The 72,089-nt window shown below is 40.7% G+C and overlaps 1 protein-coding gene across 1 annotated transcript; it reads left to right on the top strand.

The window, feature by feature from the left end:
• The first annotated feature begins 7,008 nt into the window (after positions 1–7,008).
• On the top strand, positions 7,009–8,052 carry LRRC30 (leucine rich repeat containing 30). Its single transcript, XM_056333866.1, is given in 1 exon segment — positions 7,009–8,052. A coding segment is annotated over 1 exon segment (1,044 nt).
• Positions 8,053–72,089: the final 64,037 nt, after the last annotated feature.

Here is a 72,089-nt window from a genome sequence, read left to right on the forward strand (position 1 = left end):
GGGATGTCTGCCCTTTCGTTTGATAATATCTCTGATAAATCCCAAACTGAGACACTGGTACGTGTTTTAGGGAATTTTAATTAGATTCTGTTATATCATTTATCAGGCATATGAAGGTAAAAGCGCAGTTTCTTCTTATATCAGTAAAATTTGTGTAAGGGTTGGATCTGGGATTAAAGCTCCATAGCAGATTTAATTGAATTATTTCCTAAGTTCTTTTTTGCAATCATTATTGTAATGGACTCTGGATGGAAATACCTAAACTCCCTCACACTAGGTCACATTGATTTGCAGTACTGATTTGCCAGATTTCATGAGGACTAAGATAAGAAGGCTTGTGCTTTCAATTGGAGAAGTATGCATTTATTTTAAACACAAAATCAGGCACAAAAACCTGGATGATTTAGTCTTTGATTTTATTTCTAAAATAAGTTTCCAACTTCTCTCTGGCTTTGATCCTTAAGACTTTACGATACAACAGCATTTTCAAACAAAACTATTGGCATAAAAAAAAAAAAGATATATTGGCACAGCAGCAGTGAACTTTGCAATACATAACATTCAGTCGCTTGATCTTTACTGTGACATGCAGAACCCCATGGAGACAGGACACAGACACACTAACATTAACAATGCCTGGAGAGAATGACTTATTTCAGTCTATCAAAATCAGCATATTGGCAGATTGAGCAGGAAGAGCTTGTAAGACTCTTACCAGATCATGCTGAATTAATGGTCTAGCTTAAATCATCTCCGTCCCTAATCTATGGGTAATACACTTAGGACCCCCTGGAAATGTTTCTCACTGCTCAGGACCCTCAAGATCATCTCCATTTTTTGTTTCCAGAATGGAGCATGGATTTTCAGATTCCATGTAGGTAGTAGGTAAGTAGGTACAATTTGTACTGGTACTTGTAGTACTACTATCTAACGTACCAAGTAGGCAACTACAGTGACCCATTAAACATAAAATACCTAAACAGTCTTTGGAGGAGGGTCTGGGAGTTCTGCCACCAGACCATAAAGTCATACTTATTTTTGGACTCTGCACCCACAGATGTTTAAGAAAACCTTGCTAATTTGAGTAACAGCTTTAGGAGAGGTGAGGATATTCCCTCATCCTGGAGTGACACATAGCCCCTGGTCACAGGATGCTTCAGAGACCTGGGGTTGTACACCACAGGCAGCGGAACTGAATCTGCTCTGGGCACTGAAATAAGTCTGGGAGGAGTTGTAGTCCAAAAGAAGGACAGAAAGAAAATAAAGCATTGACGCATTCTGCACGAAGGCCAGCTGAGTAGGCATGTGATGGACATTTAGATGATCCAACTCCTACTGTGAGGCAGACTAAGAAACACACCTATTTAGATCAGATTAAATTTAGGCATGGATAATTCAGGCTCTCTCTTCTACTTTCCAAGAATTGCTGGTTTCTTTCTTGTGATGCATTTAAATGTATCAAAATGATCTTCAAGAGCTCTGTGACAAGGAGTACCCATGGCAGAGAGGATGTGGCAGCTGTTATACTAAAAGCTACTTCATACAGTTTGGAGAATGTCTTCCAAGTTTTTTTCAATTTCACTTGGAAAGCCACAGACCACAAGTAGTATTTAACAATCATCCATATCGCTAACAGGCAGATACAGACTATTTGATGGGTGTTTATGAATGTAGATGTGACTGTTCATAAATGTAGCGATGAATAATAGAACAGCGAATGCTTTCTCTGCTGCAATGGTATCCTCCACATAATGACTTCAAACATGTTTGTAAACAGCGTCAAAACTGTCACCACACTGGCCCTAAGGGAAGGCTGAGACACAGAGGCTGTGTGCAGGTGGCTAAATGAAGCCGGACCTGGTCCTGGGTGTACTGCAGGACGGTGGTCTGCCCTAGGGCATGCCTGTGTGCTAAACTTTCCTTTCCCTGCAGAGGAGTGGGCAGGCACCCAAGGCAAGCAGGTTTTGATGGTGCCCAGGAGGACTATTGTGGGCGTGGGATGAACTGGTGCAGCAGAGGACACAGGTGATAACACAGTGCAGGGTGGTGAGGTGCCTCTGGTTAATATAGCCAGATGGGCCAGCGATCTCATTTCTGTATACACAGGGTAATTGTGACAGAAGTAGGAGCTGACCAAGCAGTCATTTATGCATTTTCTGGAGTTTCACAATACTACTGCAAATTTTCAGAAAAGAAATAAAACTTCCCTGTAATTCCATGTAACCTGAGTCGCTGCTGGCCACTGACCACCAGGAGGAATCGAGCCTGTCGTTTCTAGTCTACACACACACACACCCAAAACCATACCATGGGTAGTCTGAGCTCGTCTGCTGTCAAGAGGTCTGCAGAAAAACTTTGTCAAAGCTCTTGTAAAATGAGCCCCTGCACAGGCAGTCATTCACCTCCAGGTCCAATTCTTCATGGGTCAGGCAATCCAGCAGCTCCACGTGGGACCCTAATAAAACATTCCAGGAAAGCTCCAGGGACACACAGTCATTAAAGGCTGTTAACAGCACCATAATTAAAAACAAATTAACAGGAAATCTGAAATTGCCTTAAGAACTGTTCCTCTCCCATGTCACATCTTATAAATTTCAAATTACCTTTGAAATTTGACTTAGTATTTCAGAATAGCTGCAAGATCAACAAACCACAACTAAGTAGTTAAAAATCCAGAAACTTTGCTTCCTTAGCACTAAGACCAGAGGATATCTTTTACAGTGTGCATGGCACTGACACTTTTAAACCCCTTTATTTACTTCAGAGGAAAGGAACAGCACAAAAGAAGATGGTTCACTAGCTGCAGTTCTATTTCTAGTGAATATTTCTCTGGCACGACTGTTGTTTTCTGCTGAACTTGAAACAAGTTAACCCTTTTTAGACAAAGCATCCTTCCTGTCACAGGAAGGGTTAGGTAGTTTCTTCATCCTCATTATCCAGGTGTTTATTGTAACACCTAGATAATGAAAGAAAATGAAAATTTCTTCCAACAGAGTATGGGTTGAACATCCCAGCAACTTAGATAAGGCTATGCTTAAAGATTTAAACTGTTTCTTGTTACAGTAATACATTTTTTATTAAAGTTGAACCAAAGGAATCATATCAGATTTTGACTCCACAGAGAATACGACATTTGCTTCAAAATCAATTATGAACCTATAGGTATATACAGATGAAACTATGGGTATCTATTGTACACTCAACAATTCAAAAATTGAAAGACAATAATAGAATTTGGTTTTGCGGGAAAACAAAATTTAAACTCAGTGTGCCAAGATGGCTATAGTTTCATTAAAAGCCTGATGCTATTGGATATTTCATTAAAAGCTCAGATCCTATGGAAAAGTAATTATATGATGATCTCAACTATTATTTAAAAACAATGCAATTGTCCAGCTCCCCCTGCCTGGCTGCAGAGAAACACTTGAAAATGTTTCCCAAGTGTATTCTAGAGACTCCAAACCTGCAGAAAAATTAAAAGGCCCACAGATAATAGACTTTAAAATTCCAGGTCTTTGTGAACTCATCTTACAGTTTTTTTTTCAGGGCTGACAGTCCTGCTTCCTTAAAAAAAAAAAAAGAAAAGTCTAATAATTTGCATTGTCAAAGAATATCAGAAAATACAGCTTGTCATTTTTGTCAGCTTACCAGTTTTTTATCATTGCTAATAGTGCAGTTTCTCTTATTATATTACTTAGACTTCAACATTCTTCAGCAAGTTTTGGGTCATTGTTTTCCCCCACGCATTAACATTTCTGTTTAATCCACGAAGCAATTACCAACCACACTGGATCATGTAAATCCCATCAATTTGTTTGGGGTTTTTTTCCACTGCCAGACTTGCATGCATGAAATTCATTCCTGCTTTCTGCCAGGCTGTGTTGGTACAGGTCAGTGTTTCACTGTGCCACCTACCTGAGAGCAACCCAAAGGAATCGCTCCGTCCTGGCAGCACAGCACGGGGCCAGGGCAGGGCAGTGGGCACCTAGGAGAAAAGGGAACTGAAAAGTGTTTGAACAAAACCAGTCCAGGACTCACCAAATAAGGGACTATTTTTGTTCAGAAATTTAGTTCCTGAGATGTCCAGATGAGGCCACTGTGGTTTTATTATCTCGATTTCAGGAAAGGAATATAATTTGGTTACCTCAGAGTTTCCCATCTCCACAACTGCAAGCGTGCTCAATAGCCTGTTTTTCTGAGGGAGAACAAAGAAAAGGAAATGGTTATTTTTTATTTTGTGCAGCAGTTAACGGTATTCACAGAGGCAGGAAGGGAACTGGACAATGGAAGCTGCAGATGTGGAATTTCTTTTTTAAATCCCCTTCAACACTGCTGTTGCTGCCTGACAGGCAGTGGAGATACAGCAGTGCAATAGCAGGAGATGCTGTGAGGCTGAAGCAGAGAAAGCATTTTTGTTTGATAAAGAGCCCTGGGTGAAGCTTTCCAGCAGCCCGACCCAGACTGTACTGGGCTTAGTTTCAAGTCAGAGGCGTGATGCAAAACCATGGAAGGGTACAGAGCGCTTTGGCTGAGTCACGTTGTTGGGAAAAGGGGAATTCTGTGGTGAGACGCCGGACCCGGCCCTGCCAAGTCCCCAGGCAGTGAACTCGAACGCATTTTGGAGATGGGGACGGCATTCTCATCCAAAAATATCTGGCCAGCCAGGGGGGAGACTGTGGCTGCAGGCAGACTGTGTTTCCTTTGTGTTTTGTTTTCGTTTATTACTAAAAGTGACCTCCAGAAGACAGAGCTCTGAAGTGACCGCGGGGACGTGGGTGCGCACGGGCCCGGCCATGGGGAATGGCGCTGGCTGCTGGGCAGAGCTGTGGCAGGTTACTCGTTCCAGCAGTGTGATTAAAAGATGGGAAATGCCCAACTGTTAATGCTCTCTAAAAGGCTTTTGTCTTCCCTTCGTGTTTGCCACTGCAGAAGGGAATGCCACATTCAAATCCATTTAGGCTGCCTGATAATAGGTGCATTTTTAACAGTGGCTGGGAAGACAACTCAGAGTCAGGATTCATGAGAGGCTCTCAGTTTTGCTTCTCCACCTGCTTGGGCTGAAGGGCCACATTTTAGCCTTAGGTCCCTGTGTCATGCAAGGCCAAATCTGGCCCGAGCTTGGCCTGCCATTGGGTTCCCTCTGCCCCACTGAGCAGTATCTCTGCCTGCAGCAGCAGGATTGTCCCTGCCACTCGGGGGGGGGAGGTGCGTTTGGATGACGGTTAACAAGAACACGGAGTTAGAGCTTATGGCCGCAATGGGATTTGGTATGTTTGTTTGTAAACTGACACATGTTGGCGGACAGTGCTTGTGAGGAAGGGATCTGTGACTCTCTCTCAGGCTGCCAACCCACTCTAACCAAATAGCTTCAACTGGCCTCAGTCCTTTTCAGACTCACTCAGGCACTCCAGGGAATGCAATATTTCAGCCTCAGGATGAGTTTTTTTTATGCCATGCAGCCCTGTTAAGGCTGTTTGCAAAATGCATTTTAATTGCATGGCTCACTTAGCTTGCCACCATTTCATGTTTCTCACTGTGATCCTGGCTCTCCTGTTGTGGACTCTTCTTGCCAAACACAGCCACATGGATGCCACCTCTCTCCCCTCTCCTCCCAAACAGGTGCAGCTCTATGAGGGACCCAAAACTGAAAAGAGACTGTTGTGCCTGGCAGTAAGAAGGGACTGTGGGGATTGACTCCAAAGAGGTTGCTGGAATGCCCTAACACCCAGCTGCAGCTTCATGCATAGTCCTTTAACATCTGAGCTAATGTGGGGTTTTAAGGCGAGGCTCACTTGATGTGAGGTGGTGGGGAGGGTACAGCCATCACCAAATCTCTCAGGCAGCAGCAAAACATCTCCATCACCACAGATCCACTGAAGAGAAAAAGCCCTGAAATTCTTGTCCTATTTGCTGCAATTTTCACCTAGTTTAAAAGGTGCCTGAAGATTTTGCGTATCCTTTGCAGGGTCCCTTTGAGTTTAAACTCACTGCGTATTCCTGTAGCAGTACCATTTCCTTTCATGAGCAGAGCTAGCTTCAGCTGTTGTCGGGTATTATTATACCTCACTGCTTCCTTCCTTTCCCATCAGTCTCTCTATCCCGGAGCTAAATGTCAATTATAGTTTGAGCTGTTTGACTGCTAGTCCCCCTGTACCTCGGAATAGCCCAGAAAGACAGGAAAGTTCATGGGGAAAGGGACATCAAGTGGCTACATTTTCTGCAGCAAAAAAGAACCAGACCCCCAAAATCTTGCTAATAGGTGTGGAAGTAGCACAGGACATTTAGGACAGAGTAATTTGGGCAGAACTGCGCAGTATGACTTGACTGCTCACACTTGATGATGTGGGTAGCAAGCAATCATCCAAGTGGGTGCAGATGCCACTGGAAAATGTCAAGGCTGCAGTAAAAGTGGTATTCTTTCTGTAAAGAAAGAGGCCTATCCTTGCCACAAAGGGGGATATAAAAGCTAACAATTTCTATGAGTATTAACTTTTTTTTTTTTTTTTAATTAAACAGAAAACAAGGACTCACATGAAAAGTCTTTACCAGCATTTTGCAGCATGCACATTCTTCTGATGGACTGGTAACTACTTCAGTGAAATCAGGAGCATCAACATAAAACCAATTGTGAAAATGTCCCTGAAATCTGAATTGAAATGATGGCTCCTTTGTTTGCTTGTTTTCTTCTATAGCTTGCTTGTTTCTTTTTGAAGTCTCTCATTAATTGTCCTGCAGCCACGGTATGTATCAGATAGCCAAGAAAGCTGACATGGTGAAGTTATATACAGCATCCTTGTGACCTTTTTGCAGTGAAGATACATATCTGTCCAATAAAGCCCAGGCCAAATGACAGTGACAGCTGCCTTGTGGCATTCAGTTTGAATTGAACAGGTTTGCTCACAAGTTGGGAGCAAGTATTTCATTACAGACTGTGCACCAAGATGAACATAAGCCCCCCAAAGTGAAACTTTCCCTCAGCGGCTATGGAAACAGCCCTGGTGGACTGAGATGCACTTCACAGGCTCCTCCTTGTCTCCTTGCTTTGACTTTCCCACCTCCGGCAAGCTGTCATCCTCTGTTGGCATTTGCATGTTGGTGTAGCACTTGGAAGGGAAGAAAACCTCACTTCATCTCTCAGGAGAGATCCAGGGTGTTATGGGAACTGAGCACTCAAAGAACGAGGGGCAAAGGAGCATGCTTTTTCTGAGGAAAGGTCCAAAGCTGCCTGCATGGGAAGATGCTCTTCTCTCAGGGAAAGAGCCCAAGTCACTTCTGAAACGGGGATTGCGTTATGTCAGCTTGAGCCTCATAATGAAAGGGATGACCAGCACGCCTGACTTCTTATGGGGACTGCCTGAGGTGCAGAAACTGAACCTTTCACGCAACCAGCTGGTGGTGATTCCTCCTTCACTGGGGAAACTGGACAGGCTGGTAGTGCTGAATTTGGGTGGCAACTGCCTCAAATGTCTGCCTAAAGAGATTGGGCTGCTGAGGAACCTGAAGGTCTTGTTTGTCAATATGAATTGCCTGACAGAAGTGCCAGCAGAGCTCAGCTTGTGCAGGAAGCTGGAGGTTTTGAGCCTCTCGCACAACTGCATCTCGCAACTGCCTTTGAGCTTCACCGACCTGACAAGTTTGAGGAAACTGAACCTCAGTAACAACCGCTTTGTGCAAATTCCCCTTTGCATTTTCGCACTGAGGAGCTTAGATTTCTTGCACCTAGGGTCGAACAGGCTTGAAAGCATTGCAGAGACTGTTCAGTATCTGGTCAATCTTCAAATCTTTATAGTAGAGAATAACAACATACGCACCCTGCCACGGTCCCTCTGCTTCATTACTGCTCTGGAGTTACTCAACCTTGATTACAACGCCATACAGACTCTCCCAGATGACCTCTACCTGCTGCGCCGGCTGCCGCGCATTGCATGGAACCCGATGGACAAAGGCCTACACATTGCCCACAACCCCCTGTCCCGGCCGCTGCCCGAGGTCATCGAAGGTGGGCTGGATGTTCTTTTCAACTACCTCAGGGAGAAAAAGGAGCACAACTGAGTTTCCGCTGGGCTTGGGATTAAGCCTGTCATCAAGACTCAGTCACATTGGAGCACTTTTCCTGCACAGGCATTTCCGCAGCGTAACGCCTGGGTTTTGAAGACTGTGGATGGCTTTAGTAACAGCTGGAGGAAAGCAAGTATGATGGTCTTGATTAAGTGTGTGAAGAGTAAACTTTCTAAAAATAGCCACCTCTGTAACTTTCAGTGTTGGTATGCTTGGGATTTTTTAGGAAAAAAAACCCACAACAAACTTGAGATAAAATGTTTGCTCTTTGTTTGACAGAAATAAATTAAGACAGAGGCTAGAAGTCCAGAAATGTGTATTTGCCAGCTATTAGGTTGGAGGAATATTAATATTAATTGGTTTTACTGTATGTGATCGCAGTTGCATTTTAACTCCTGCTCACTTCTTCATACACAGATAAACCACTACATAAACAAACACTGCTATCTAAGTGAATCACAAGGAAAATGTTTAATTTACTTTCAGCAGTAAATATATCCTGAGCTATATTAGCTCACAGACAGTATATTACTGCCAGTTCAATACCGTTTGTTGTTTACCCCACACCTGTGCACTGGCCTCTATAAATTACAGGTAAAGACTGCTGTTGATGAGATGATTTCCCAGTTCTTTGGGAGAAGACCCCAAACTCCCCCAAAGCCCCTGGTTCCCCTCCTGAGTCACACAGTCCTTTCCGTGGAGCTCTCTATGATGCTGGCAGTGGTGTGGTCACATCAGCCAGGAGCAGCATCCACATGAAGCAGAGAAAGGAATGTGGGTCCTTATTCCCTCAAATGAAGGCTGTCAGGTGAAGTTGCTGGTTACTACATGAACAGCTGCACTCCACTCACTTTCCCACATCCCTGCAATTGGAGCTGGAGTAACTACTTAGGAGGCAGTACACCTCCTAAAGGTGAATATTTTTTTTTTTTTTTTTTTCACAAAAAACAGCATCAAACCAATCATTGGCTTAAGAGCTCCAAAAACAAATACTTCCATGATTTCCAGTATCAGCCAATAGCATAAAAGTCAGGTCTGATGTGGTTTCTCACATTGATCTTCTGTGAATGTCCTTCATCAAAGTTTTATCTGGTAATAAAGAGGCAGTATGAAAGAGTCGTTAACAATTTATGCAACCTGGGGTTTTTTTGCTCCCTCACGTCATGTAAGACAGAAGCAAGACTGTTGAAATCGGTTGAGATAAATGCTTGTAATGGCAGCGTAAAAGAGGAATGAGCCTGTAATTCTTTAGCTAATTAAGAGTGTTCAAAGACACTTTTAAAGTGCTTCCTATCCTATGTCAAATCTCAGGAATCAATGATTACTTTCTAAAACATAATTTGCTCGAAATTATGGAAGGCTGATTCTGCTTCTAATGAAGTTAATGGACAACCCCTGGCTGAGGGAAAATCTCTTCAGCAGAGGTAGAAACAATTCGGTAACAGCAGACAATTATGTAATTCATAGGTACATGCAAGAAAACACAGCACCTTTGGCCACGCTAACGTCATCAGTGCAGCACTGAATGTAGCAATGAAGAACTGGTGCTCGCAGAATATTCCACTCCAGGGCTGCCTACCCTGATATTTTATTATGTGGATTGTTTAGTGTATTGTTTGTTATCTTAATCAAGACTTTCAGTGTTCCATCCAGGAATCGCAGTTTCCAAGTGAGCCGTCAAGGACAAATCTTATGTTTCTAGAAAATGAGAAACCTTTTTGAAGGGCGCATTTGCTTGAGCATTAAACAAGCAAGCAAACAAACAAAGCAAGTAAACAAGCACCAAAGCACAGTTATTTTGTGACATTTTACATAATATGGATTTCAAATGCGAGGATATTTTATGTGCAGCTTTACATGTATTTATTTCATCTGTACAAAGAGATTTATAGCAAAGTTCCACATTTTTAATGAACAATACATCTAATAAATCAATATGTGATTCAATTAACAACAAGAAATAAAGTTGTAATTATTTATGGAACTACCAACAGATAATTCTTGGAGGGGTTTAGGCACAGATTGTTAACTTTTCTAAATGTCCATTTCATATCCCTAAGTCTGGCATTCACTGCAGTCCCGCAATAGTGCTTTGCAGGAAAATTGGATGCCTATGGCATTAATCACCTGAAAAGATTTTCCACATAGCAGTATCCAGGATTATATGACACCGGATAGCCTCCAATGTGATCTGACTAGAAGAGGTATGCACAGTAATTTACATGGAAGATGTGAGACTGGACTGTGTGTGTTCATTAGGATACCACTACAGAGGGTGAGAAACAGTGCATGATTCAAGAAAATGGTCTCTAGACAGGGGATTAAAAGGCAAATTTGACATAATCAAATGCATCTGGAAAAGTGGTTATAATATGAAGTGCAATACCAATAATTTAAAATTCAATTATTCAATTGAATAATAACCTTTTACTCAAGCTAATAAACCTTTGTAAGCATATGAAACACATAAAAGTCTCTGCCTTTTCAAACAGAATAATAAAATTCATTGAATAAATGGTACTTTAATGTATAATTTAGATATTACCATTAAGAAGGTAATTTCTACTGAACTGCTTTAGTCTTCCTTTCATTCCTCAATCAAGACCCTTATAAATATCTTTCTCAGAGATATAGAAAATTATCTCACATCATTAAAGGTAATGTTCTGAATTCTTCCTGTGAAAAGAAAAGACTGTATGTCACTGTTAATGTATAGAAATATGCATGAGAGGCAAATGTAGATATATGTATTTGCATCTGAGAAGGAGCAAGACAGAGAAAGCAAGTGAGAGGTGCAGGAGGGAGACTGAAAGCATCATGTCACATACTGGCCACAGTTTTGAGCAGGGCATTGGCAAAGAACTGGTGGATGTCAGCATTGTCATCTGATATTAGCTCTACAGGTGACAGGGAAAAAAGGATCTGAAACGCTGCAGGGACTGTAGTCTTATCCCATATGACAACAGAACCATTTCTTTGTGTATATTAAATTATACAATTTTGACATATAATCTTTCAGAGAATTATACGCAGAATGTTATACTTATTTCTAGTACTCACTGAAGTTTTCTCACCCTAAGCCTAAGCCTCACAGCAGCACAACTTCTGATGCATCTATTATTTTTGTTGTTATTGGTGGAGGTGTTATTCAAAGGAATGGCAAAAGTGGTATCCACTTGTGAAAAAGAATACTCTCTTGGCAGGGTGACTTTTGCATGGCTATTGCTCAGAGAAGCCTTCAAAGAGCTTAGAAAAATTCTTGATGTGGATGAAACGAAAGACAAAGCACATGAACAAAGTAGAAAGAACATAGTCAGGTGTCAAAAGGCTGGGATAAATGTAATATACAACAGAGCTATACAAATTTTTCCCCAGCTATAACCAAATACACTGGTGGTACATTTTGGTGTACAATGGTGGTACAGATTCCATTTATTTTTATCTTAAATCAAAAAGAAAGCTGCATTCTATGAAAAGTTTGAAGACTAGTCAACAAGCAAAGCCTTTGAAAACTGGAAGGTTTCGGGCACCTGATCTAACCAAAGTCATCCACTTAACCTTTGACTGCAAGGAAAATGTTTTAACCTGAAGTGTTGCTGTACCACCTCACTGGCAGTTAAAGCTGAAATGTGTTGCACCCACTTCTCCAGGGCCATGGGCCAAACCTGCCAAACACGGGCAAAGTTCCTCATGTCACTTGTGACTGGTGACTTCCCAAAGTCCATTGCAATGTCCCACCAGCCCCATGGGGCACCCATGGACATGTAGTCTGGCCAGGATCGCCAACCCGTTACATGAAGGAAGCACCTACAAAGACCCATTTGCAAGATGCACCAGGGTGGCATTTCAAAGCATAATTTTTCATATTCCACCTGAAAGCTCTTAAAATTCAGAATAAAGATTTGATGATTATTATTCTGGTTGAAGAATATGTTAGCACCTTTTTCCAATTTGCTGATATTTTCTCAACACTTTTCTTCATTTTCATTAAAATCCCTCTTTTTTCGTCAAACTCAAGAACAGTTTCTAGGCATTTTTACCAAAAGAATATGCATTCTGCAATTTAAGCTTTTTAGGATATAAATTAATTAATTTCCTATTACTATGCTGCAGCTTCAGGAAACCAAATTTTTCAGTTAGTATTTTTAAGAACTTTGCATTCATCATTTATTTGAAGGAGGATGCATCTAAAAAGTATTGTGCTGATTCTGGAGAGATTTGAACACATTCTTTACCTTGTTAGGCCAGCACATTACTTGAAAAAACATCACAGCATACAATTTCCACAAGTAGAAAAATCATTGATACTTCAGCTTGTTTCCTTAATCAAAGAAAAAAAGAAGCCTCAAAGATCTTCACTACATGAGACATAAAGGTAAATAGAGAGAGATAAAGAAAGAAAACCAAGAAAACGAACTAATCATCTAGTCAGCGTGGTTTCACCAAATTTCAAGGGTAAATTTGCTGCAGAGCCTTCAAATGGCAGTTCTTCAATGATTCAAGGAGTGTTTCAGACTGCCTTGCACAGTGTTATTAAGTATAACTAATATGTATGAAAATAATTATATACAAATAGCAATATATAATAATTTCTAAAATATTAATAAATTATGCATATTAAGTCACATGTGCTTCTGCAGTCCACAAATGTGAGAGCTGAAATCCTGAAACTGTTACAGCCAAAGAAAAACTTACACTGACTGTAAAGAGCCTGCATTTATATGAGGATATATATTTTATATATGGCAAAACTAAGCTTTAAAAACTCAGTAGATGTTTAAATGGGTATGAGGCTTTAGATGTACTGGGACAGAGGTATACTTTAATATTCACATGTGGAATAAATCTGAAAATCCTTTTATAAAATTGCATAATTCTTCCTCTATACAAGTAAAATGCAGAATAATAATTACAAAAGATGAAGAAAGAGACATTGAAACAGCTCTCCTTAGAAATGTATTAGGTTACCTGAACATATTGAATATCCCAAGAGGAAATCAAATTTGTGTAAAGATTTTTTTAAAGTGCAAATTACACAATAAATGTTTTTTTCTTCCTCTCAGAAATCCAGAGAAAAGCTTACTACTGACATTATTAGTTTTAAATTCGTCTTTCATCCTCCGCCCCCACTGATTCCGTGCATTCACCTGTGGTGCAACAAGGGCCACCCAGCCCTCAGAAACCTCCCCACAGCACTGCCTCCTGCAGCCCAGCAGCACTGACAGCATCCCGCACTGGTACAGCCACCGACCTTGACATATTACTTTGCAGGGTTTAGCGACAAAGCTTGAAATTTATATTGCAACGTATGTGGGGTCACGTCATGCATGGCTAAAACGGTGGTTTCCAGTGAAGCAGGAAGTGTAGCAGCAGCTTCAGGAAAGGTCACTGCAAATTATGCTGCCTCATAAAGTGGGCTTACCCAGCCGGACTGAAAAGAAGACCAAAGGGCAGAGCTTTATGTTTTCCTAGGGCTCAGAGGAGTTTCAGATACCATAAATTCATTGATGGATAGCCTGCTTTTAATTTCCACTTCCCAGACATGAAAAAAAAATAAGAATTCTCGTTTCTGTTTTGATACAACTCCTTGAGGAAAATGTATGTTGCTCTGTTTTCTTCCTGTTCTCCAGCCTTTGCGTCACGGGCATATTCACAGAAGCAACAAATTGCTTTTCCCCTCCTGCATAGCCAGTGTTGCCAGGTGTGGGTGGGTGTGAAAATGTACCGAGGGTCGGATCTCTCACCCACCATGCCAGGAGGGCAGGATGGGGGAGGCTGGCAGGCTCCATGGCCACCAGTCATGAGGCGGGTAACCTATCCAAAACAGGTGCTGTGCTCATGACACCAACTTTATGCACCTGTCTCAGAGGTTTCAGACAGTGGTTAGTCTCCAGACACTGTTTACACCGTTAATAAAGAGATGGATGCATTGCTCTTGGATGGAATGGGAAAGGAGTGTTGCTGACATTCTCCATGTTGTCCCAGGGTCTCTCCTCAATGGTCAGAGGGAGCCCCAGGACACCAGCAGACTAATTTAGGCATCTGAAGCAAGGTCAGTGAAGCTGTAGGGTACAAATACCCTCCCTCACCTGGCCTTGCCTCTGCAGCATGTGTGCACAGGACATGAAGCACTGTCTCTCAATGTGCTATAACATTCAGACTTTCTGAGAAAGGTTGGAAGATAATCAGAGAAACACCAACACATCTACAATGTCCTGTGCCAAATGCTTTCAATGGCAGAAAATCCTTTCTCCCTAGTTACTAAAATGCTCCAGCCTAAAACAGGGGTAAGCAGGACATTTAAAAGAAGCCTCTGAAATGGCATTCCAAAGTTAGTTACAAGAAATTACCAGGTGAATAACAGCAAACCAGTACAGTAAAAAAACACTTCCATCTAGAAAACAAAGTTATTTTAATTACATTTTCCTTGCTTTTTCTCTGTCTTTTTAGTTTTTAAGAATGTAATGGAAGTCTCTCTAGGTACATATATACATATTTTCCCTACAGGGAACAACAGAGGCTGTTAGTGCTTCCTAAATTGTTTGCCTGTGTAAGCAGACAAGTATCTCTGGTGCAGAGTAATATAATGCCCTGTGAAGGGCATTGCTGGGACAGCTGAAAAATCCGGAAGAATAAAACCTTCACTTTGGGAAATTCTTTCAATCGAGTGTGACTTCGTTAAGATAATGCCTTTCCACAGCCATTTCTGTGCACAAGGGTCCTGTATATCTTTCAGCACACTTACCTTCTCTCTCCAGTTGGAAAATAACACTGTAAAGAATAGATTGTAGTACGATGTTTGTGTGTTCTGTCCACATACAAATGAAGTTACAAGGATACCAACCTTGAATTCAATTAGTTTAAAAAGCTCCCTCTGAGCATGTGTGTGCGCGCATTTTTGTGTGTGTATGTTTGGAGGTATTTGGGAGGTTTTTACAATGCTTTGCAATGTAGTACCTGAGGAATACATGTGAGCTGACTGAAAAGTAGCATATTCCACCACAAATAAAATGCTGGTAATTTAGCAGCAAAGCAGGACTTAAAACACATGGTGGTAAATTACATTGCTTTTGAATTTCTTGTACATTGGTTTTTTCTGGGTGTTTTTTTGTGTGTTAGATATCACAAAGTTCATTGGGACTTCTATTAGGCAATATGGGGATTTAAAACATGGAAGAATTAGAATTTGGTTGGGGTTTTTATTGATCAATTATCATGCAAGCAGATACATTCATTTTCTGTCACTAAAGGTTTAGTAGCTCTTGCAATGAACTATTTGAAATGCATTCTTTAGCCCATCAAAGAAGAAAATAATTCTACACAGCCTGATCTGTCTAATTCAGGGGTCCTCAAACTACAGCCCACGGGCCAGATACAGCCCCCCCAGGGTCCTCAATCCGGCCCCCAGTATTTACAGAACCCCCTGCCCCCCCCCCCCCCCCCCCCCGGGGGCTGGGGGGGGGAAACCAAGCAGCCGCAGATGACTGCCTGCCACTTCATCCGCGCGCCGGCCCCCTGGTTAAAAAGTTTGAGGACCCCTGATCTAAGAGCTGACACCAAGATGAGTACTTCGGGAGTTCACTTTGGCCTGGATGTTTGTAGAAGGCTCAGGTGGAAAAGTTTAGAGAATTTTCACACCCAGTTGTCTGGGCTACTCCTAGAGACGGGGTGAAACACAGCTGCTTCAAAACTTAACTTCAGAAGAACTTTAGTAGTTGGTTGTTTGTCAAAAGCTGATGTATATGTTTTAACCTACCCTGTCAATCTCTGTATTTTATTTGGATAAGTTAAACTAACAGTCTTTACTACGAGTTTTAATAGCCTTTACTCACACTACATGAAAACATAAAGCCAGTGTCTCACAGATTTCAGGTACTACATTTTCCAGTCCTGCTTGGAGGACCAGAGGTTGTGCTGGTCTAAATGATTTCCCCAGGGCTGGGAGAACAGAAAGCACATGAATTTTTCAAAGCCCATATCAGGGATAGATTCTATTTATTTCTCATTTGGCTCGAAGTTATGAATTTACAACAGTTAACATGTTTCATCTTCCTTGGACTGGCATGCATTAGAGTGCATGGGTGAGAAAATTCATCCAGCATGTCCAAATCATCATAAGGACTAGCCTTAGGGGAGGATGTGGAAATTCGCCAGAGACTCCAGATTCTTTCTGGTGTATCAGGTGTCCCTTAGAGAGGCTATTTAATATTCTTTAGCTAGGCTAATATGCTGCAAAGCAGTGACATTTCAAGACTTATCCATGAAGCTAATAGCTCTTCTCAGTAAGTCATTTTCACATTTACATCAATTTAGCATAGTCTAGATTTGGATAAAGGTAAGCGTCACTTTTCTCTTGCCACTGTTGCCAGGGTGATGAGTGACCAAACTGGGATTTCCCTCTTTTACTGGCCAAACCAACATTTGGCTATTTGGAGCAGGACCTAGGCTTGTGTGCGTATTCAACAAAAAACACTGCAGAAATGCCTCATATTTGCCTTGCTGCAGTTCATACTAGTAACAGTATATTTCAAAATATCAGATAAATAATAAATATAAGGGGCACAATGGGGAAAGAATTGCCACTTTAGAGGCAACTGCTAGACATCTAGTCACTTCAGGAAGAAGCTAGGACAGCTGATGTCCAGTTTCTTCTATACTAGCTATCTGTATTTTCCCATTAATTCTTAGCCTTTTTCTTTTCATTTGTCCTTCCTCCTTGCTTTAAAATGTTCTCTCTTTTCTATTGCTACCCACTCTCCTTCCTTTCTTTGTTTTGCCTCTTTGTTTCTTATTAATGAGTTTCGACATTTTTAATTAAAATTGACTGCTTGACTGATGTCAGTTCAACCCTCCTTTTCTGAATTTGCCTTCCAAAACATGTTAATCATTAGCAGAGGTCTGTCTTCATCAACTACACAGGGGGATGAGAGAGAGAGGAGAGAGAGAGACAAAACACTAGAATAAGTGAAAAATGGTGAACAAACTTCAGGAAGCAGTAACTACCCTGAAGAGCAGAATATACTTTGCACTTTGTGGCATTTTCCTGTGCCCCTGTAGCTCATAAATCTTCGGTCTCCAATACAATTCAAGATGGACATTTATGTAACCAGCTACTGAAGAGGTATTGCAAATGTTATAGACACAGGAAAGAATATATGCACAACTGTGAACAAACTAGAAGTCCTGTCTTGCCGGCCTTATTCTCCAGAGGTCCCCTCCTCTTCCTAGTGAAGCTCTACATAAATTCATTTCCTCTGTTACCTGCATTTTGGAAGTGTGGAATTTTTGTCCCCCTGGTTGTCATAGTGCTACAGAATGATTTAGAAGCATAAAAAAGCAGGAATAAATTCTCTTGTCTAGCCCCAGATTTCGCCAAGTGCTGTAGACAGTGAGATTTATGTCTACTTCTCCATTTCTGCTGTAAAAATATGCTTGCCTCGCCCCCTTTCACCTGTGTGTAATACACTCCTATTCTTCGTATCAGCCTTTTAAAAGGGAAGCTGCAATCTGAGGTTGGAGCAACGATGCATAGCCGCAATTACAGAAAGCGGTAACAATTACGCTGTTCACAGAGAGGTACTCACTTTAACTTCAAGACAGGAGGAAAAAAGGTAGGATAAAGAAGGGGAAGACAACAGGATCCAGTAAAGAAGCACAGATTTGCTTGCCTGATTTGGATTGACCTAGCTGATGTGCATGTGTGGTGTGAAGCTCAGCACTGCCCTGCCTTAACTGTCAGGTGATTGTTTTTAGGGGGGGCTCTTCCTACATGGGATACTCACCCCAGCAAAGCAGGACCAAGGGAACCGCTACTACAAGCCTCACCTACCACTGAGTACAGTGAGAACCATAGGCGTGCAAAAGTGAAGAGTGCTTGGACCTGGGTATACAGGGCATTATGGTATAAGATATGGTAACGGCATAATAGTATAATTTATCCACTAGTTCTGGAAGGAATCAATCAGGGCTGAAAATAATGTTATTGCTTACTACTGGATGCCTGAAGGTGCATCCAGCTCCATAGAGGGTGGTGCTGCATCAGTTTTGCATTTAAGAGAAGAAATCAAAAAATCTTTGGCCACTGAGGAGAACCTCCTGTTTCAGGATTCACAGAAACTGAGAGATAGATCTGAACTGACTATGACAAATCAGTTTTAAAGTCCCTTCTCAGCCCGATACCACAAAATGTAAATCAAACCACTGTACAGTACCACTGAACAAATGCAGTTGGAGTCTTATTGCATAAAAGCAGGCAAATAATATGACTAGAAGGGCATTTTAATACATTATAGTCATTACATGGTAGTTTGATGTCAAATATATGAAATATTAAGCATGATATAATAAACCCTCTAGTGATGCAAAAATGTTCACATTTTTAATGTAGAGATCTCACTGATGAGGCATGATTGTTCAACATCCTAGAAGGCAGCTTTCTAAATTATGCTGTTCCCCATGGCAAGTGAAGGACAGATCACAGACTTAATGGAAGGAGCATTTTTGTTTTCCCTGTTGAACAATGGGATTTACATTTCAGCCCTCCAGCAAGCTGAGTTACTCATGATACCTTCTAAATTAGTACCACCTCATAATTTGCACCCAGGGTACCTCCTAAATTAACAAGTAATACATTTAGGAATCCCTGAAAGGCTTATTAACTCCTGCCTAATATGTCATTAGCGCTGTATATAATTTCTGACAGAGTGCACCCACCTCTTCCGCTAGCAAAAGATTCCCATAGGTTAAATAGGGCATTGTAGAGGTCCATTTCTGGCTTCCCATTATACTTCCATATCTGCCGAGGAATTAAGGCTAACTGCAAAAGAATCATTCCCCTGGCCTTTCAGTTTATGTGCTTTTGCAGCCGCAGAATAAAAGCAGAATTGCCAGTCACATTATGTTATCATTTCTATTCAATGGTGTAAAAGTAAATGCTATATTCATAACCCCATCTGCTGATGAAAGAGAGCTGTCATTCAGAGGTTAGGATATTTCCTTCTGTATCCCAAGCCCTCCTGGCTGTTTTAGGTACCTACGCTGCTGCAGTCTTTTTTGAGCTGCTCGTGCACCTCTGTCACCACTCAGGATAGTGGCAGGAAACAACACAGGGAGAAGAAATGCTGATATAAGAGTTCCCGTTGGGAAGTAGCTGCTCATTAATATGCTCTCAGGCTGTCATACTTTGCAATGCTGGTCAAAGGTGTTTGCAAAGCTGGAAATCAAGAAATGTTCACCTCTTCAGCCTTTCCTGTGCTAAGGATTTAACTCATTGCTGACAAAACACATCAGCAGCTAGAGTAGCAGGAGCAGTGCTCACACAGGTTTAGCCAGAGCATGGAGATACTGCTAGCAGCTTAATGCATCTCCCCCAACCCTTGCGGAGTTCCCCGCTGTCTGCTTCTAACACAGAGCATGCCTGTGGCACTGGGACCCAGTTGCTCCAGCAGGCTTCATTCCCTTATCATCAGTGTAAGATGCCTTCGTCCCAAGTAGAGGGCTGCTGGCAGCAGAAAGCTGTTTCTAGGCAAATGGGATCCCTCTGGGCATTGGCTGTGACAAAGGTGCCTCAGACCAGGCTGGTGGTCACTGACAGGGGTTACAGAGATTCCTCATTTCCCTGCAGCACAGCTCCTTTCCATTAGTAGGTGTGAGGTGCAGCAAATGCTGGATCTTCTGACTTCAGCAGGAATGTCCATCACTTTACGTTTTATTGAGCTAGCTAGAGTCACATGCATCTATGAGCTTTTAATAATGTTCTTAACTGTATCTAATAAGCATGGCACAAGATGCTCATCATCTTGGAAATGGGTGGCCAAGAGGTTACATGATAGGAGGGTGGGAGTTTTTTTCAGACGCACAACACAACGTATGTTTCTTTCTGGAGATACCTTCCAGCCGCTCAGGGAGGTAAAAAAGAAACAAATCCATCTACAGACTCTCTGTTACTTATTTTGTGAATAACCACCATTTTCACTATAAACATTTTAACAAAGACACATTGAGCTAAATTTAACCCTACGACTTTGATGAGTTTAGTCCATTGACTTTGTGAAGGAAAATACAGAGCTGAGTCTTGTTTTTGATTAAGCTTATGAGTACAAAGGACTCTCTCAAAAATTGCCACTGTGGGACCTCAGCCAGCAGAGCCCCATAACCAAATAATGGAACTTGTTATCACTCTTTGATTATAAGTATCTGTTGGCTAAACATGCACAAAATTAGTATCTCTTATTTTTATCAGATAATCTTGTTGCATCTATCTTTAAAGAACAAAGTCTCCACTCTCCTTTTTTTAAGGTCTCACTAGCTAACTTAAATATGGTAGATTGAATTCCAGAATGACTAAGTTTGATCTGTAATGAGAGTCAGATCAACAGATCTTTCTTATCTCAATGCAAATGTCCCTTGTCTATGTGAATTAGGAGTCTCAGTCAACTCTAAGTTGACTCTCACAAAGTCCCAGCGTTCAATTTACTGAGCGGGAGACAGTATAGATTAGTTTGATTTATAATAAATTTCAACCCTCCCAAGGTAACTACTGCCAGCAGTGAGTGTCTCCTCTTTCAGAGCTGTAGATCTTAAAATGCAGGAGTCAGATACTGAGGTTAATAATTAATGTGAAGCCTACAGATCTTATAGCTATTCCAATCTGAAGTAATGTTATAAAGTCCCAAGAAGACAAAAAAGTGAAAGAAATAAATTCACAAGAAACACACCCTTGGTGCAGCCTGTATGTGCTAAGGCTTTATGTGTGCTCAGGTGCTTTAGTGATGGAGTGTGCATTCATTCGTTACCACTAGAGACTGGGATTCATCTTTTGAACCCATGCAGGAGCTGGCTTCAGTTCTTGGAATTCATCTCTCTTCTTAGGAAACACTTCATCACAAGTTTTATCCCTTTCTGAAATTCAAATTTAGACCCTTGATTGCAAAGATCAGGTCTGCAATATGGAACATCTCTGAGTTACCGCAGAGCATCTGTTGCCCCAGAATCCCACACTGTCTAGTTCCAAAAGTCTCGCCTCCATGCGTTGTTAATGAGTCTGGGAACAGTAGCACAGGACATAAAGGACAGCTTGGAAGCCTGCAAATTAACAGAAAACTGAAGTTTAACACCCACAGCAGACGAATAGCAGGGATTTTGTAGCACATGTGCAAAAAGAATAGGTGCCTGAGAAATGGTCTAATGAGGAAAATGAGTAGATGCTGGAGTATGTCAAGAATAATAGCCTTTTCCCTACAAATATTTTTGAAGAGGGATGTCCTAGTATGGTGAAGTATTTTCATAGGACCTATTAAATGCAACACCACCTGTCCTACCAATGTTAGACTATCCATCCTGCAAAATGCCCTTAAGGAGTAAGTTGAGCATCCAGAAGGAGGTCATAGGACAGGGAGTCACTTTATAAAAATGCTGTTCCTACTCTGTCCTGGACATGTTTTTGGGCAACTCTTTAAAAAAGTAAGGGTGTTTGAGGAGAGGCTAAAACTATGAGATGCATGAACATGGATGTGTGAATTACAGACTTTAATTCACCAGAACTGTGCATGGAGTGGCTACACTTGTATTTCATGAGTTCTGTCAGGTTCAGTCTTTAGAAATTAGTTTTGAGACATGATAAAAGTCATTATAAAAATTCATAATATTGATTAAACTTCTCTGCTATGATTGCTTTAAATAATATAATGTATAAAAGCATTCAGAGATGTAATGAACACTGTGAAAAGGACCGTGCACAAAGATATGGATTGAAACCAACCCCAGATTTGCACGAGTAGCAGAAAGCCCTTTGACAAGGTGAGAGAATACATCACAGGAGAGAGACTGGACAGCAGCTGTTTGGCTGCTTTACACTATCACAATGCGTGTCTTGGTGACGGGCTGCTTTATAGTGCACTGATCCTTCACAAAAGTCTAGGTACTTGTTTCCTGCTATGCCAAGAGAAAGAAAATGTGGGTTTTTTTTTTTCTTTTATTGGACAATGTCTTTAACAAGGACAGTCCAGAAATGTTGGGGTTTTTGGTTTTTTTTCAGGAAGCCTGTATACACATTTGAGTACAAAGGCTGGGTTGGAGGAAAGGCTGGGTTTCATCCTGCCCTCCCCAGCTCAGTGCTACATGGGGGCTCTCAGATTTACTGCCATCACTGCAGCAGACCAGGAGACAGCTAAAATCAGCTTGCTTCCATGGGGGAGTACGCGGCAGATGGCACTGTTGCTTTAGCAGTCCTGCATCAGTCTCTTTTTTTTCCCTTTGTGGGAAGTCCCAGGTACATTTCTCGTTCCTACTTTCCCTCCTTCTGTGGGATTTTACCCCATTTTCTGTGATCAGGTCCACTCACACCCCAGCGCAACATTGCAGCGCCAGGGTGCCCTGGTGTGAGCATCACCTCCTGGGCAGCCCCGCATCCATCCCACTCCTTGCTTACCACCGCACTGATTCCTAGCAGTTGCTTTATGTAGGGAAAACCTTGCATTTGCATAATAATTTATTCCCATTGGTTCCTTCGTATGCCAAATTTAATTAGTTTGTAACATTTCAGTAGTGTTTTTCTCAGATGTTAATAGCATGTTGGGGAAGCTGAGCACGTTTCTGCCGTGTCTTTCCACTTGCAACACACACAGACTTTCATCTTTTTCCATAACTTTGTCTCAGTAATTTTTTTCATTTGCTTTTTCATGCTAGATGCCTTGATGCTTATGTCCATTCATTTTACAATTCTTACACCAAACAATATTTTTAAAGGCTAATATTCCTGGGCCCCCCTTACCCCTTTATCATCAGTCATTTAGATGTTAAATTAGTTTAGACTTTCCTAGATGTGTTTTAATTAGAGAGATACTTGTTTATTTACCACTAGCTGCATATGCATGAGCTGGGTTTTTAATGCAGTCCTATCCTGAAAGCTGCTGAAAGCTTCCACTAAATTCAGCCATCATCAAGGCAACTGGAAACTTATTCGAGATTTAGTCATTAAAAATATAAACTGAGGAATTGCAACCACTTTACGTTTATCCTGGCAAGTGCTTACCCAAACAGCACTCTGTCCTGTTAAAAAGCATAGGCTTGGTGACAAAATGTGTAACCCTTAGGTGCCTGGCCACCTGTGTGGAAACTGCACCCCACTATTTGGCATGATTTCTGGGAGGGGGGGGGGAGGGGAGGGTTAAAGAGATTGGTGTCTCAGATCAGGGATCTGAGTGTCCCACAGGGGGAACAGGAGCCGCCTGGTGCAATTAACAGGAAACCCTGGGCACAGAGGGGTGTCTGGATTGCAGCCCCCAGCTCAGCTTCTGTTGCCTGAACCAAAGCTGCAAGCGAGACCTGCTGCACCCCTGAGTCTGGCAGGTAGGACTCTTGCCTGAGGGTAGCGACCCCCATTTCTTTGCTTGAGCTGGACATGGTTCATGGAATTTTTAACTCTGGATCATGGGAGGAACATGAGGTGTGAGTGCTGGCACATACTTCGTATTTGTCTGAGAAATAGGAAACTTTCCCCCACAGGCTGAGAATGTTCATACCTATTTTGTAGGTATATTGTTCATATCTCTTTTTACCTCTCCCTGTGCAAGTGGTGGAATAGCAGAAAAATAAAAGTGACTTTCATGGAGATACAATGTCAAGTGAGGGAAAATCCTTCAGTTTTCCTAGAAGCGCAGGATTGTTCCTTACAGCACAGAAACGTTCATCTTCTTTGGGCAAGAAGTGTTGCCCTTTGGTCTGTTTCTGGCTGCATTTAGCATGAAAATAAATCTTACTATGAAAGCAATCTCAAGAAAAAATTGTGTGTTTTCTAGGAGAATGAACATGAAAGAAAAATCAGGCAAAACAAAACAAAATAAATGCAAAAACTGTAGATTGTATTATGTAATCTTTACTCCACATGAATATTAACTGGAACTATCCACATGAGTAGATGTTGCAAAAGCAAATCACTATCTCATAGGCTTGCTTTTGTTTGAAGACAGCTGGAAAACAATGTGTTCTTTAATGACATATGCATGTTAATACAAATTGTATACTCTCCACTAATCTAATACTCTTGAAATGAGCACATCCATCATGGAAATTAAACAATAACTCCTTACATGAACAAATTCTGCAAAGAATATGTTACAAAAATAATTAAGAGATAATGTCAATTGCTAGAACTTTATCATAAGAGAATGGTCTCCGTTTGTAAGATTAAAAAAGCCCAAGACAAATCATGGACAGTTATAAAATAGTCACAGGCATGTTTATTCAAAATATGAGATATATTCTTTGACAGTATTTTATTATAATGATATTGTTTCTATTAAATCAGTTGATTGAGGGATATTTTAGACAGCTGACTGACAATCGTTCTCTGTAACATTTTGGAAAATCATGGTCTTGATTAGCTTCAAGAACACTTTTTTTTTTTTTTCCTAACCAACAGTCAGCTCTATCAATAAAATAATAATTTCTTATTAATGTGCTATATATTTTTGAAGAAGGAGGCTATTTGAATTCTTCATATAGCTAATTAGACATGACATGTTTTGAATACATCACCACCCACTCATTTCTTTTCTTCAACAATGTCCATAAGAAAGGCAAAAAGAAGTACTTTCAAGCATCAAAAAATCTCCTGCTAATGTTTGGTTTCAAAGACAGGAAAAGGTTGGCTTGGTTCTTATTTAATCTCAAGCTTTTCCTTGGGGCAGAAAACACTGATATTTTCATTCCCTTTGGGTATACTGGATTTTGCCACATTTTCTTCATATTGGGTGAACAGACTAGCTTGTCTCCTGTACTGCAAAGACAGGCAGTGTTCTGCAAAAATACAAAATGCCTAACAGCCTCTGGGAATCTGCACAGAGCTGGAAGCCAGCATTTTGCTCCCAATTCTGCCAAGTCTTGTTTATGTTTCCTAGTAGTTCCCAGCCTTTGTTTTAGACCTACAGCTACCATTCCAGGAAGCTATCAGGCTTTAGTTCCTAGTTTTACAAATAATTTAAGAGACTAGTTGCACAGGTTGACTTCACATAGGGATGGAGCCAGAAATCTTTATTCAAATTGTCGAAAGCCCTGATGTGATCAGAAAGTATAACACCATGCAGAAGTCAGACTACTGGCTATGAGAAACACAAGTTCTCTCTGCCATAGCCTGTGAAAGTTGAACTCTAATTTTTCATCTCACAGAGGATCCTGCTACATGCTCAATTTAAGCTGATTGCACACAATAGGTAAGGAAGAACAAAGCTGGAAAGCTTTTGTGCTTGTTGGTGAAGACATTTCGTGTGGAACAAGAATTTCATACACCTGTGAGAGCCATTAGCAAGAAACCTCTCTTGTAGGTTCCTTCACCTCACTTCTAGGTGACCATGTAGGAGCTTCTGCATGTACAGGTGGGTTTGTGCTCACTTTTCATCTTCTCATTTCTTTTTGTGTGTGATGGCATTGCTTCAACAGCAAGGGGAAAGGGACCTTCCACCCCGGATTAGTTTATGAGTCAGGCCAAACACACTTTTATCAGGATTGCAGCAGAGGAGAGAATTGAACCTCGGTTTCTAATTTTCAAGGTGAAAGTTTTCAACCTTAGGTATTTGAATGGAAAGAGAGCAGCATAATTTCTTTTTAAGAAGAACTGGTGAGTACTCTAGGTTGTATAGACAGGCAGCCCTGGCTAATGACAACTGGTGCTTCCAGAGCCCCTATACTGCATCAAGCTCTTCACGCGTGGGGAGCTGGCGGGCACAAGTCCCAGCAGCTTGGGGAGTTTTGATGTCTCTGAGATCTGACGGAGGTGAGCCCCTGCTAATTACTATTTGGACTTAAATCCAAGCTGAAGTTTAGATCCAAGTAGAAGCAATTATAAACTTCTCTAGATGTTGTAAATGTTCTGACTGATGATATATGTGCCATTAGCAATAAGGATTTTTGGTTTGGGTGGGGTTTTTTTAGATCGCAGTGGCAGTTGTACACAATGAAATATTTGACTCATTATTTTTACTTTGACATTGTCATTAACTGTAGCTATAAAAATGCATTCTGCCTCTTTTAGAATACAGACCTAATCTTGCTTTCATTTAAGTTAATGGCTGAATTGCTATTGACTGTGGTGGGAAGAGCTCTATGCCCCTATATATTTAACTGCTGTAATGTAATTGCTTCACTGTATAGATCAGTGTTTGTAATACAGGATTTAAGTTAATAATCCTTTTTGTATTGCTATATATGTGAAAGGCAAACTTATAATACAGAAATAATATGGTCAGTGTTGGCAATATGAAAGATTAAATCATACAACTTGCATTTTCCATAATAAACGTGCAGATTCTAATTAGAATTATAACTTAAGTGAGCACTGTCTATGGATTTATCTTAACTCACAAGGATTATCTTCTGCTTTATAATGTGAATTCAGCTTTTATAAATTGAAAAGAAATAATGAACTTCCAGGTTGATTGAAGCTGTCAGAGTAACTGGGGCAAGTCAGGGCTTGAAGCCCATTGGTGAAGTGGGTTTTAAAAATACATCCTTGCTTATCTTAACTCACATTCTGCTTCATTTGATAGGCTCAGAGCTTCACCTCTGTGAAGGAAAAGATGTGGTACATCATGTTTTGAAGAACATAAGCAGATTTGATAGAGGTCTGGAAGTAAGGACATACTTTATGAAAATGCAAATCTAAGACTGCATAGATTTCACTCCCAGCTTTTAAGCAACCATCTTGGACCATCTTCTTTTAGAAAAAACATCCGTTGCAGGTAAGCTCATGGTTATCAGTATGGATTCTGAATTTTCTTGATTCAATAAAGACTTCTGAATTTCTAACAAGCATGCAAAATATTTCGTAATGTTGCACAAGGCCATTGCAAAGGGGCAAATCAGTTTACACAATATTATTTGTGAAGTCAGAGCAAACATATATTTGTCATCACACAACTGAATTTATTATTGAGGTCAAAGGACATAAATATATCAAGTGTCTGGTAACAGAGACAATTTTTCTCTGTACAGTTTGCTACATGTAAGTAAATATGCTGTCTGTTAGATAAAGTGGAATAAAAGCGTAATTTAGTCAACATAAAAAACCCTAAAACACACCGGAGCTAGTTATCTAGAAACTTCCACAGCTAAGCCTCCCATTTCGTGAGAATGAAATAGCTCTGGTTTATGCTGCCACTGCCAAAACAGAGGACAACCACACAACAATGAACTACTCACTAACACAGGCAGCAGTTTACCAGAAGAAATACTCAAGCTCTTATTTACTAGGGAATTTCAGAAGCTATCACTCCCACCCCTTGTTTGTAGCGCAGTCACTACTCACATGTTCCATCAGTGCTGCAGTTTCCCTTGTGCCCTGCACCAGGGAATACACCTGAAGAAACACCACTACAGAAAAAAAAATTGGCTGTACTCATGAAACGAATTACCCTTTTCTCTTGCCCCTCATATAAGTGTAGAAGGTGAAGATGCCATGGGATCGTGCAAGGATGGGGTTGCTGGATCTGTGCACTGCTCCTTGTATACTTGAGCTTGGGATCGCCGGTTTCTGTGAACATGCACCTTAAAAGTAAAACACATCTGTAATGCTCCCTGGCTTTCATACATGACTTCAAGTAAGTAATTACCCAGTCAAAAACTGGTAAGGACCACGGAGCCAGCCTTCATTAGAAGTGTGTATGTCTAATTGCAAAACATAAGCCTCTGAGATGTGACCAAACTGAATTTCCACCCTTCCCTTTAAAAATTAAAAAAAAAAAAGAAGGAAAAAAAAAAGAATTGTTTTAAGAGCTGTCACAGCAGAGATGGGAATGCCTCCCTTTCCCTCCCTCACAAAGCTGTAGAATGACAATTATGGTATGTCCTAAGACATAAGACACTCTTCAAGCTTGGGGGTGGGAGGGAGGGTATTACTTTTGAGAAAATATCTTCTGCTTCCACAAAGAGCTTGTTAACCTCTATGCTAATGTATAAAGAGACAACAAGGTAAGTGTTCTCCGCCTTGCCTAGCTCTTTCCGAAAGACTGTCCGTACTCACTCCCAGATGGTGGCAGGCTATAAACCCTGCAAGAAAAGATGAATAAGAGTGCTCTCCAACCACTTCTCGTGTCTCAAGGACTACAGACCTAAGGCACAGCTCTGCTCACAGAACTCTGTCTCCTGGCATAGGCATCTCTCTTTTCAGATTCCAGATCCACACGCTTATTCCACTGAGTGCCTACAGGCAGCTTCTTACTGTATTTCAGAGTAAAAATGAATTAGGGCTCAAGTTTTCCATGCCCCAACACAAACTGTCAGGATGCAAAGCTGCACTTAGACACAGCATTTAATGAACCTCCGAAGACCGATACGGCAGAAAAGATGGATGTCCCCTGCCTCCCAGTGCCTGGACTGACCCACTCCATACTGTTGCATTGAACTTCCTTTCTGGACCTGGATCATTACCTACTAGTCTTTGGAGTGCTTGCATTAGTTGATATGAATCACGAGTTTAAGGCAGTGATATAGAAAGTTTTCTAATTCTAATTAGTTTTGCTCAGTTTCACAGGATTTTGTAAACTTTTGCATTTCTTTCATCCTGGACAGTTAAATTTCCCATGCAAATAAACCATTTCATGGAAGTGTAGTACCATAGAAAGGTTTTATCAGAAGGGACTTTTGGAGGTCAGCTAATCCAATCTCCTGCTACAAAGCAAAAGTGATTTCAAAGTCAGATTAGGGTTGCTCAGGGCCTTTACCTGTCAAGCTTTAAAATCCCCAGTGGTGCAATTTCCACAAACTTTCTTGGCTCCAGGACTTAAACACTTTTGCTGTAAAGAAAAACCTTTGTTATACTCAGTACAAATTTCTCTCGATGCAACTTGTTATTGTATTTCACTTTGTGCCTCTGAGAAGGATTCGGTTTCCCTTCTCTATAACTGTTCCTTAGGCAGTGGAAGGTAGGTAGCTGTCCCTTTGACTTTCTTTTCTGCAAACAAAGCAACTTCAGCTCCCTTTCCTCCCGTTCGTCCCCTCCAGCTGCCATCTTGATGGCCTTCCACTGAACTTGGCCCAGCTTATCCATGTCTCTCTTGGACTGGGTGGCCCTGGACTGACTACATTGCATGTGCAGCCTCTCCGGTACCATGTAGAGGGGAATAATTGTGTTTACCAGATCACTGGCCATGCCTGTGCTAAAGCAGCCCCGCAGGAGGTCTACCTCCCTTGCTGCAAGGGTGCATTGCTGACTCCTGTGCAATTTGTTGTTCACCAAGGCCTCAAATCCTTTCCTGCAGAGCTGCCTTTCCACCAGTCCGTACCTAGCCTGTGCTACAGCATAGGATTACTCTGTCTGGGGGGAAGGAATTTGCCTTTGAACTTCAGGATGCTCCTGTTAGCCTATTTCTCCTGCTTGTGGAGCCTCCTGTGAGTATCAGCTGTGCTCTTCAGTGCACTGATGCCTCACTAATTAGCTCGAGGCATGAGCTTGCTGGTGGTGTTTATCAATCAGGACAGAGATGAACATCGTTCAAGGCATGTTAAATGGTGTCAACCCCAGTACTGCCAGTTCACTTCAGTTAGACTTTCTCACATGCCAGCACAATGCAGCAAATTCTGAATTTCTTTGGGCTCATTTTTCATTGGTTTGGTGGTGGTGGTTGTTGTTGGTTTAGCTCTACAATTCTAGCATGAAACCCATGCGAATGTTTCTGCCATCTTTATTATTTATACAAAGCAAACTTTCTTCTGCATCGTATTTGGCCAAAATACCTGTTTTGCAGAAACATAGCAGTAACAGTTGCAGTGTTAATGCTATTGAACGAGGTAGTTACTATTTTCTTTAAGCTCTAAGCCCTAAAACAGTGTATACCTAAGTACATTTCAGTGCTTTACAAGAAAAGACACAAAAAAGTTCCCTCCTTACTTAAACAGAACATGAGGTATTTGCGGAGGGAAAGGCATTCAGTAGAGGCAGCTAAAAAGTTTCCAGTGGAAATATTTCCACATAACATCCAACAACTCCTGTCCAACTGCCATATCTATCAAGACTGCAGCAGTTGGGTCAATTGCATACTGCATTTTTTATGTATTCCTGATTCATTCTGCAAGCACACGTACATGCATGTACCCATACATGTGCATGCATGCTCACACTTCTCTCTCGTTCTTTCTCCCCCTGTATTTTTTGTATCTTTCAATGGCCCTTATATATGCTGAACTGTAAAATGATTAATTTCCTGTTTAGTGCAAAACTATTCCATTTAGTCTTACTAGTCTATTCAAACCTTTTGGGTTTAGATATAGAAGGATTTTAAGTTTAGTTGGTTTTTTTCAGGTTTTTATTGTATTGGAGGAAAAAAAAGGCTTCTTGCAAGCTAGTATTTTCTGCTTTTAACTATATAACAGTAAAGTTTACTTTTTAAAATTTGAAAGCCTAAAGCTTTCTTCTGATCTTGCATAAAATTAACTTTCTGCTTTCTTCTCTCTCACAAAGGATAAGAACTGCAGCACTCCAAAAGTATCCTTAGCTGATACTGTTCTTATTTTCAGTTTCTCCCATTCAAAACCATCTACATCTGCAGACTTCAGCATCTTTATCACCCACATTTCAGAATCTCTTACTGCTGTCTCTAGAGGTTGTCCTCATTCTCACCATGGGAGAGTTAAAAAGTATGAGAAATCATCTAGCATTAGCAATAACACAAACCTTGTTTGCTGAACACTTAAGAAGACGTTGCTGAGGCAGAGGGGAATGCTCTCAGCCATTTCTGCAGCTGCCCAAAAGAACAACAGAATTGCTCAAGCACAGGATGCACTTTGTGCCCTGGTGGTACTGAGCATGCCAGGACAAGATGCAAGGCTTTATTTTCCCCCCTTTTCTTTTTTTAGTCTGTGGTCATAAATGTTTTAATTTTTGTTTCTTTCTTTCTTTCTTTCCAGGAGCAGGTTTGAGATCCTCGCCAAACTGGTAAATCCAGCAAGATTTCTAGGCTAAAATTTCCAGCAACAGCTCTTGAGTGCTGTTTGCTGACTGTGACCATCTTGGAGCTCCTCAGCAGCTGCCCCTTCCCAGAGGACTGTTTGTTCCTAGGGCGGGAATGTGGCTTCTGCAGCACTGAAAGAAACAAACTTCCCGCTCCTCCCCTTCCCTCTCCTATGAGACTTTAACAATGTCAAATTAGAAGCTGAGTAACACTTACTTAACCCTAGTGAACTGATTTTTGTAATGGTTTTAGTCTTCCAGATCACTTTCACGAAGGAAAGGACTGGTGCTGGTTTAGACTGAATGATGAGACTTTCCACTGTACCTCCAAACAGAGTGTGGGTAGTGCAGCCAGAGGGTTTAGGGGCATCAGGAATGTTAGCAGTAAAAAGTTGATGTGCAGCAACAAGTTTTATAACCTCCAAAATCCTACCGTCTTTTCTGATTTGCCCTCAGTTTACTAAGAATAGGAAAATATTACTGCTGTTCTGGTAAACACACATCAGTCAGACTATAAGGGTGTCACAACATCAGGTCAAAATATAACCTATTAGAAATGAAATAAGTGATGTCACTATCCTGATGCCATAGCAAAAGTTGCAAATCAAAAAGCCCACCCCAACCAACCAAACAAAACCTCCCAACAAACCAGCAATATCTGGGCAAGTTTACTGTTACAGCTGCTGCAGATACATGTGTTACTGGTCCATTTGACTTACATGTGGGACTGCAGCAAATTGAAAGGAAAATCGCATCGGGTTATGCCAAGTCAACCGGAGAAATGTATTGTGTCTCCTTAAATGCATCCTTTCTCCCTGTTTCAGCTGAATAGTACCACAGCTGTTCTTATGCTGTTGGCAGTGCTATATATGTGTTATGCATTGACTTCTGCAAAGTGAGTTACCTTGGAGGAGCTGCCCTTAGAAATGCTGATCCACTGCTAAATACTGAGCCCCTCCAGGGCACTTTTAAGCGGTTGCCCTGAAGGCGGGAGACCAAAACTGCAATAAATCCTTCTGGAAATTCAGTGCAAATACAGCACTGTCAAATGAGAGAGATTCAGCCAATTTAAAAGTATTAACTTGCTTGCCATATGTTTTGTGAGTATATAAAATAGTATCATTAACACTAATAAAACTGTCATGGTTACAACATTTGTGATTATCTACCATATATGGTATTCGTTTATGTACATTATGGAGAGGTGTGGGATTAATGTATTACCAGCAGTGACTGCTACACTGAAAATTGTCTATTATCAGAGCCAGGTCTCCAGTTGCTTTTATCTTTTTGATAATTTCATTTTTTTATGCCTGAAGCTTGATTTTGGGGGTGGGAGCAAGCAGATATTTCTGTTACCAAACTCAGCCACTGATGAAGAGATTGAAGGAAAAATATACTTCTTTGTCCTAATTAAAATATTTTTTTAAACAAACCTATTCAGAAAGTAATAATTCTATGGAGTATTCAAGGTTCAGACCAACCAACACATAGGACTATCCACTGAAGGGCTGGATAAGAAAGATGCACTGAATATTTATCCATTGGGTGACCTTCCTTCAAATGCCTTCATTGAGACAAGGAACCGAAGGATAATAGCCTCTGACACATACTTAGAGACTATGTTGCAATGCTTATGTGGAAGGGCAGAGGAAAGCAAGACTGGAAAGGCAACTATGTAGAGATACTTCTATTTTTTAGGTAGCTCTGGTCAGCAGATCTCCAACAAAACGTTTATTGACTCAGACCATCTTGTAGAGACTTGTGGAAATGCATTGATTTTGTCAAAACTGTCATCCAAAAGGTATCTCAGGCCTGAGGCTGAATTGTTCCATTACTAACCATCCAGAGTTGAAAAGCACCGGGAATGCATTTGCAAACAACCCCTAGCAAGCCAGAGAAGACTTGCTAAGCAGTTTGCTCAGACAATCAGGTAAGGGGAAGGTGGCCCGTTGCCCCCCATTTGCCACTAATATACAGTAACCAACCATCAACATTGCAACAGCAATCGACAAAAGACAGAAACTGGAGTTGGGTGTTAATACAAAGTTAAATTCTCTAATGCTTTCAGACACACACAGAGAAGAATCCCAAGTTCCTGAAATATCTTGGTCGATGATGTACCAAACCATCGTTGCACTCTCCAGCTTCATGAGGATGGAATTGAAAATCATGTATTCCCTAAAATGTGTTGTCCTTTGCTATTGTTCTCTTGCATTTTTCAGTGCTTTCTCTCTTCATATTCCTTCCAGTCTGTTGCTTGCCTAATAACATTTCAGACTTTAGAATTTTGTTGAAATATGTCCAGCTTAATGCCAGTATTTTCTGTAGTGACCTAAATGCCATGTGTCCTTTTGCTGCTTTCTGATTGCAAGAGGTTAAGTTTTAACGAAGCAACTATGCCTTCACAACATCTCCAGGCAGCTCCTTTTGTTTCCTGCGAGCCTGCACTGCAGTCAGAAGAATCTTCTGAAATCTTTTCTTAGCCCCATTAACTGGTGAGTGATAAAGAGCTATGCTCTGAAATATAATTTGTTACTTTATGAATGCTAAGCTCTTTCAGAAACAGATGGAGGTTAGCTCTCTGGGAAAAAAAAACCAAAAACAACAAACCACAGCAATTTTGTGATGCTCAATATAACAATTCTTGGAAGAAGACTCCTTTCATATTTAAAATCATTTGCTATTTAAACAAGCTGGTACATTTAGAACCACACAGCTGATGACGAACCACTTTTCTGGAGGTATTGACTGCTTCTCAGACTGCCTGCTCCCTAAGTACATGTAGCACTGTCCTTGGCAAATTTGTTAACATAATTTTACCTCTTTGCCAGAAAATGCTAATCCAGACCTAGGAGTTCTATTTACCTTTTGCTTCAGCTGTAATATTGTCAGTTTAAAAGGTGGAGGATTTGGGATGTTACAAGAAATCACACTGGATGAAGCATGAAATCTGGAAATCCAAGGACTTCAAGATACTGGTTATATAAAATACACTTTGTTTTTTCTACTAGATGTTCACCTTCTGAGCAGTGAACGAGCAAAAAAGCAGCCCAGTAATTCTGTGAAAGGTAAAACTGAGTTCAAGTGGTGGTAACTGCATTTTCTACATACACTTGGTACCCATTACTGTCCATAATGCATATATTTGCAATGTTTTCTGATTTCATTTACCCTGATGTAAACTCCAGAGTAAATCTGTTACGAACATGATTATTTTGGCTTTGTCCCAATGCAAGTGAACAAAGGATTTATCCTGCTGTCTATTTTGTCCCTATAACAACAACAAGGATTGCTATCACAAGATGATGGAGTGCGATGTTTCTGATTATACGAATAATAAACCCAAAAGAAATCCTTCAGTCTTACATGCACATAAGCAGCAGAACAAATTTTCTTGTATGCATGTCAAACAGCAGTTTATTCCCTTTCTCTTCCAGACAGGTTTAGAAGGTAAGCTGGTACAACAAAATGACAGCTGAATCTGTAAAGTCTCTGTCTCCGTTATCCATATCTGCCAAGATGCTTGTCTACTGCACCGATAGGTATGTAGGATGTATTGTTACGTCCTTAATACTGTTGGTTTTCACTACTTATCCAGTATCAAAAACATGCTTAATACTCTCATAAAAAGGGTGGTTCCACCCAAAATGTACATAATTTGTAACTATGCGCTACAACTGAGCAAAATGCCTCTTCTGTGTTCACAGAGGATCTGTTCTTGCACAAGTTGCAATGAATGTGGTTTAAGCTGGTCTGCTCAGATACTTTAACCAGCAATAGTTTATTTTGTACTGGATTTTAGCATAGTTTGCCACTGCTGGGACGTGGCATTTCTTGTCACATTCCCTGGTCTTTCCATAATCAATTAGAAATGTGTCAGACAAGGCTCTGATGATAGCTTTTGCAGAAAGGACTAGTTACTCATACACATTTCCTGTGTACAAATGTGATAATACAAAATTAAATTCAACCCTGCAGTTAAATCTTAATGCAGCTTGTTTTTTCTTTTTTCTTTTTTTACCTAGGAATGATCCCTCCGGCAAGGCAAGTGTGTTTCAGGAAGGAAAAAGATTAGTATTTTCTAAAATTTCCAGTCTTTTTGTCTACTACCTTTTCATAAATTGCTAATGCTTCTTCAGCTATTAAAGCTGCAATGGCTTCTCTAAATCCACTTTCTGACTATGTGAGTTAAGCTATGCATTTGGGACCAAAAAAAAAATAAAAAATATCCTGAGTGAGTTATGTCACAAATTGCCTTTAGTGCTTCAAATCTAGACTATCAAATACTCAGGCACATTGTTCAGATTTGTTCCAGCATTAAAAAAAAATAGCATTATGAGGCCTTTAGAGTGGTAAACGAATTACTATCTTTTTTGTAGGTGAGATAAGGTTTGTGGGTGGGAGTAGCATCTTTTATTAGACCAACCAGTGTAGTTGGAAAAAGTAGACAGGAAGGGCTTGTATGCCAGGAAGATTATTTCCTTTTCCCTACTGTATTAGTTTTTCCAGTAAAGACCTGCGAATTTTAACTTGCCTGTTCCTTTGACCACCACAGTTATAACCATAGTAACACAAGGCTTTTGTGTTACAATGCAAAAAAAAAGCAAGCTGCAAACTAAAAATAAATAAAATGAAAAAAACAAGAGGACATGTTCAGCCTGCAAAGTTTTTGAACTTTCTCAACTTCAGCGAGCCCATCGAGGTTACGGTAGGAATATTGGGAATAGGTCTTTATGAATTAAGGTCTGTGTACTGAATTGCCAAGAACAAAAAAGCTGCTTTTTTTTCCAGGTCATCTTCTTCCAGTAACACCAGAGGACAGGAGGTGAGACAACTGGCCTCTGCAGAGCATGCCTTGGTGAGGCTGGCTGGATCTTTTTAGGAAGGGATATATTGGCAGACATTTCTATACCCTTCACGCTCTCTACAGGATTTAGCAAGTAATCATTGTTCATACGTGTTATGCACAGTATTTGACAATAATGTTTTTCCGTTACAAGTTAAGAAGCTGTGCTGTGTCCTTCATTTCTTCTACATTGCTCTGCTCTACCCTTTTACTCAATTTCTTCTCTTTTTCTAGGCTCCATCTCCATGTTTTCGCTATTTTGTCTGCTTTCCCATGAGCAAAGCTGCTAGCTAGTGTATTGGTTAATATATCTTTAAAAATGTCAGGGATTTTTGTCTCCAGGACCATCTTCTCCTGTCTCCTGAATATATTTGGCTTCTTGCCCCAGAAGCATAGAAAGTAAAACAAAATTCAAGTGAGGTGGCATAATTAGGCCACAATTTTATTAATACAAATCATCTGGGAACAACTGTTAATAACTTGTGCAGGATAGGTCACAGTCTCTTCCCTAATTGTTTTCACCTGCTGGAAAGCTGTTTCCTCCTTCCCTGACACCCCACTCCTGCCATCTCCCTGCCTTATGGAGATGTCCTCCCTTGCTCCTTTCCAGCCTTATGCTGAGGCTTTCCCATCATTCAAGGACTACAGGCCTAGGAAAAGGAGATTGTTTCCTTCCAATGACATAGTAGGAGCTCTGCTTTCTGCTGCACTCCCATCTGATTTAGTTTTATCAAGCAAGGCATCAGATTCCTCGTGAGATAAGTGAATGAAGTGGTTTTCTGTCATCTGCTGAAATGGAACAGTCTGAACTTACCCTTTCTAGTGACCCAGCCATGTTCCTGGGAAAGGCAGAAAAATTCACCCAGTTTCAATCAATCCAGTGATGGAGGAAAATTACCCAAGTCCTCTAAAATGTAGTAATGACTGCAGCAGGCTAAAAACCTATCTGGATACAAATCCCAGTGCAATCTAGGTGTGAGGCAGCCTTCACATCTTTGCTGTTTTCTACCTTCCCTGTAATTGTTCTACTAAATTAACGTTTTAATTATGTCTGAGCCAAGTAAGCGGTATTTTCCTGAAGCCGGGTGAAGGAACTCCCTTCTTGGTCGTGGTGAAGTTGGTCTCGGACAGAGAAGCAGCTCGGGAAGCAGCAGGCACCAGCTGCTGCCGGCAACCCTCCCCAGGCATCCCTGTCCACATGCATTTCGCTGCGCCCATGGCTCAGCAGGAGGGAGGGGGTGGACTCAAAACCCAGAAAATTACTTTCTCCCAAAACATAAATAGACACTTTCAGCAGCTCATGTTCTGAATCCTCATCCTTAAAAAAATCCGAGCAAACCCCATGACAACATGAGGCTGCCGAAATTAATGAGAGAGAAAGCCTGCCTGGTTTTGTAAGTGTGCCCTTTCTTAGATGGAATTGCACTGTGCCACTGTCTGTGCAAACAAGTATGGAAAGCTTACAATTGAAGTAGAGTGAGCAGAGGAAGGGAAACGTGAGAAAGCAAGCAGTTTGGCCAAGGTCATGTAGGCAGCCAGTAGCAGAGCAAGAACTAATACCCTCAGTATCCTAATGCCCAGTCCTTTCCCCCTGTCATCTGAAAAGGCTTTATTTCAGGCACTCACTATTTTCTGGTCTTAGTGGGTCAAATTGGACCTGAACATTTCAGCAAAAAACAATCATTTTTATGTTCTGAGAATCACACTGAACAATCCTGCAGCTGAGGTTTCTTAGGTAATATGCAGCTGTTATATGGAATGAAAGTTTGCTGTAAGTGCTTGCTACTGAAATGTAAGAGTGAAAGATGACTTTGGAAACCCTCAGGAGTAGCTCAGGCAATGTGTGTCCTCCCACAGATAGAACAAGGAAATTACATAGTCAGGGACAAGACAAAAATCATAACTGTTTTTTATTAGGCTCTGTCCTCTATTTGTTAGGATTATTGCCTTCACTGTCATCAAACTGTAAATCTGTTTTTTCTCTTTTACACTGTAATTACGATCTTGTTTGGGGGAAGTAATATAGCTGGGGCTGAAAAAATTCCCCCAAACCCTCCCAGTACCACTTGCTTAAAGGGAAGAGATACCTTCTATGACATTAATAATATATTTTGCTCCTAATAATATAGTACAGCAGAACAATCTAAAATGTATGGCAATGGTCTGTCAGGAATGAAACAAGAGAGTTAATTGAACATCTATCCCGGTGCATTCATTCACTCTCTGATATCACATTACATGTGAAAAATTCAGGATGCTATTTCAATAACAAGATGATGTTTCATTAAGGGTGTGGGTTTTTTCTGCGCTGTATATATTCCAAGGTCTGCAAAAGCTGGCACAATTGTAAAACTATCATAATGACGGATGGATTGTGTTAATTGGTATTAAAGAATATTTATGCTGGATTGACTAAGTTAAAAACTTTAATTGGCAAGAGACACTTGGGTGATGATACCCAGGGAATGCTATTAGCACTGAATTGATGTAGGAACTTATCCTTGCAGTTGATGGCAATACTGCACAGTGAAGAAAGTTGCAATGTAACAGCAAAATTCCCACCTTAGATTTGTGATACTGAGAGGTACAAGCCACACTCCATTCTGCATGGTCTGAATTATAGATCTCTGTTTAGCTGGACAACATAGACCTGCTGTTACAATTATGTCTACGATTACAATGCTCTAGAGTGTGCATTGCATTGTAATGCAGTAATTTATGCTATACCTTTTTGTTTAAGGCAATAATAGAACAGTACATATATGAAAGTCAAAGGAAATTATTATGCCTCATTACTTGAGAGAACTTTCCTTAAGACAGATGCAAGTGAAACTCAAAGAAATACAAGTTTCTCCCTGCAATCATTCAATGCTAATGTGCATGCCAATCTTCAGAGAAGTTTTTCTTTCAGCAGGATGTGTTATTCTTGCAGTAGATAGTTCTGTGCCACTTCCATTCAGTATCTCTGGAATCTTCACTCACACTGAGGAGCACATAGCTCTGAACCGCAGGAGCAGCAGAGCGAGTTGCACCTCTCTGTCACAGAGACTGGGCTACCTAGAACACCACTGCCTTCACTGGCACTCCTCTGACCTGGGCTTCTACAGATCTGCTTTACAAATGCAACCTTGTGTATCCTGAAAGACTATACAATCCCTTAAGATCCCTTTGTCTCCATCCTTCCCACAGATCTGCCCAGCAGCAATGAGTGTTGGGGCCGTGGAGGGGCCATGGAGTGACAGTATTTCCAACACATTTCAGAAGCCTTTCCAGGGGAGACTTTTCAAAAGCAGAGCATGTGCCCCACACTTTCTGAAAAGAAATAGATAAAAAGCATCTGAATCCTCTGTCTACTTTAGAAAAAGTCCCATAAAAGTCCACTTACCCTTCCACAGCACTGAGTAACTTCCTTTACACATGACCTCTACCACTACAAGCCAGGTGACACTGAAATCTACAGGGCTCTCAGGACAGACAGTTACCATTTCCTAAGCTGTTTCTCATGGCACCTCAGCAGCTGAAAGCCACTAGTTCGATGTGGCCATTGGCAAGAATTATTTTTTCAGTCTCAGTTGCACTGACTTGACTTTTGCTGAATACTGCTCTAGATGTCCTGGGAATGCTACACCAATATCCACCATTGACAGCGATGTCAAAGTGTGAAAAGGTCATTAGGATGCACCAAGCAAGGCTGGATGGAAATTCTCATGGCGTGAGGTAGCCCTACTAGTGACACCTCAAATGGGGAAGCAACCCATGTGTTATACAGGCTTGTCAAATTCCTCTGCAAGGTTATTCCATCTCTGTCACTACAGAAGTGTTCAGCAATACTTTGCTAAAACATAATAAGGAAGTTTTGGTTTAAATTCACTTTATTCACTGTTAATGTCTCATTAACTCTGATCAAAAACAATCGTACACTTGTTTCCTTAATATTACTTTGACAGAAAGCAGATGCAGGATACCTTCTCAAGTCCACTCATGCTTATCATCACTGTTAGGACTATTAATTCACTGCAGTATTCTTTAATGTACTATAACATTTAGAAATGGCATTTGGATGTGCAGTAATATTATTTTGCACAATTAACCTCTGGTTCCCTTCCATATAAGCCTGTTCTAAAGAAATATCCGTTATGCTGTGTTATTTTCAAATTACATTGAGTTTTGTGCCTTTTTCCTAATAGGTTGCCCTTTCCTTAGAGAGCAGTAACACACATTGAATTGTAATAACACTTTATTGTCCTTGCAACAAAACACTACAAATCACAGAGATACAAAGAGATGAACCCATTCCCCAGCCCTAGATCAGACAGCTCCTGACCAGTTTTTAAAATCCCATAGTAGACCCACATGCTAGTTTTGCAAACAAAAAAATGAGACAATATAAAGAAGGAACTCTTTCTCCTTGAAAATTAAAATCTAAAAAATCTGAATAATTCCACCTTAAAATCTGCCAAAGACCAAATCGTTCAGTTCAGGGACGTCCTAAGACAGGACTACATAGTTCATTTTTTTGAATAAGAAATGGGAAACTAGAAGACTCTGTTAGTGTAGAGCAGAGGAAAAGTATGCAAGATGTTTGTTTGAGAAATTTAATCTTCAGCTCTTTAATTCTTTTTCTGGAGCTGGTACCTTTCCAGAAACTTACAGAATTACAAATGTATGGCAAGGTTCTGAAATCACAGAGAAACATAGGGTTTTTAATTTCATGAGGATAGATATGTATCACTAGAACAGCAAGCTCCATTACAGTGTGATGGAGGCCAGCACTGAAACATAAGAAGTTTTCAGATGAGGAATATATCATTTTAGTTTATTCAGGGCATGGTGGGTGGAAATTCTAATCTCATTTATTAATCTCACTAGTGAGGCACCACAACACTGAGACACACACCAATGTAGCTGATCTCACAGAGTCATCCTTCTGGTGGAGTGAAGAGGAAAGAGTAGTTTACAAGTTCTGTTTGATGGCTTACTGCTTTGCAGTTCTATTCTGCCAAAATGCACAAAACTCTTGACATAGGTAGGAATTTCTTTTTTTTTAACCTAGGTTTTAACGTTTTCTTTGAAGACCTAGCATTTCATCAAGAAGAGTCTTTCTGTAAGACCACAACAAACAGCTACAATTCTGCTCTTTTTTGCTAGCATATTGTTAAATGACAGTAACTTATCTGACTGTGTTATCTCAGTTATAATAATGCATCTGAGATCAGAATTTAGCCCAACTTATTTTTCCAATAGTTTATGCTACTGAAATGGATGGATTTGGCTGAGTCAAATCATCCTTTCTTTTGTTTCATGCGTAACTTCAACTGAAGACTATCAGAGTTGTATGTGTGCATCTCATCACGAAATTTGGCCCAAGGGTTTAGAGCTCCTAGTATTTACAAAATAGATTATGTACAATTTGCTGACATTAATATATAGCTTTAATACTGCAAGGCTTTAAAAATTTATAATTGTGCCTTGATGCAGGATAACAGTGGAAGTGAAATGAGTAAAATATTCCTTTTCACACTGCTTATTTTGTGGTAGAGTGATACAATTCAGCAAACCAGTCTCATCTGGGTACCTCATTGCATTGGCTTTCATCCAAAGTTATGAAGGTTTTCACAAGAGCATGCTCTTAATCCCCCCTGCTTCTTGCTATATTTTCTAATCTTGGACTATTATGTTCGATCACATGTGAACACATTTCTCTGGCATTTGAGCTGCACAAAATCTTTTGTGTGTGGTTTCAAACAAGCTTTAATGTGTCGCCAAGTTGTTCGGTTTATTCAGTATTTTCAAATGGAGAAAACATAAGTTCACAGGAAAGAATTGTTCCAAGGTCAGTGTTCATATCAAAGGAAGAGGTTCAAAAATACCATCAAAAAAGTTTTTCCCTAAGCTATACCTGAGAGAACATTTGGATTTGCCTCAGGTAACCAAGAGAAGAATCTGGGCTAATGAATTCAATCATGATAAAGAAAGCTATCTAAGGCTTCGATTTTACACAGCACAGAAGACAAGGTTAAAAGAGATACACAGGATGGTCAGTGTGGGAGGACACAGGCCAGCAGGAGAGGGTGGGTGCTGGATGGCTGCCAGTTCTCTTGCACCTAGCAGGAAAACTACAGGCTGCTCAAATACCTGTTGATATACTGACCAGCAGGCTGCAGCTCACGTGGCATCAGAAGTGCCCATTGTTTGCCCATTCGTATGTTTTCAGCCCTCAGCACGTGTGAATAGAAGAAACTGTGGATGGAAAGACTTATTTTGACTGCCTACGGGGGGCGGCACAGCGGCTCGCCCTGGTCCTGCAGACCATCTGCTTCTAGGGGGACATGGCAACTTCAGGCACGTGGCTCTGGGACAGGAGGGCTGCCTCTGGGGTTCAGACACATATGTGGGGCCTGGGAGATTGGGGAAGGTGGCACCATGGGTGTGCTGGGTGGCCTTGGGCAGGATACCAAGGGCATTGACTTCTGCTTCTTTATGCAGGTATCTACTCCAGCACAAAGCAGATGTTGCCTGCTGCTGAATGCCACAGGCAGCGTTTCACACCCATTCAGATGATGAGACACAGTGAAAGACGGCAGTGAGGGGAAACCCCAACTCCTTTGAGGCTTCAGTGTCCGCTTTCTAAAATGGCATCATAAATCAGACAGATACAGGAGTACAATGAAGAAACAATGTCCTAACAGCTGAATAGTGTGAATTCCAGAGTAATGTCATTCATTTAAAATAGATGATTTTTTTTCTCTGGGATCATCCACAGAAAAGAGAATAAATAAAAAGTCTGATGTATTTTCATTCCCTAAAACTCTCTTTGTGTAAGATTTTCCCCCCCAAGGTTCATTAAAGCTACTTCTCTCTCTTACTTCCCTCCCTCCTACTATCCTTTTTATCACTGACTTTACCCACGTATCTTGCTTTTCACATTCCTCTTCCATTTTCATGCATCCTCTCTTTCCATGGCTTTGGCTATCACTTCTGAAGAGCCTGGAGAGTGTCCCTGGGGCTGGCTTCTGAGCAGTGAGCTCCAGTACTTCAGGAAGGTGACCTGCCAGTAGCTTTAGGCTTGACTGAAAAATCAGCCAATAACATGAACATGATAAAATTTGTGCTTTGCACCCCTGCACATGTGGTTTGGGACTTTGATCCTCAGTGGTAATACAGCAGAGGTCTGTGCATGTGCAGGGGGAAAGAGAATTTATCTTCAGATACATTAACCCACGCAGAAGGAATGAACACACAACTTCCGCAGTTTACTGGAAAAAAAAAATAGAAAAAAAAAGAACAAACCCACAAAAGAGATTAGTTAGGCACAGAATAATCTGTAGACTGTTGCAACCATGGAGCTGAGTTCTGCTGGCTTATTGGAAAGAAAGGAGGAGGAAAAAATAGAACTTGCTCTGGTATAGAAGAGTCTCTCATGCTGCTAATCAATTTGGTGGCCAAATTTGCTATTGTGATCTGATGGTTTAGCTCTGCCAACTCTTGTAATTATCTCTATTCCCATTCTCCATTAGTGGCCTTTTCAAAGGATATGAGTTTTCACAGTGTCAGATTGTGCCATGCAGTGAATACCACACCATCAGAGCGTTACAAACATAATACAGCATAAATGCTTTACAAATATAGCCTCTTGCGACAGTAGGTGGAACACACCAGTTACGTGTTTCTAGGCCTTGGGGTTATGGTTTCCTAATGGGTGACCTTTCCTCCCTTCACATCCTTTTCCTCACAGATTATAGTGCGGCAGTCCCATGCCATCTCATTAGCTGTGGGAAAATTAGAGAGCATATGAAAAGACGATGAGGCATTCGGATATTTATGGCTGACAGGTAGCACAAAAGTGCTGGAACAGCCAGAGAACTCTGTCCAACCATTCACTCTGCTTATTGTTCCCCCAAACATCATTTCACAAGGTGCTCTTGCAGAACACCACAGCAGCCCACCAGCATACCCTAGTCTCTGGTACAGTTCTTAGAAGTGCTGCAGCACAGGAGCAATATTTTCAGATGTAAACAAAACTTACAGAAGCCGCATGATGGAGCTGTTGAAAGACCTGCTGCGGCTGAGAGTGAGCAGGTGGTATAATGATCAAAGGCAAAATGAAATGTCTAGTTTGACTGAAGGGATACGTGCTGTTTTCCCAGGAACTAAAATATGGCTTGGGGACCTTTTAAGTGCATGTACACATGCCAAGCACGGTATTTAAGAAATGCAACATCACATACAATATTTAAGAAATGAAACATAACATTGGAGAAAATGAGAAACACCACACTAAAAATTCAAAGCAACTTCTTTAAAAAAAAACAACACAAAACTGAACGACCAGATGATTCCCAAGAGAATCTGATGATTAACTAGCTAAATCAGGACATCTGCAGGATGTAAGAATAATAGAAGGAAGTGGGAGTTTTGGCTACGACTTTTATAATTAGCAATTGTAATGATCTTAGTGGTGTCCTCCTGAAAGAGCTTGAATATTCATGTTGAGGCACAGCATTATGTTTCAGTGCTTTTGGTAACTGTAGCCACTTGCACAGAGTCAAGCACACACTCAAATCAGGAAGTCAAAATGAGTGCTCCAAATACTTTCTGTCAGAAATTGTAAGGAAAGCTGTTATTTGCATGCAGTAAGATGGGGAAGAGAAGCATAAAGTCCAAGAGCTCCCTTGGCATTTTCAGTTTCCTAAATCATTGTCCTGCTTCTGCTTCTCTCTTTTTTCTTTTTTTTTTTTTTTTTTATTGCAGATTAAATTCAAACTTGACTCAAGCAAATGCAAAATACATCCAAATATGTAAAGTTAGATTTCATAACTTCAGGCCAGACTACAGCCAAGGGCACCCAAAGTAGCAGTCAATCTATGGAAAGCCATGTATCCATCCACTCTTCCTGTCTGGATGCTAAAATTCCCCAACAACCTAGGCTGAGCCTGTAGGTCATACAGGGTTATTTGTAGTCATACTTAATTAGCAGTTTACTGGATATTCTGTTTCTCAGTTTTATCATCTTCACAAATAAGTTGGACACATACCCGGCCAACCTCCTCTACTTTTTCTCTATGTTCATATCACAAAGGAACAAAGATGGATGAGATGCATCATCTTTGCAGAGAAACATTTAGACCAGAGTCACTCCTCAGAGAAGCAGCAGAAAAAGAGACCCCCACCTGCCTGCTGATAGATTTGGCACCCTCAAAATGTTGCATACAGCTAGGCAAATTGGGATGATCTGAGGAGAAATTACTTCCTTTGCTCCCTTTAGTCACTGGAAGAAGAAAGCTCACACTGGCTCACATCGATTTGAGTGCGTGCACGTGTGTGCTTTGACTGTGGACACTAGACAAAATGTGCAAACCCCAGTTAATGACTGTGGACACTAACAAACATCATTACACTTGTGAATTGCTCTTGGGCAACTAAACTTCACTTCTCTCCAGGGCAAGTAGGAATTCATTAGCAGAGCACCAAAAGGCAATGATCCAGGTGCACCCTGCATCCACAGGAGCAGACTGGTAGCTGCAGTGTGGTATCTGGGGTAGAAACACTTTGGTAAATTGATGCTAAAGAGCATTACGGGCAAGTAACAGGATCATCAGGTCAGATTCAGAGAACTCCTTCTATCAGTCAGGGATCACACTGATGTCATTTTCTGTGCTCAAGCAATACAGTGGCTACCCATAGAAAGACTCAAATTATTATCAAAATCCTACACTGACAATATTTGCTCTTTCTTTTCCCCTGTTTAATATGAAACTATGTGGGCATACAGTTCCTCCTGGGACTCCATTTACCAGTTTATCTGTGCTTTTGTTCGTTCCTTGCATACAAACCTACGTATGCTTCAGATAACACCATGCCCTATGAAGTGCATTTTGGGGAGCCAAGTCAGCTTTCAAACAGAGAACATTTCCATGGATGCATGTTTCTATGGATGCATGTTTCTTCCCCAAGCATCTGTCTGCCAGAATGGAAGCGGCACTGCTGGTGGTCTCCCTTTCAGAGTCTGTCATTCCCTTCACAAGCAATCTCAGTTACGATGCAGTTGGCTCCAGCAATGCTCTGTACTTTGGATAGCTGTTGCATTAATTTAACTGCTCCTTTCCACTTCAGCTTTCTGTTTAGGGTTCATTTCCATCACTGTCAAGATGTCCTCAAGTTCCATCAGTGTGAAGTTCAAGTGCCTAGAGGTTCCACTCTTGCCCTGGGCTGGCCTCCAAATCTTCCAGGTGCTGAGATATTTTTAATGCTAGAAGACAACATGCCTTTTCAAAATTCCTCTATCCAGATCAAGGGAGTGGTTTAGTAGCACAAACAAATACCACTGATGGCCTTCCTCAGTCATTTGTGCACAGTATATTACACTGCGTTCAATTAGAGGAGCATTTTAAATCAACCTATATAGCCAAATATAGCCAAAGTGAAGAAAGTTTACCATGGGTAAAAAAAGGTAATATAAATCTGACAGAGGTATACTCAGCAAGCCCAAAAAATTAATGCTTTATTGAAGGCCTTAATGTCACAAGCCACTGCAGACCATTCTTCACAGCAGGATCATAAGTACCCTTTTGGTACGCACTGGTGTGTGCACTCATATGCATGAAGTTTACAATGTGCTAAGTTGCCTTGTCAGGCAGGGGGAAGAGTCTTTGCTTTAGTTGCTTAATCTTCTACATCAACACTGTTGAATTTTGGCCACAACTTTTATAGATAACGACTCAAGTGAGCAACTCCTCATGCTGCAACTGAAGACCTAGCTTCCAAAATCTACTTTTTAAAGTCCAGGCACATCTGTGAACAAGAAATGTATGTAAAACAGGGAAATGTCAGAGATAGTAACTATGAAAATCCTTTTTCCCAGCATATTAAAATCAGAAGTTTGTATTTGTTTATATTTGCAGATCCACATTTTTCAGTTTTTGTTTGTTGAAGACTTACCTTTAATTCTACAGTAAATAGAGTTTAATGTTTAGGTTCAACTTGTGCGTTTTGGACTGCATTCATCCATGCAGATTTGCAAACAGCAGCAGCTGGACTCCTGAATACTGATGCGCTGATACTGGAAGAGCTAGCTCAGGGACTGCATTGCCAGTTCCTGTATTACATGACAATGAGTAAACAAATTAGCAGGAAGGGGTTTTGTTTTTCTGAGTGGTTTTGGGTTTGTTTTTTTCTTTTCTTTTTTTTTTTTTTTAATTGCAATAATATTTGTGCAGAGGAGGAGATAATGCAGAATTTGCATGGATGGCAAAAGCCTATGAAATATCCTACTTGCCCTTAGATCACGGCCCATAAAGCCCAGCTGAACAGCAATCACAATACTCGGAGAGCCCCCTTGTCCTTAGACAGCTACTAGCTTGGAGGTCAGTGGGAAGGAAAAGGAGGAGCATCCTGTCTGCACACATTTCCCCATCAGGAAAGCTTTGCTGGTAAAGCCAGGAAAGATGCTTTTCAGTGATAGCTCCAGTGTTTATTGTTTCTTACAATATGGCCAGGGTTTTGAAAGGCAGTATCTAGGTACAAAGGTGTTGTCTTATAGAAAAGGATAACGAGTGGATCTGAGCTGGTAAATGGCTTTGCCTTTGTGTAGGAAGATGAAATAATTTGCAGCATACGTTGCCCAATAACATCTTTCTGCATTGAATACTTGCAAGCAGATTGTGTTAAAAAGCTGCAGCGAACTGCCACCAGCCTCTTGGATTACTTCATTTGGGAATAACGTAGGTGTTCACAATTCCATACATGTAAAGATGCAGCAAGCAAAGACTGTTGTTTGAAAGGTGTCTCTACAAATAATGGGGTAATACCTGTTTTCAGTGTAGGGGTTTGTTGCCTGCTTGGTTTGTATTGCTATTTGTCTGCTTTCCTCTTAGCTCAAATATTAGGAGACAGAAAAAGCAAGAGAAGTGACATCAAACACAGATTTTTGTAAGTGTTATGACACTGATTCATGAACAACTCTGATATCATACAGCTCATGGATAGACACAAAGGCAAAGGAGAAAGGAACACTGGATCTGAATTTCAACATAAGGCTACTATTACACATAAGGTGTGAATCAAGTCACAAAGGCCAAAGAATATAATTAGATTCCTACACTTACGTACGGTGCATGGATCCTAAATGGATACAGAGTGAGCCAAAGGATACCAAGATACCTTAATCCACTTAGGGCTCATGGTGGGAAAAGACATAGGAAAGCTGATCCAACAGTCCCAGGTTTCACCCTCCTTTCTTAGAGCTCAAGACCTATCAGCCAGTCTGTCTTCTACCGCAGGATGGCTCTTGGCTTGCGCTGCATGCAGTCATGACAGGTGGTGTACCACAATCCCCCAAAGTATTATTCCTGTCCTACAACATGGGGTTTTTTCTTGGTTGTTTGTTTTTGTTTTTGTTTGTTTGTTTTTTTTTTAAAATCATGATCCAAATAGACCTTTAAACCCCTTGCTGTCAGAGGGATGCACTTCCCTTTACTCTGAACGGTTCCTTGCACATGCAGTATCTTTCACTGTGAGTCATCTCACCTCTTCTCATGCCTGCTGGCATTTTGACCTCTCTCCCATGCAGCTTTCCCGCTGCCCTCACTAAGCTTCCCGTCCGTTACACCCACTTGGGCAGCACTGCCGACCAGGGGAAACACGTGGTTGCCTGGAGCAGCCTGGCATCCCTTCCCTGGTCTCACAAACAGGTCTGCAGTGCTGCTCCCATTACCTCCTTTTCTCCAGGACTTTTCTGGATTGTGCATGCCTTGAGGTGACCAAGTACAAGCTGGCTCCACTCCAGCTCTCTTATTGCAGCTGGCAGATGGACGGGTGCTCCCCGAGACCCCCAGAAGTGCACCCCCCTTTCAATTATTGCATCCTTTTGTGAGCCTACCTCATTAAACAGTATCTGTAAGTGCATGTTAAAGGCTTCCTCTGATTTCTCCTCTGCTCTTCTGACTGAAGAAGCCTGACAAATCCCAGGAGTGCCATGTTGTATGGGACCTTTCCTTTGCCCCCCTTTTATACTGGCCTTTCTCCAGAGGAATGAGGCAGTGCTGGCTCATTTACGGATCATCCTTTGGTCCCACTGACTGGGAATGTTTTGTAAAACCACTTTCCATTAAAAAAAGACTGTTTTTTTCTTACTGATGACTTCTCTAGTAAATACTGCTGCTTCCTTGTAATGTTTTGATAAAGGACCTCTTAGCCCTGGGAAGGCTCATTTACTGGAGCAGAAATACCAATAAGGCATCACCTTGGGTAATGGTCGTAGCAATGTAGGTCAGCGGGTGAAGCAAGAATACTCGTGGATAATTTAACTCCCTATACGGGCACACTTTGGCCAGGGAGTGAAAGAGTGCTTTAAATAAGGAGAGCCTATTGACTCTGAGGTAGTCTTCTGCACGGATAATCAGAAGATTGACACGCTAGGGTCAAAGCACAATCTTTTGCTCCTCAAATTGGCATCATTTAAGAGAGAGAGAGAATGCAAAGGGAAAGCACTATTCTGAATTGCCATTGCCTGACAGTAACTTATCTAAAAGCTCAGCTGGGAGAATATTTCAGGGTAAATACTTTTTAAAATGCATTTGCTGCTTTTTCCATTTGAAAATTGTCTATAAACATGTTTTTGCAAGTCTGTTTGTCATTCAGAATGATTTACAGTGAGTGAAACTCAAGTTTAGGTCCATTCACAGGCAGCTTATTGAAGGTTTTCGAAAAAGAAATTCAGTCTGATCCAATTTAACACAGAGATCACATGACATGTCTTCTTGCTTCAGTTGGATAATCCTTTGATTCATTTTTTTGATGTGAATTTCAATTATTCATTTGAATTTTAACTTTCTAGTACTACTTGATGCTATTATAATAGTATATGCCGTTTCGGCAAATATTTCTGTACAAATATTACTTGTCAGAAAATTTATGGCATGAAAATTAAAACCAAGGAAATGCAGAGTTCCTTTCAAAATACAGATGAATATTCATGAAAGCATTACAGTGCTTGCCTCTGATGTTTAGTGTGGTTCATTCATCCAAAGCTGGAAGGATATAAGCTGAGACATGATACTCCAAGAGAGCAGTTAAGTGAGAAACAGGGGAGATTAAGTTATAACTTATAAGATTGTAAAACTCCTGGACATTTTGGGGCCACAAAGCTTTTATCAAAGATGAGAGGAAATTCTACTGGGTGTAATGTAGGCACAAAGTAGAAAACTAGCTCAGAAAACAGGATGTTCAAGCCAATTACTGCAAGAGCCATGGTCCAACAGTACCTTGCAAACAGGAGTACATGGAACATACTGAGATAAAAAATTTTAATGAGCTTCATTTTTCATCATTTTATGGGGCCACTTATAAGGTGACAATAGGAGAAGTCTACATTGGAATCTGATACAGCGATGGATGGGCCAAAGGCTTTATAGGAAAAAAATTGGGAGGAAATGATACATTCAAATCTCTCAATGGGCTGCTTTCACAAGAGATAACTAAGTTGACCAACCAGGAGCACACCTCTAATGGCAAAGCTATTCGAGAATATATTGATTTTAATGTCTTTAAGTATTTGGGTCTTTTCTTGTCACTGCTTTTTGATTTGTTCTACCTTGTTTTCTTCTGACTAGTCAAAGTGTTTTGGGGCAATCTCCCAGATGCAAAGGGGTTAAGTGCATCCCACAGAAAACTCAAGAGGTTTGACAAAGTCAAATACAATAAGGCTTTGCCAGTGGTTGCATTCTGGAATTGTAGGCATTTTGAGACCCAAGTGGTGAAGGTGAAATAGCTGTGTAATTATACACTTGGTTAAGCCTCTTAGAAACCAGCAGCTGGGGGAATGTCTGATCACGTTCCCCACTTCAATATAGTTGCAAGAAAACAAGTGAGTGGCTCTGATTTCTCTTACACATAGGGGAATTGATACTATGGCAGCTTCATCTCCACACCCCAAAGATGGAGCACAGGCACCCAGAAGGAGAGCTGCCTCACTCCTCGTTCTACTGGAAAATTTCTGTATCTGCAGGGGAAACTGCTGCAAGGACACGTGCTGAAAAAGGGGAGGAAGCAAACAACAGACTAGCAAAGAAGAAACCATCAGGTATAGAAGGACAGATAGAATGGCTTCAGAGGAAAAGCCCAGAGAGCTTTTGGGTTGGGTGCTAGTTCAAAAAGATTCTTTGTTCACTGCTCTGTCCCTTTCCTTCATAGCTGTTGTTTTATTCCTGCTGTAATCAGGGAAAATAAATCAGAATGCATAACATGCTAGTTTCAGCATGAATTTCGCTTCCTACCAGACAGCACTTCAGTTAACTGTTCAGATCAGCACGCAAGTTAAATTCTTTGGAAACTGAAGGAAATGCAGCTACTGTCCTCCACAGAAGAGAGCCATAAGAAGCCGTTAATTACTCTTATGTAATCAGGCAGGTGATATGAAAATTTCCAGATGGTGTGTTTGGATGTCATTCTGCCCTGAATTTAGGACAAACCTGCCCCAGGCCTCTGCTTCACTCAGTGTTTCATCAGCTGACATTTTAAAAGTTGCTTTTTCATCACAATTTGCAATAAACTAGTCATTCTTCAGGAGATCTGACACATCAAGAATAAAAAGAAGGGTCTTCTGAGATCCAAACACGTAGACATTAACTTGAGCCTATGGATTTGGACCCATATCTCTTCTCTATCCTTTCCCTAAAAGATCAAAGGGTGTGCATCTCAGGTTCTAGTCTCTATTTAAGTCTGAGGGGTGCAGGAAAAGCTACCCCTTCATCTTGTCTCTTCACACAATAAACACTGGATGAAGTTCATACTGCAAGTGTTGGCAGTAGAATCTCTCGCTCACCAGCAAAAAGAGATTAAAAGTGTTTCTTGGCACATCTCATCAGGGGACTTCTTTTATCCCTTGAATCAACAGAAGCTTTGGATCAACAAAAAGAACTGAAGCAGGTGTCTCTTTTACCTCATGCCAATCTATCCTTCTATCCATCTTCAGAAAATTGTTCTTTAGCTCTCTCAAGGATATTCAGCACCTGGGTAATCATTTTTTTCTGCTTTATCTTGAAGTACAAACCAGGATAACAATAATCCTAGGATGCAGAAAGACTCTAAATCACCTATGTTATTGTTGTTGTTGTAATTATTATTATTATTATTATTACTATTACTATTATCATCATCATCATCATCTACATGATATATTGTATTAAAAAATCCACATGCTATGTCATGTTATCAGATATGAAGCAGTACTCTTCAAGGTTATGTTTGGTAACTCTTAAATGCAGCTTTTAACCAGAAATTTCTGGCTATCCAGAAGGAAGTACCTCTTAGGGGGATATTCTCTTATCTTTACAAAAGGTCTTTCTTGAGCCATAGTTTCACACACACTCTAAGACTCTGAAAGAACGATTTAACCTTCTGTCCTTTCCCCCAGTCACTCATTTACACTTGTTACACTTTCAAGCCTATGTTGGCAGGGCTATTTAGGGGTTTTGCACTGAACCAGATAGAGGAACTAGGGAGCACACGACAGGGAGCTGCTTTTTTCACTGGCATTGCTAACTGCTCAAATTGTACATGGGATTATGGCTACAGAACATGTTTTCTTGGGCTGATGTAAAGCCAAAATTGTACCTTGCTCCTGCCATGCTCTAATCTTATCTGATAAGAATAAACACTATTCCAAAGCCATACTGTTCTTCCACATTAATGTTACCCTGTTGAAAGGCAGGATATGGGATCTGTCCTGCTACAGAGTGGCAGTAGTTCTGGTTTCCGGGATTTTTTTTATTATCATTTTGTGGAGCAGAGCAGCAATTTCCTGCCCTTCTCCCCCAACAGAGATGCTTCTGAAGCAGCAAAGAGCCAGCTGTTCTCCCAGATTTGTGCTGTCCCCTTTTTTTGTGTTTCCCTTTCACTTGTGTATTTTTCTTCCTGTTCCCTAACCTGCCATAACCTACTTCCACACTTCTGCAATCACTTAAGAAAGAGTGATCTCCCTCCCACTCCTTCCCCCTGCCTATCTCACCAACCTGTTGCTGGAATCTCAAATCCTCAAGCACTAAAAGAGGAAAGGCTTCTTTTCTCAGCTAAATTAACACCAATCTGCTCTTGTTAGCTTGCCATTCTCCTGAGAGCAGCCATACAACCTCTTCATTTAATTTCCCCTTCTCTTTCTTCTTAAGAAGTAGCACATCCTCACACCAGAGACACTTGCGTGAATCAATTTGCAGTGACCAGCTTAAACCTCTCCTGGGCCACTCTAGCTTCTTTCATTTGGAGTTGTACAGTGAAGAAATAGCTGGCCTGCGACGGCTGTAAAGGAAACCTGACAAGGGGTGGAGGTGAATGCATGTGTTGGTGTACTGTGTTTGCTCCTCAAGTCAGCTCCCATAGCCTCACTGGGAGCATCATGAGGCCTGCTAAGCACATCTAAAACATTAGTCTTTTTTATGATCCTCCCAGTTTCCTTCATACACATTGGACATTTGGGCTTTTGTGTGTGTAGAAAAGCGGTCCGATTTCTTCCCTCAGGATCAGTTTCATGCCAGTAATCCTTGCCAAACTTGACACAAGCGATGGGTGAACTCCTGGCCCAGCTAAAGTCAATAGAAAAGCTCCTATGAGAGCTAGAGTCCAGACCATACTGTCAGCTGTTTCCACAAGGACCAGCCTTTTCATGCCTACTTGTCTGGGGGGCTTTCTGTCGAAAGAGATATACCTTCCTCATGGAGGTGAAAGGGCTGGAAGGCAAGCAAAACATGACTAGGGTGGAGAGGATCTTAAATGTGATGTTCAGTTTTTAAAGATGGTCTTACTCTTTGAAAAGTGTGTTATAAATGTAGCTTCCAGGTGGAAAGCTCCCGCAGGTATCCTCGTCACTCCTAAAATGACAAAACTTACTGTAAGAAAAAATGCATACATTTTCTCCCTCTGCCTTTTCTCCAATGAGTACTTCTTGGACAAGAAATAACTTCAAAGAAACTCAGAAACTCGGTCTGTTCTGAAAGTCATGCCTGGAGGGGAGGAGCTATGTAAGCTTCTGGGTGATTATTCTTTAAACAACAACAACAAAAAAAACCCAAACAAAAAAAAAAAAAAAACAAAACCAACCAAACAAAAAAAAACCAACAAAAAAGCATGCCACACCAGCAGCTATCCAATTTCTCACTAAATGTCTGCAAATCATTTGGTGTGTTAGAGATGATTTGCAGTAGGTTGCAGACCCCAGGTTAGTATATCTTGCTGGAGAAATTAAAGCCTTCATTGCTATAGTTTTGCTGACTCTTTTTCATCATTGTGTTTTGTCATTTCACTACACCCCAAAGATGCAAGTAAAATACAAAATCTTCTAAGATTTTAGTATCTCCTGGCTCTGAAATATCCTGATGGCACAGGGAGGGGAATCTCAATATAGCACAACAGCATTTTCAGGAGAAAAAGACAAAATGTGAAAGTTAGAAGAACGAAAAAAGGTCAGCGCTGTTAGTAACATTGACCTCCTCTAGCTGCAGTTTCAGATGAGCTGAAGACACTGTTTGTTCTATGGCTGGACAATCCTCTAAATTCCCAGAGAAGTTAATTGGCAGCATGAGATTTTCATGCCCAGTCTTCACTCTCCAGTAGGAATAAATAAGAGTAGCTATTTCCTTGTTCTTTGCCTGGGCTATCCAATCATATACAAAAAGCTTACACACCATACTTGCAGTAATTTAAACTTTTGGGGCTGCTGGTTTTGTTTGAAGCCACATATTCCCACTAACTGTAATCAGAAATATACCTGCTATCAAAGGCAAAATATTCCCCTCCCTGTCCAGCAGATTGGTTTACTGCAAGAAAACTACATACACAAGCAAATCTCCCAGACATGTCAGACTTCTAACAGAGCTATGAATTCTCTTAACAGTCAGAGGTAGAGCATTAATAACCACTACCATAAAACAAATCTAAAACCTGAGTAATAATAGTAAAAAAAATAAGATATATATAGAGGCAATGCAGGAGATGCAATAGTAAAAGAGCCTCCCTTTGGATCATCAATTCATGAGTTCTGTGATCCTGAATAATAGGCATGCTTCCAAACGATAAAATAAAACACATCATCTATTCAAAATCACTAACTTTCCTCTTGCGTTCCTTAAAGGTGAATTGCAGCAAATGTATAAATTTCAGTGTGTTGTAGCTTGTGTGTCTTTTACTACCATAGGAAGTGAATTTCACCGTATTTATTGGAAATCATTATCTTCCTGTGCTTTTTAAAATTTAATTTAAAATTTGTCACAGCAGCAGCAAAGCTGACACAGTCTAATACTGGTGATTGAGTGATACTCTCTGAAAGAACTCCATAGGAAGATCTGCCATGGTTTGCCAATAACAGCATCTGTAATGATACTTGCTTTTCAAAAATCAGTAAAGCTTCCAAAATAAAACAATGAAATGTGTCTGAAAAGGACTCATGGACAGGGATCTAAACCAATAATAGAAGAACATTAAATGATCTAAGCAGCAGTATCAAAAAAATCAAGCCTGTATGGAAGCAAAATAGTCTGCCCTTTTTTAGTCTTCATTGGTGAATCTAGTCTTTATTTTTTTTTAATAATTTCATTTGGGACTCTGAGAGCAGATGTAACCACTTGCTCAGTTACGGAGTGTTTCCCACCTGCTCTACCCAGACTGAAGATGGAAGCAGGTGCAAATCAAGCTTCTGTCTATTCTAATCAAGGCATTTTTCAACAGAATGAGCATTTTTTGTTGTTCAAAACGACTCCCGCAGGCAAAACTATGTCACCACATTAAGTAACACATACGTAACATGGGGAAATCAAGCCCTTAGAACGGTATTGAACACCTAAGGGTCATAACTGTGAGGTATTTGTAAATTCAGGATACAATTGATAAATAAAAACTAGCTATCAAAGAAGGATGTAGTCAAATGCACATTAAATATGTGTCTGCATTTGTGCACATGTGTTTATCTGTTTCATCGTAGGTGGATAGGCAAATATCAAGCATTCTTATCTGATCGCCGTTAACCAATTGATTTTTGACAGGTGTGATAAAAATGCTTATTGTTAGGTTGAATATGATTTTCATTCCAACCTGAGGAGTGGTGAGATTTTTCTCTTCTGATTTCTTTCACATGATCCCATGCTGATTTGAGTAAATGGAATTTCACCATGAATTTCATTAAGTCCCTAATATCTTTTCAGGGGCTTTCTGGCAAGTGGCATTCTATGATTTGCTTCATTTGATGTTATCAGATCTGTCTCCTGCAATCCACGTCTGTTTATGGTTTAGGGGCCTGCTAACATTATTACGTCGTACAGGCTTACTGAAAAGGGCTGGATTAAGACACTATAGTATTTGCAGTGCCTTCAGATCAGGGTTTAGGATTGTGGACCTCCAGCCTATCTGCAAATAATGTTAAGGAAAAGCCAAAAAAGTAATACTACTAAACACAGGGAAACTTCAAAAACAGCAACATATGGTACATATGTAACTACTAAGTACCCACCAAGAAATCCTTGGTCTATCTCCATAAAACCTTAATCCGGAGATACCCCCACAAGGGAGCCCCTAAATAACCTTTTAATAACAACCCCACAGAGGCTCCATGGTCTCTACTCCATTTGAAACCTTCTTCACAATTTGCTTCTAAACCAGCAGGAGCAGTAGGACACAGTGCCAAAATGTATGTGCAATTATTCAGTCTCTTAAAATCTTTAAGGACTATGGCATCACAGTTAACAAATTCCGGCATTCAGATCCAGGCAGGCAAGACTTGATGTGATCCAATTTAGACAGCTAAACTGTATGTTCATATCAAATGTTTAAGGATCCCCGTCTATGATCTTCCGCAAGAATGTGTAAAATGCAAGCTAGATCTGCCAAGATTTTGTAGTTCATGTTTTAAAGAGGTAGACAAGGATTAGGCAGCTAACAGAGGAAATGAAAGATTATTTACCATTTGATGTTTCATAAACTATTCTGTAACAACCTGTAAAAATGTCAAACACAGAAAACCCTTCATTTGGCATTTCCTTGCTGTGCTCTTGTGAGGAATTCAATTCAGTAGGGACTTAAGCCTGACACCTTTCAATTCCTCAAGTATTGGTTCCCTCTTCTACCACAAAAAAGGAGCACAGCCAGCTGATGGTGGTAGAAAGAATTCTCATTTTTCAAACATGAGGCCATAAGGAGGAACAGACCATAACAACCTCCCCCCAGTTCCTAACTAGAAGAGCAAAAGCATGAACCCCTGTGTGAACTTCATGCAGTTTATTTCTTCAGGGCTTCAGGAGCTTTTCCTCCTTTTAGTTTATTTTATGTTAACCCTACAATTTTGTAAGCAAATGCTCAGGTGTAAGATAAAAGGGTAGCACAGGCCCTTGTTCTTGACACTGAAAGTGGTGAGAAAGAACAATAGGAGCTGCGGAATCCATAACAAGTACCAAATCTATTTCACTACAAAAAGATACTTGCTTTCCTCTAATTGTGGGTGGTGGTAGAGCCTACGTGTAAGTGTCCCAAGAATTGCACAAAAAAATTAAAGTGCCTAAAACTCTACATAGAGCTGTGCTTGGGTAGGGGTTTTGTTTATTGTGGGAAGGTTATAGAGCGGTAGACAAAGGTATTTTGCAGATAGGTTCAAAGTAGCAAAGTGATTTTACTGCTTGAACATTTCTTTCTGGGTATGTATCTCAATTATACCTCAGCTTTCCTTTAGAAGAAATAACCTGTTTATTTCAGGCAAAAACTGGAACTTCTTCAAGAAGGATAAAAACCAATTAATTTCTTAAAACTGTACTTTCACTTCCAGGAAATGACTTAGCCTGAAAGCAGCTGTCTGCTGCCTTGCTTTAGGCAGAGGTGCCCGTCCCATCCTTGAAGTGATGTAAACTGGCTTCTATTCATACTTCCACAGAGAGGTACACAGAGAGAGCATGGAGACATTTTCAGAAGCAAAGATGTTTGCAGGATTTTCAGCCTGCCAAATTAGGTGGGAAATGATGTTTCCACTAAGACTGCCAGCTTTGTCTCATTACATTCCTGACAGAAAACCCAAAAAGTTATAAGACTGATTTCCATGGCTTCTGAAAATGCAGGTATTTCTGACATGAGTCTCCTGAATAGATGGTTCAAGCACCCCCAGCTGTTCGGCTGCTTAATATGCCATTAGACAGCTTATTACCCCAGCAGGCTCACCTAGAGAGCCTGCCTGCAGCATTTCTGCAGGCTGCTCCTGAGATCTCCTGTCAAATAGGATGGGATGGGATGGGATGGGATGGGATGGGATGGGATGGGATGGATGGGATGGGATGGGATGGGATAGGGTTGGAATGGAACAGAACACAATGCAATGCAACACAATGCAATGTGTTGGTTTCCAGCTTCTCTGGACACGTCTCCCTTAAAAGGGGGGTGGACTCGACCAATAATTAACATTGAAGGCAATAGAGGGAAAGCAGAAAAAATGCTTGCTGTCTTGTTTTAATGAGAGAAGCCTGAAAATTTACTAGTTCTAGCCTAACAATGCTGCTGCCAAGTTTTCTCCAGCTGTTGGCTAATGAAACATCATGCTCCAAATAGGAAATGAGAAATGACAAACCAGTTCTTTACCTAGGGTTACTTTGAAATTTTCCCAGAAGATAGCTGTCAGTCTTAGAAACTATTTGCATTGTGTTTATTCTGGGCTTTGGAAAGAAAAAAGTTTTTAATTTGTTGTGTGGGTCTAGGGATCTGCCAAATGTGAAGAGGAGAATCAGACCCTTGAAACATTGCTGGAAAAATCACAGATATCAGATACTAACTAGAACTTCAGCCTGCACAGCAGAAGAATAACATAGAAAAAGTTACCAAATCCTATTTTATTTTGCCCTCCCCCTCAAAATGTGAAGAATCAATTTCAAAGGTCATCCGTCGTGGAAATCAGACAGCAGTTCTCTGAGGGTTGGCTTAGGAGCCTACCTGGGCTATGGTGATCATTAATTATCTATGTTTGAAGCTTACTAGAGTAAGACTGCACTGACATAAGCATGATGATGTGTAGCAACTAACCTTTTCCAGTGCTTGGCTGTTGAATCATTTTCTCCGTGCTTTCCAACATTTTGATTCAATTTTGACTTTGGTCTTAGTCACTTCAATGTGTACATAAATATTGCTGTTGAGGTGTAACTCTAAGGAGTTTTACGGAATTATGTAATGTTTTTAACCAAGTTATCAAATTCCTTCCCAAGAGCTGACATGGTGTTAGCCTCTCCTTTTGATGGTTATTCTGTGGAAAGTTTGCTAAGGCCTTTAATACAAATTTCCAATATAATAAGCACTACTGCAGTCTATAGTTTTTGTAGCTATACATTGGTCTTTCTTTAACATGGAAAACCTTCTAAGAGAGAACGACTGTTTTAGTCTAAGTTAACATTATTAGGAGGAATATGATAAAATGGGATAACATAGCAGTTGTTTAATGAAAGCAGTTTCACAACTAAGCTAAAAATAATTATTCAGCTATATTAAAGCTGTGCCATGAACTAAGTTTTATGAGTCAGTTCTAAATACCATAATAGATTTGCTGTGAGCTTAGCAGTCTAAATATCCCAGAAAAAAAACCGAACAAACAAAAAACCCAAAACCAACAAAAAAGCAGAAGGTATTGTAATTTACTCTCACATAATTGTATTTAACTTATTTGTAGTCTTACAACTAACTAAATAACCCAGAGCAGGTTTCCCAATAAATAACATTGTTTCCCTGTTCTGCTGGAAGAAGACTAACATATGTCTGTGTACCCAGATATATATGGGTACACATGCAGGACTGATTTCTGTAGAAACTCTTGCTGTAAAAACTGTTGCAGAACCTGACTGAATAGCCCTGTATAAAATCAGGAATTTGATGTTACTTACTTGTCCTTCAGAGCATTGGATAAACACATTAAACTGGACTTCAGCATCCCCCTTAATAGTATTTCTGTTGCTAGGAAACAGTTATCAGGACCCCATAAGCCTTGTCTTTGGGACTGCTCTCATACTTTCCCCAGAGCCCCTGCTCTGACATCCTTGAAATTGTGTTTCTATTTTTCATTGCCTTTCCTGCTATTTTTCTCAATTGTTTTTGCTTACAAAATCCAATTTTGCAAATGAATAGATACATACCATATAACTAACCAGCTGTGTAAAACAGACATCTCCTTCAAAATGTATTCTCTTGGTATACACCACAGGTATTCCTGGAATAGCTTTTTGCTGTCACCATTTGTCCCGGGATAAGTGTTAGTGTGGATGGGACTACTCATGGAAGACTGTTACTTTCTAAGTATTTACTGAAACATCTGTATTTCTATGTTTTCTTTCCCTTCACTGGTGAGGTATTTATGGCACCCACCTGCTGCAAGGTTATGCTTAGTTGGAAGTTTTACTGTTTCAGTTGATGCTCTTTTTGATGATGTCACTCTGCATATGAGACTTCTCATGGATTTACTAGAAGCAAAGGGCACTAGGTCCTCCTGCTTATCAAGCTTATAAATAGATTGCACAGTTTATCTTTCAAAAATCCCAGCAAAGCCAAAATAATAATTATAGCTATAGAATTATTAGAATGTGTTCCTAGCTGAGCTTGTTATCACCTCTCAAGAATCAGTGAAGGAATAGATGCTGTGGATTGGATGACAGGTTCCTTAAGTGGTTCTTGGTTTACAAAGCACAAGGAAGAAGGTGGTGAAAAGGTCACAGAAGGTGGCAAAAAGGATGAATTCAGCATTCTGCTATAGAAGGTGCTCTTTAGTATCCTCCAGATGTTTTTAAAAAGCTAGTCTGAGATATATAAAAAAAGCCCAAAGCTTCTAAACTTACCCTATTTAACCTTTTACATATCCCTGATTCAACACAATCTCCAGATATACATAGCCAGGACACTTTTCCCTCAGCATATCAAACTTCTGACCTTGCAGCTGTTGTAAGTCAATCACAGTGACATGTCCTGCTGTACCATGTTATAAATAAAGGTAACTTGCTCATCAAATGCCAAAGAGCTACCAGTACTATACAGCCTGATCCTGCAGTTCTCACCCAGGCAAGACTGCCACTGAGATAAGATTTTATTTATACTACTGATGGCCTCAGCTCCCTTTTATTCATAGTGGTATAAATCAGGATTCACCAAAATTAAATCATGGATTTAGACAGAAAATTGAGTGTGAGTGGAAAGCCAAAGGACAAATTCCTGTAGGCACTAATCCTTTGGACTTCAGTGCAACCCCTGAAACCTTGCTCAGTGGAGAGCTTGTGCCCCCAGCTACCTGCAACCACTGAGAACCTTGCCTCTATGGGAACTGCAACTTCAATGCTGCTGAAAATAATTTCTGAGTAATTTTCAGTGCTTGTTTGTTACATTGCCCTCTTATGGCGTCGGGCTGCTTTAGTCAGGCTGTAAGGTCTTCCCTCTGCTTTTTGCATACTGCAGTGTATTGCAAAGGCTCTCACTTAGCCCTGCTGTTGTGCTTTTCCAAATGGAAATTCAGCTGCAAAAAAGGGAAGAAAAAAGTTGTTGTTTGTGGCAAGTTGCTGCAAGAATCATCCCACTGTCCCGAAAGGCAGATCCTGTTTTTCTCTTTCTGGTTATAAGTCTCAGATTAACCATTAATGACATGCTGGAATGCTTGATTTATATAAGTGATATAAAATTTGTGTTGCTGCCAGTGCAGGCTGCTCAGAATGCAGGATGCAAACCAATATACATGTACTGTAGATCACGGTAAGCCCAGAAAAAAGACAACATTGTAAAACAAATCCGTCCCAGGTAGCACGGTCTCGTCATGCAAATCTCAATACTGGTGATTACTACCCCTCTGCGAATTCAGAAATTGCCCAGTGAGTCTCTAGCATCAAAAAAACATTAGGCATTGTCATCGGATTTTACATCCAAACCAAAGCAATCACTGAAGGCCCTGATTTCAGAAAAGCAAATTGTTCCAGTATTAAGGCTGCCTTTGGGTGAGGTAGTTAATAGGACAATATATTTATAGGCCAAATCAAATACAGGTTTAGCCAAATTCTTGTTTTACTGTGGAAGAGCTGATCACAGCTTCATCACTTGAATTTGCTTGGCTGTCATTCATTAAAATATGAGTACCAGCTATTTCACTCTGGGCCCAGTGACAAGGCTAAATAGTGCCACAGTAAGAAGTATAAGAGATATGCTCCAGCTGTCCCCTACATCTCCTCTGTCCTAAATATATCTCTTCAGTGGTGTGGCTGCCTTAGTTTCCAGGAAGACTAGCAAAGGTTTAACTTTACATATGGCCAGCAAACTGAATGGGCGATAAATAAAACAGGGTTTCTGGGTAAAGGTTTGTTCTCACAACACAGAGTACAGGACTTAAGAAGTAGCTTTGTTGTCCCTGTGTGTTGTGTTAAAAAGAATTTTTGGAAAAGCATGATAATCCAGAATATGGCCCTTTTCTTGTTTGCATTATCTTCTTTCAAAACCTCAGTAAAACTCTCCTTTTTCAACATACCTACAAAAACTTGGCAAGAATTACATTTTGCTGTGCTAAGAACAGCATCTACCAGGCTGGTGGGGAAGGTGGTACAGCCTCCTTACATTCCCCGTCTTCATCTGCTGCCTAATAAGCAGCTTTTAAAGCTCCTGTGGTAGGAAGGAGGTAGGTAGGAACCCACTGTTGCGGGTTTGTGCAGGAGGTACTGGTCCAAGGATAAAACTGTTAGCTCTAAGTTCTAGAAATACTAATATTCAAGGTTTCTCAACTGTGTTGGCAAAGGGTTTTTTCTGGCACTGTTGGACACCTTCATACAAAGGGTTAAGGCACAACTCCTCCAGCCTGCTCTTGCCTTTCTTTTTGCTTGTGAATGAACCCACTGACAGCAAGGAGAGAAGGGAGGAGAGGAGAGGTAGGAAATAGCCTTTAGAGAGTCAAAACTGTACCACCTTCTGCTCCAGAGGAATGGGAGTAATCCACTGCAAAAGAAAGCAAGCTGAATGAAGGATGTTGGTCAGGCATGAAAGATCTGGAATTTATTTGATTCACTAGGGTATGTCAGGAATTACGAGACAGCTTTGGGATCTTACCGATTTCATGGTGATGTATGGATGTCTTTAGGCTAATGGCACGGAGACCTCAGGCTTAAAGGGCCCCTCTGGGCAGGAGGATTCAGAGAACATCTGTCAGAGAAGACATACTCCTAGGTGATTTTCATAGTCATTCTGAACTAAAACTCGGGAACTTGGCGTGACTTGGATGTATTGCAACTCCACCTCTTGCTAAGATTTGCTAGTGTGAAGTCCCCCCAACCCTGCATTTCCTTCTCACTGTACAGAAGGCCTGGGGCAGGGCTGACTGCTCCTTGGACAAGCCCAGAAGCGGTCGTGTGTCGCTATCAGAGAGGCAGGGCCAAGGGACTTCTGCCTGTGGATTCGCACCTCCCACCTTTTGCATGCTGACTTTTTGGACCCGCTGCCCAAGTAACACAGAGTCTGCTGGGCACTCTGCCACAAATCCTCTCTCAAGAAAATACAGGTGGAAAGCAGCAATTAATTCTGCTCAGCAGAGCACTCATTTAGGCAGCATGGCTTCTGGGATCATCACTGGAGAGGAGGGCATATTTTTATGCTGTCCCTCAAGGCCAGAAAAGCCCCAAATGATTTGTCATGGTCCTGAAGAAGGTATGTTGGAATCACTGGCTGAAAAAGACATTATTCTTTCTGATGCCTTTCCCCTACAGAACATTCAGGTTAACAAGGAGAAGCTCATTCAATTGTGGAAGCAGAGGTGGCCTCTGAACTCCTGAGAGCTTCTTCTGCACAAATGAACTTTTTTAGTGAGGTAGCTTCTCAAGCCTGAAACACATCCCTTTGAACTTTCACACTTTGTTGGCCAGTAATTAAAGATATTAGAAGGAGAGGTTGAGGGAGGGCACAATTGCTTCATTTTGCTTGCTTGTTTGTCTGTTTGTTTGGAATTCAGCCATTGGAAGTGTGATTCCTCTGATGTTTAAAAGAAACCAGACTATAAAATATCCTACTGCTTTTGTGTCTTGGCTTTCTCGATTGCAGAGCATATTTCTCAGCAGGAGAAAAGGAAGCCATGGCTTTCATTTTGGCATCTAGCTACTGGCACTTATGCTTATGTAATCAGCCTTTAGGAGCGACTATGGCTTTTTAACCGTTTTCCCAACTGCTCAATTATCAATCTGTCATTTCATCCAAATTTCAAGGGGGCTTGACCAGTTCTGTTTTCATCACAGATTCAAAGCTGATTATCTCTTCAGGATCCTCATAAACTCCATCTCTGAACCTAGTGTTTTCCTGCAGGATGGTCTTGGTTTTTTTCTTGTAGGCTCTTTGTCTGGGGTTATTACTTTGGCTGTCTTAATAAGTAAGAGCCATCTGGAGGCATGGTTGACCGAGTTTGCACCTGCGCCTACATCTGCACTGTCTGGCCATGTCAGGTGGATGTTCACTTAAAAGATCCATCTCAGTGTGAGAAAAAGAAAAAAAAAAAGGGAGGGAGGGTGTAAAACTCTTATTCCTGCCTCTCTGCAACAGCAGGTGCACCAGATGGCTCACAAAGTAATTAGGGTGAAGAAACAGTGTCAAGACTTCGTGTGGTGTGGTCTGTAAATGATCATCAAATCAAAATCTTTATCAAAGATGGAGTTTTCTCTCTCTCCCCACTGGCAAATCGATACACATTTGAAAAAGCACATGTGATCTGCTTTCTTACGTGCAGGCACCTGGAATGCAGACAGAGAAGCCTGGTCAAGAGACCATTCTTGTTAAGCAGCCATCTGTCCTAACAGACTGTCCCAAAGCATTCCCAGACCGTTGAGTAGTTATGCTTCACTTTATTTGAAGACCATCTTTCCTAAAAATATTTTTTTCAGCTCCTTAAGCAGTCACCTAGCAGAAATTTTGCTGTGCTATATGTAAGGTAAACAGCACAAAGCTACATGGTAGAGTTATGCTTGAGCAGCAGAACATGACCTTGTACTGGTTTCACCTACAGACCTAGTTATTTCTATAGCTTCTTGTAGTTTTCCCCCTTTTCTTAGCTTTTCACTGTGTTAACTCCCTTAGACACAGGGAGATACTGGCTCCTGCTTGAGTCTGCTGGACAGGTCTACTAGGTTATGATTAGCATATTAGATATCTATGAGCATATGTTACTATCTCCATGTCTGTCTGTGGTGCCTCATTACAGGACCACTGCATCTCTGTGCAGCCTACCATTTTGAAAAAGACTGCTGCTGCACAGCTGCCTGTTGCTCTTCTCTTCATCTAGCCCCTCTCTAACTCATCTGAAATAAACACTCTAACTACAATTGTGTTCTATTTTTTGTGGCTATTTTTTGTCCCCCATTTCAAAAACCACATTGTGCCCAGGGAGCTCTGCACCATACTGGCATCCATGGGAGCAACATCGACAGAGACCACAACCATTGCTGAGCAGTTTAATAGCAAGCCTGAGGCTTTAAATACTTTTACAACGGTATTTCTGTTTATGTTCTTTGTCACACACAGCATTTCATCAAATAACTACAGTAAAGCAATATCACATGAAAAAGAAGCCTAAAACTGAGCTTTCAGCTGGGTTCTCAGACAATCATAAAGTGGGGCAGCAGCTGTACAAGGCTTAGGTACTCCAGGATAAATTCTGCAGAAAAACTTAACCACAGAAAGAAATTTTAACAATATGCATAACGCTAACCTAGGTTATGAAACTAAGAAAGGCAGTCTGTTGTCCTGCTGGTATTTACTATGAACAGAATAATTTTTTGTTTGACTGTCAGAATGTTTTGTTTTTTTTCCAAGTGATATTCTGCTACAGTGAGCTTACAGCTTAAAATTGATAGAAGATTTACTTTTCCAAGTCTGACTTTTTTTTTGGGGGGGTGGTGGGGTGGTGGTGGTGGTGGAAGTCAGTCTGTAGCTGAATGTCCTCTGCTAAAGGATGTTATGACTGAGTTCAAGTGATACAGAATCCCTGTGGCAAATATGTGCCATATGCAGGAGAGGAAATCTCATGTGGGTTTGCAGCACAGGGGACTGTAGTGGATTGCTGTAGTGTAGGGGGTTGTAGTCTGGAAGTACAGTGCAAAGCATGTGATGCTGAACCCAAGAAAGTTCTGCAGAACCTACAGTTGCATTTGTAGCATTTAGGTATATAAATCTAAAACAATTACTTTTTTAAATTATTTTTTTTTTTAACCCACTCAGAAGCTAGCCAGCAGTATCTAAACTTGCTGGGCTTTTTTGACCAGACAGTTTGGCCCAGCTCTTACTCATTTTCCACTGAGATCCAAAAGCCAATTAGGGGACAGTCTAATTCAGGGGTCCTCAAACTACATCCCGCAGGCTGGATACAGCCCCCCAGGGTCCTCAATCCGGCTCCCAGTATTTACAGACCCCCCCTGCCCCCACCCCCCGCCGGGGGTGGGGGGGGAAACCAAGCAGCCACAGATGACTGCCTGCCACTTCATCCACGCGCCGATCCCCCACTTAAAAAGTTTGAGGACCCCTGATCTAGTTCCTCTGAGAGACCAGTACATCTCTGGGGCTGCACTGGGCTTCATAGAAATCAGAAGTGCTCTTGCTTTCTTTTGAAATGCTATTCTCCATCTTCTCTCCTCTGCCTTTCCTCTCTCTCTCCTCTTGCCCCAGGCTTGGCAGGCCTCTGAGCCTGATTCCTGAGCACATGCTATTGCAGAAGAGGTGCATGGTGGGAATATCTCCTTGTGTCTTCTCAGGAACAGAATTCTGTTCCACACCTGAAGTACAAGGCTCTGAGTCTCCACCACATAGAGGAGCCTTCATTCCCTTGGAAGGTTTGGCACATAGCCTGAAGTTTAGTCTTTCTTGCTAACTAGCTGAAAGCAGGTACCTGCTCAGGGTTCTCCAGACCAGCTGAATTTTAAGTTTCTGTGCAGTGAACTGGATGTTCTTTGTTTTGGGCAGAGCCGTGCCTAATTTGTGCATTTATAAATCCTTTACTGCTTCTAGCCCTTGGTTTAATACACAGTCAGCAAGCAATTCAACTCTTAATTTCTACACCCTGACCAAACCTAGATAATTATCTATCCCTGTAACTACAGTGGTAAGCAGTGAGTTAGTACCTTACAAGTGTATTCTTGGTTACTCATATAAGTACTTTTCTCCTCCATTCAAGTAAAAAGGAGCCAAATTTCCCCATTGATATTGTTAAAATCAACTTCGCAAACCAAACCTAAACAAATGAAGCAGTTTTTGTATATCTGCTCTGACCTTAACTGTTTCCAGAGCAGATAAGGTATTCTGGATCACTTTACCATATATCTGGAGTTTATACCATCAAATACATCTTCACCGAAATGATCTCTTTGTAAATAAAAAAATATAATCTCTTTGCAAAATACCCAAATCTTCATTTTCCTGTAAGAGGCAGTCTAGGAGCTTTAGTTTGCATTTTTGTCTTTGTTTTTGTAATATCTTCATAGGTACCTGAAAATACAGTTTATTTCCCTACTGCTTTTGATTACTCCTGGCTGGTAAACAATGAAGATTAATTGTTTTCTGATGTAGTATAAGCAAACGTGATTCTTATTCACAGGTAACCTTGGCAGTGTCAGAAGGGGCACACACAGCCCTGGGAACAATGTTCTTAGCCAGCTGCACTTAGAGAGCCACAAAAAAGCTCAAGCTCTTGTTGTTCCTTCAGTAGATAAAACTATGGCAGAGAACTAAGATACAACCCACGTCTAATATTCAAACTAATAGGTAATTAAGTTGAAATACATCTTTGAAATTATTTTCCTGGCTTTATAAAGCTCTTAATTTTTTATGGAACATTTGAGGATCTGCTTGTTTCCATGTCTCAAAATCCCAGTTTCCACATCTTGCTGAAAGACCTGTGGCAGGAACATAAAAGCAGTGATGGGATAGTTCCTGGAGTAGAAAAGGAAAGAATGGAAAAGAAGAAGAACCCAGCCCTATCACAGCCTGGGTCCCAGTCCAGCTGCTGAGAGGTGAGGCTTTACTGATGCTGGTGCAGTGCTGTGTTTTAGAATGGTTGCTTCTGCTTGAGGCTAGTAGCACGGCTCTGTATAGCAATGTGTGGACATACAGTCTGTGACGAAATCTATCTCAGGCATCATATTGTATTGCTTTGCAAAACACAAACACAATCTCAGTGATTAGTGGAAGACAGGGCACGTAACTCTTAAGGTAGACATAATTTTTAACAGAAGTATATAAGAAGCAGTCAGAGTAATTTAACTGCTTATAAAATGAAGCAAATGTATACATTTGCACTCGTAGATTATGGAATGCAAAAAATTATTATCATTCTGCAAATTTTATCTGTTACATGTTTGCAAACAGAGCAAGAAAAGAAAGAGTGAAATTATACCATTAATCTATTCATTTCTCTCTGTGGTAACGTTTCTTCAAATCAAATTATTCTACAATGATCTATTCAGTGTTTTGCATTACCTTTGAAACAAATAGACCTTTATTTTGGTACTTCTCTGGCAATCAACATTTATTTCTGTTTCACAATTAAGAAACTGAGGAACTATGATTCTAAAAATCTTAGTTACTGATGGGAGTGGTCCCAGTGACTTTTTGTGCCAAAGTTTTAAAATGGCAGAGCCTAGCTGGAGACCAAGATCAAACAAGAATGAGGACAGGACTGTGACTGAAGCTAGATCACCTCACTGAGCTTAGACTATCCTTCCTTAGGTGCAGCAGGAGTTTTGCCCAAGTAAGAGCTATAAAATTAGGTTTCTATGCATGTTAACGTTTTTAATAAAATCCTTTACTCATAAGTCATAAGTGTAAAAGTCAAATTTGCAGTATTTAATAGTGGCGTATTTACTTGTGTTCAGCTTGGGTTCAAACACTCTTTCAGTAACCCACTTCTGCATTGTGAGTATGCCAAGACAAAATATTGAGCTTGTTTGAGCAAAAAGCCAACTATGATCAGTATAACTCTATGCTGAAACCATAGTATGACTAAGCCTGATGTGGCAGTTACACCATTTGAATTAAGAGACTCAGTAGAAATTTTTTTTTCAGCTTTTCTAATTAAAATAATAATTCTGTAGTGTCTATTAGCATGGAATTTCAAATGTAAGCCTCAGGGTCAAATGGGTTAGAAAACAGAAACTCTCTGCTCTCTTTGTAGGAAAAAAGGAGATGAGACAGTTCTGGGAAGCTTCATTTACATAAATTACAAATAACACTAGTAAATCCATCTATTGAATTCTGCTCTTCAGCTGGAATCTTTCTGCATAAAAACCCAAAAAATTATTGCTCATGCACCCTAGCAGCATGTGCCCCAGAACTGGTCAGTCACGCTTATCAACAGGTAATGATTTTATGTTTGATAGTACAGTAGAAAGAGTCTAGTTAGAAGGTGCATGGTCTTCCTGTTAGCATGGATAGTGTTCATAGGTCTGGTGCTCTTCAGTACAGCAGGTAAAGCTCATATAACCTGGTTAGCTTTGGGACTGAAGAGAACACGTGGTCAAGATAGGAGACCTCTTTGGGAAGACAATACCAAACCAGCAGAAGCAGACTTGAAACACAGAACTAAGCACAATTAAGTGCACATCAGAGCAGATGTTGGTGATTTTCCTTGAACTGAAGCTGTGTGGTGGAGGATCAATCAATCAATTTATAAGCACCTCGAGGGTAATAATAGTCTACTGAATGCAAATTTGTCATGGACAAATTGTATCAAAACAATCTAATTTCTTTCTTTGACAGGATAAGTGAATAAGGGGGAAGTAGTAGACGTGATATATCTTGACTTCTGTAAGGCTCTTGAGTCTCCTACACAGCATTCTCGTAAGGAAATTAAGGCATATGATTAAATCACTGCAAAGGCGGCTCACAGCTGGTTGAGAAAACAAAATCAGAGAAACTATCAATGGTTTGTTGTCAAACTGGGAAGACATTTAAAATGGGTTGTTTCTGAGCCCAGTTCTATTCAATCCTTTGCTGATCAATGATCTGCATGACGAAATGATGAGGATGCTTCTAAATCTGGAAGGAGTTCCAGAAACGGGAAAGTTGTTCCAAATTCAACTGGTGGAAATTTAATAAAGGAACATGCAATTGCTATGGAAGCACCTTGCATACGTTACATGGGGGAAAGGAATTAGAAGTTAGGGGGACAAAGACAGTGACACAGTGTGACACTGTGTTAAAAAAGATTCTTATTATTCTCAGATATATTAATTTTCATTTGTAAAGGGCAAGAGGCTCTAGGTGACCCTGCTTCAGTGGGAGAGTTGGATAAGATGACCTACAGAGGTCCTTTCCAACCCCAACCCTTCTGTGTTTCTGTATAAATCTAGCTATTTTTCAGGCCAGTGATATCTCAGTTATAGTGCAGTTTCAGGCTTCAGACTATGGGAAAGATGTAAACAAATACTAAAAGGGCAAAAGGAAGATAAGATAAATGATAGAGGCTTGAGAAAAATGACATCTGAAATAGCCTGAAGGTGAAGTAGGCCACGTCTGTATCATTTGTTGCACTGGGTAGCACATCCTGCAATGTCTTAATGTCATCAAAGCACATAACTAACAAACATTTCAAAATTTGGAGTTCAACAGACTTCTAATGCATGTTTGATTGTGTCATTTTTTTGTGTAGTGTTCTTTATTTCTTTTTCTCCAGTTGAAGCTCCTCATGTTTATCAAGTTTTCTTGTTTGTCTTTTTTATGTTTAGAAATACACCTAGGTAGATGAAACTCTGCTCTTGATGTTGGCAACTAAGATTTACAGAAAAAAATAATTTCAGCTCTTCTATTTAGAGCTTTGTAAATTTTATATTGTTACACCACTTCTGCACCTCTGTTCTACTGATTGGAGCAACACAGGTGAACTAAATGAGTAATGTTAGGCAAGAAAACACTGTGGCTTTATAGAGTAACTATTCATAAAGAAGCCTTGAAACATTTCCAAAACTGGACGCAGAGAATTTATTGTTCCTGTTGGAACCCAGAATAACTACTGCTTTGTGTCATCATTTTATAATCCTTGTCTGTCAATAAACATAACTGTAGCTAGCAATAAAAATGATACAGGCTCAGTCAGGCAACGCTACCATGGTAAAACAAATTTATGAGCCAGTTAATATTTTTAATCCTGTTACATAGATGACCTCAAACCCCAGACCATTTATCTAAGCCTCTGTCCCCTAAAGCAGCACATGTGGATGTCAGAGAAGTGAAACCTACTTTTGAATCATGGCGATCTTGGGCTGAGCTTGGGAACAAGAGGGAGAAAGGATGTATAGATATCTGCCTGCAAAACCAAACCAGCCCCATTAGTGTCTGTCTCCTACCTAGTACAGAGTTGGTCAAACACTCTTTCAGACTCAAATGAAGCTGTTCATCTGGTAACATAAAATTCAGCACGTTGTATTTTTCCCTTCTCTGCATCAGTTACATGCCAGCTATTATTCCAGTTCCACCATTGATCCAAGATGACTTATCACAACAGGCAGTCATTCTGTTTGTTACTTCAGAAACCTCTGAGATGTTGTTTGATCTACAGCATCCATTAGACACACAGAATGCATTTCCTTCTCTATTGTTTCATCTTATTAGCAAGATATGGCAATGACACCGTCTGCTAATTGCTATCCAGCTAGTGCTTTGTGCCTTGTTAATTTTGACTAAGACACTTTTCCTGCATAGCACAGTGTAGATATTACTAATAGGGGAAAGACAGGTAGTTAATTGGTATCTTGGGTGTTACACAGACGAGTAAAAAATTGACTGATAATCAGCTTTTCTGTGATGGAAGGGTCAGCTCTTGTCATTAGTTCTTTCGCTCTCTGCTGTAATGTATAATGTCTTATACATGTAAAAGATATCCATAATGGCTACCAGAATACATGCTGCTGCCCGCAACTTATAATGAATCAATGAAAAGGAACGCTCGCTTTTTAAACCTCGGCCAGGTATTCTCCTGAAGGTGAAAGCCAGGGGGGTCCTAGGTCAGAGAGTATTTTTGCACTGATTGTGTGAGTCTCCTAGAAAGTCTGCAAGATATCGAGGCAAGACATATGGTCTTAACCCATTCACAGGATCCACCAAACATGAAGTCAGAGGGGCTATAAAGATACATATTGTTCTTGTTTAGGGAAGCCATATGAGTCAGTCTAGCAGCAGAGGTTCTGCTTCTAGTTCTAGTCTGTCATATAAGGAAGGAGTTTTTGATGGCTCCAGACAGCCATCCTTTGAGTCCTGAAAGAAAAT

The sequence above is a fragment of the Falco biarmicus genome, chromosome 3 (genome assembly GCF_023638135.1).
Source record: "Falco biarmicus isolate bFalBia1 chromosome 3, bFalBia1.pri, whole genome shotgun sequence".
Taxonomy (NCBI): domain Eukaryota; kingdom Metazoa; phylum Chordata; class Aves; order Falconiformes; family Falconidae; genus Falco; species Falco biarmicus.